The sequence below is a fragment of the Hippopotamus amphibius genome, chromosome 12 (genome assembly GCF_030028045.1).
Source record: "Hippopotamus amphibius kiboko isolate mHipAmp2 chromosome 12, mHipAmp2.hap2, whole genome shotgun sequence".
Lineage (NCBI taxonomy): Eukaryota > Metazoa > Chordata > Mammalia > Artiodactyla > Hippopotamidae > Hippopotamus > Hippopotamus amphibius.
The window spans coordinates 30,390,420-30,462,508 of record NC_080197.1 but is presented as its reverse complement, the minus strand read 5'-3'; the positions used below and the strand labels follow the sequence as shown (position 1 = coordinate 30,462,508).

Here is a 72,089-nt window from a genome sequence, read left to right as displayed (position 1 = left end):
TAAAATCCCATGGCCCCCACACAAAAATCTTCAGACACTTGCTGTTGGCATGGAAATGATGAAAAGATTTACCTTTTAGAATAAAAGAATAATTTAAAAAGAAGGGTTATTTTGGTGACAGTGTGGAGGATGTATTAGGAGGAACAAGACTGAAAATGAAACATGTCCATTAGGAATGTGTTTGGCTGTTGGTAGCAAAAAAATCCAATGATGGAACAGATTTCTAGTCTTTCCTCAATATTCACTCTACCTTTCTTCCTTAGTCAATAGAATCCCTAATTTTAGCTAGGCACGTGGCAGCTTGGAATGAAGATTACAGTTCCTAGCTTCCTTTTCATATTTTAGGTATGGCCATGAATTTCTCTTGCCAATGAGAAATGTTTTATGTGATTTCTAGAGATGTCTTAAAAGGGAGGGTGTACACATTACTCCTCTCTTCCTCCTTGCTGTCTGGAATTTGAGATGTGATGACTGGATCTCAAGCAGCCATTTTGGATCATGTGGTAAATTAAAGATGGTTGCTAATTCTTTGACCATCTTTCCTTCAAGAGGAGGAGTCTATTTGAAACAGTCAATTTTCCCTTCATTTAAAGCTGGGCTAGCTGTGACTTCTTAGACCAACAGAGTAGAATGGAAATGATGTTCTGCCAATTCTGGGCCTTGCCCTTAAGAGGACTGGCAGCTTCTGCCATGGCCTCTTGGATCCATGAAGTGCCATGGAAAAGGTCAAACCACTCTGCTGGAGAGACCACCTGGAGAGGCCCTGAGACTACATAGAAAGAGAGAGGACCCAGCTGAGCTTAGCACTGTAGTCATCCCCATGAAAGAATCAGGCATCCCAGTAAAAGCATCAGCTGAATATGACCAATGATTAGTTGATGCCTACAGATCAGAAGGATCACCCAGCTGAGCTCTGCTCAAATTTCTGACCCACAAAACTGTAGGAAATAGTAAAATGGTTATTGTTTTGGAGTAGTTTGTTATATAGCCAGAAATAACCAGAACAGACCATGAGGTAGCAGCTATTTTCTGAGATGGTGCACCAATTATACCAGCTGTGGTCTGGCTACTTCCAGATTTCTTGCTACACAAGAAAAGTAAACCCTATTTGTTAAAGCCTTGATGATACCTTGGGTTATTACTCAAGGCCTCAGTTTCCCCACAATTGTTAAATTGGACATTAGCTCCTACCCTATTACCTCCCAAGTGCCTGAGAGGATAAAGCAATAATCAGGAGGAGGGGAACTTTTTCATACAATATAAACAGTGCTTGTATCCAACAAGACCAATGAGTAACATGCTCAAGCTGTTATAATAGATCTAACGTGTTCATGAAGGGTGTGAACCCATCATTAACCAATTACAAAGGATTTTGGAATCAGACACACTAGGACTTGAGGCTCAGCTCTGCTCCTTTCTAATGTGATGAATCGGGGCAGTCGCTAAATCTCTCCAAGCCTAGTTTCCTCATCAATAAAACACAGATGATGCTATTTCCCTTGTAGAGTCTGTGTGAGGATTAAATGAGATTAATCCATCTATGTGATAAATATTGAATTTCTCCTATGTTCTAGGCCAGACCCTCTCCTGATATTGGTGGGGCCTGGGGCTCACCCACCCCCCAAATCTAAATATTTAAGTGTTAGATATCAAGCTAATACATTGCTTTTAAAATGTTCTATCCTTCTTGATGAATATAACTTCATAACAACCTGTGAGGCCAGATTCAGTTTGGAAACCTCAGACTCTTCAGACATCTGCGCTGAGAAGCAGAGTGGTGGTGGGCAGAGCTGGCCCCAGCCCCCAGCCCCCAGCTCCCCAGATGCCTTCTCCCTTCTTATGCCCCCCTCCAAGCCACACTGTGCAGACCCACATGCAGCCCAGGCTTCCTGTCCAAGCTCCCTTCACCCCATGCTCCCCACTGCCTTTTGGCTACATCCTGGACCTAGTGTTCTGCCTCCATGGAATAAACCAGGAAGAGGCCTGCACCGGCCCTGGAAGCAGCTGGGACCCTTGGGAGCTCAGGGATCCTGGGACCCCAGAGTGAGTCTAGAAAGGGAGTGAAGTCTTGGGTGGGTATATCCCCTTGGCTCTGTGGGGACATAATGCAGCTGGTGGAGGGCCAGAGAGAGGCCCTTTAAAGCATGAAAACCAGGGACCAGGGCAGGGTCCCCCTTACCTGCATCTGAGGCCTGTGCTGGTGGACGTACATCAGTATACAAAACGACACTGTCTCTGCCCCGTTCTTCAGTGTGGGTCTCTGTCTCACTTGTATCTGTAAGATGAGGGCTTAGCCGATCTGACATCTCCAAGTTTGTGTTAGAGACCAACAGCTGGGGACTTGGTGAATGTCAACCTGAATCTGCTAGACACCAGGAGATCAGATGCAAGGAGGTGTGTTTAAGACCTGAGTGATCAACTTCCTCCTCCAACCCAAGCCTGGAAGAACAGGAAGGGCCTCCACTGGCTAGTCCAGCCCATTAGTCCCACAAAACTTCAGCAGCTGTAACAGCAACATGACTTTCAGCCGCACCTGGAATAAATCCCAGCTCCTTGCCAAGACCTGCAAAGCCTCTTCCACCTGGCCTCTGGCCATCTGCATTCTCCTCATCCACCACTCTTGCCCTTGCTCACTGAGCTGTAGTCCCCTTGACCTTCCTTGTGTTTACAAAATGTAAGGAGTCCACTCCTCCCACTTCCAGGCCTTCTCCCTCTCTGTTCCCCCTGCCTAGAGTACCAGGCTCTTTGCACAACTGGATCCTCTCATTCAGGCCTCAACTTAGTTGCCCCATGACTTAGAACCTTGGAGAATAGCTCTCCTCTAGTCCAGTGCTCTCTTTAATGTCTCCATTTTATGTCTTTCCTAGCATGACCAGAAGTGGTAGATGGAGTGATTAAGAAGTCACCCTTGGAGTTAGACTGAGTCCAAAGCTGGTCTGCATCATCTACTGGACACTTGAGTAAATTGTTCAGCGCATCTTGCCATGAATATATTATTTAACCTCTCATTTTCCTTGAATAGTTGATTCAACCTCCATTTTCCCATCCGCTTAAGGGGGTGATAATAAATCTGTCTCATAGGTCTGTTGTGAGATTGGACGAGCAAACGCACATATTTTTCATAGCAATTAGAACAGAAGCCTGGCACGAGCAATGTATCTGTGTTTGCCATTTTATTAACACTTGTTGTTTGAAATTATCTTGTCTGTTTATTTCTTTACTTGTTGCCTCCCTTCTCTCCCTGAAAGGCAAACGCGTCCTTGTGCCTGGATAAACGGATTTCAGCAAGGAGCAGGCACTGTGCCGAGCCCTTCTGTACATCTCCCGGTGCAGATGGGGGAAGCAGAGGCAAGCATGGAGGGCCTGGAGCGAGAGCCCCTAGAGACCAGCCCGCCGCGCTACCGGGCGCTCTCCGCCGTCCCTCTCGCAGGCGGGCACTGAGATGCTCGGAGCGCGAGCGCGGCGAGGGGCTAGGCGGCGCCGGTTTTGGTTCCCCGCGTGTTGGTCCTTCAAAGCCCTACAGAAGTGATCGCGGGAAAAGCGGCCTGCAGCCTCTCGTCCCGGTGCACGAACAAAGGCATTTGTATGAGAATAGGAACTCCCTTCGCTGAGAGGGCCTGTTTGGGGGTGCCCCGCGCGCTCCCGCGTCCCGCAGACACCTCTTCCCGGGCGGCAGGACACGCTCCTGCAGACTCATGTGTACTCTGCGGAGACGCTGGGGCCGCGGAGCGCAGGAGCGAGGCAGGAGCGGCCCGGAGTCTCGGCCCCCGCCGCCTCCTCCGTCCAACAGAGCGCAAGCATGGACGCGGCCTAACTCCAAGGGAACGCAGCCTCCTCCAAGGATGCGCTCCTGGCACATAGGAAGGGCTTAGTGAATATGGGCTCCGATGTCCCTTTCCGACCCTGTTTCTCAGCCATCTCTTTGGAAATCCTACCCAGCCGCCCTCGGAGGTGAGATAAGTGGTAAGAGCAGGGCTTCAGGAGCCATGGAAACCTGGATTCAAATCCTACTCGGGCACTTGCCAGCTGTATAGCCAGGAGCAAGTTACTTTGTCTTTTGAGGCCACAGCTTCCTCATCTGTAAAATGGGGATGAAATAGTCTATAGGGTGCTTAGTTCAGTCATTGTCACAAATTAAGCGCTTAATTCACTCCTGCAGTCATCACTTCCAGTTCGTAGGGAGTCAGTGGCAAACCCTCCAGATCTCCTGAGGGTCAGCCTTCAGCGGCCTAAAGATCAAGATCCCCAAATGGTTTTATAGAGCCGGGTAGAGTTGCGTTCCTCTTCCCTCGTGCTCTCCCTCCCCCACCTCCAACCCCCATAAGATGCACAGGCTTCCATGCAAACTGGAAGAATCATGGTTGGGTGATCAGTGCCATGGTTTGGGTTTCTGGGATGTTTTTCTCCCAAGTCGAAACATTTATTATTATTATTATTATTATATTATTATTATTACTATTACTATTATTACTATTACTATTATTACTGTTGTTATAATTATTTAATTTAGTACAGAAAGCCCTAGCTCTTTGGTTTGGAGACAGCCTGCGGTTCAGAGCAGCCCATAATCCCTCCAGAGTTCCCTGCCAGGAAGGAAGCCTCAGGCTGCCCTCTAGTGGCAGACAGGATTGTGCAGGCCCAGTGAAGCTGACAAACAAGGGAACCAGAGAAACAGGCTTCAATTAGCACGTGATGGAGGCTGTCTGGAAGAGGGAGGGAGAACATACAGCCCGGTTCCCCCACTACTGTTTGTGGTCCTGCTGGATCTCTCAGGAACCTTGGGAATAGGGAATAAAAGACGGAATTTGAAAGGCACAGGAGTTTTTTCATTCTGCTTTTATTTATTTTTGAATAGATGACACATTTACATGATTCAAAAGATATAAAAGACTGTAGAGTGAAAAGGAATTCTCCCTTCCACTCTTGTTCCCCTGCCATCCAGTTCCTCCTCCTAGAAGCAGCCGTTGTCACATTTCTTGTGTATCCTCCAGCAGAAAGTCTGCGCAAATGCAAATATTTTACAGGATCCGTAACTTCCTCTATATACGCTTTTGCATCTTGCTGCTTCATTTAAAAATGTGTCATGGGATTTGTTCCATATTGATCCACGTGGAGCTGCCTGATTCTTTTGAACAGCTGCATTATATTCCATTGTCTGATCCCATAATTATTTGATCAGTCTTTTATTGACGAGCCTTTAAATGGCTCCTAATCTTTTGTAATCACAATGTTACAAGTCTTGTATAGACACTGTTGTGCATGGGAGTGAATCACTTAGCTATTGCTGTACAACAAACAAAAGGCTTTAAACAAAAAGCTTTTATTACTCCTATGGATCCCTGGTGGCTGGATCAGGCTGGGCTAATTTTGTGTTGGTTCTTGTGTCTGGACTGGAGGGCGGGTCTTGCTGGGGGCTGGCTCGTCCAGGAAGAATAGGTTCAGTCACAGGTCTGGCAGTCAGCTGATTATCAGCTGGGGTAAGAAGGGCGCCTGGGCCATGTCTTTCAACATTCAGCCACATGTAAGGCCTCTGGAAACTCCATGACTGGCATCACATTCTATCACATTCTCTTGGTCCATGCAAGTCACGGGCTATATTCAAGAGGGGGGTAAATGGAAACCACCTCTCCAAGGGAGGAGCAGCAAAGTCACATTGTAAAGGGTATGACCCAGGGACAGAAACTGTTGTGGTCATTAAAAATTATATTTAAATAGTGTTTTTATTTTATAATGTTTGGACTTACAGAAAAGTTGTAAGGATAATACAGAGAGTTCCTACATACCCCTGCACACAGCTTCCCCTATTGTTAACATCTTGTATTACTGTGGCACATTTGGCATAGCTAATATTGATACCAATATCGATACATTATTATAAGCGCACCTCCATACTTTATTCAGATCTCATTAGTTTTTCCTTAATGTCTTTTTCTGTTCCAGGATCTCATCCAGAATGCCACATCACACTAAATCATTGTGTCTTCTTAGGCTCCTCTTGGCTGTGATGGTTTCTCACACTTTCTTTGTTTTTGATGACTTTTATGGTTTTGAGACGTGCTGGCCAGGTTTTCTGTAGAATGTCCCTCAATTTGGGTGTTTGGTGTTTTTCCCATGATTAGGCTGGAGTTAACAGGGTTTGAGGAAGAAGACCTCAGAGGTGAAGTGTCATTCTAAGCACATTGTATCAAGAGAACATGCCACCAATGTCACTTATCATTAATGATGTTAGCCTTAGTCACTTGGCTGAGGTAGTGTTTGGCAGGATTCTCCACTGGAACGTTACTCTTTTCCCCTATTTACATGTTATTCTCTGTAAAAGGAAGTCCCTCTGCACAGCCCACACGTAAGAGATGGAGAGTTATTCTCCACCTCCTCGAGGGGGCAGAATCTACATAGGTTATTTGGAATTTCTCTGCTATTTGTTTATTCCATCATTTATTATGAGGGTGAGTAAAAAATTATCTGCACTCTGGCTGTAGAATGTATTTTAATTAACTTTTAGAAAAGACAAATACATCATTTTTTGACATAATCTTGCTTTTCAATACACTTTGTCCATCTGTCAACAAGCTTTTGTAATCCCTCATTAAAAAATATTTTAGGCTGAGCTGCGAGCCACGAATGCACTGCTGTCTTCACTTCTTCATCAGAAGTGAATCCTTGTAGGGCTGTTTCAGGGGACCAAACAGCTGAAAGTCCAATGGAACAAGATCAGCACTGTAGGGAGGATGCTTTAACACCTCAAAACGAAGTAATCCACGACAGACTTAGGTTTCAAAAAGTTTGTGCAAGATGGGTACTGAAACAACTCATGGAAAAGCATAAACAGAAGCAATTGGATATCTGCAAACAAAATTTGGACTGTTACTGTAAGGACAGTGAAAGTTTCTTAAAGAGAATCATTACTGGTGATGAGACGTGGATTCATCACTTCGAGCCTGAGACTAAATGGCAGAGTATAGAATGGAAATATCTTCAGTTGCCGACCAAGAAAAAGTTCAAAAGTCAGCTATCACCTGGAAAATTGATGCTTACAGTTTTCTGGGATTCTCAAGGGCCAGTATTGAAACATTATCAGGGAAAATTTCAACAATCAACAGTGCTTGTTACAGTGAGATGCTTATTGTAGAGCTGAAGCCTAAACTTTGGATTAAATGCAGAGGACTGCTGTCCAAGGGCATTGTGATCTTGCATGACGATGCACGTCCGTACACTTCTGCCCACACTGTCGACACTCTGCAAAAACTTCATTTTGAGGTGTTAAAGCATCCTCCCTGTAGTCCTGATCTTGCTCCATCGGACTTTCACTTATTTGCTCCCCTGAAAGCAGCCCTACGAGGATGAAGATTCACTTCTGATGAAGTGAAGACAGCGGTGTATTCATGCCTCACAGTTCAGCCTAAAACATTTTTTAATGAGAGTATACGAAAGCTTGTTAACAGATGGACAAAGTATATTGAAAAGCAAGATTATATTGAAAAATGATGTGTTTGTCTTTTCTAAAAGTTAATTAAAATTAAATTCTATAGCCAGGGTGCGGGTAATTTTTGACTCACCCTCGTATATCAATGTGGTTTCTCCAAGGAATTCAATTCCTTTTATTAAGAATGGTATTAGATGTGTGGCTGAATCCTTTTGCTGTGCACCTGAAACTATTACAACATTGTTAATCAGCTATACCCCAATATAAAATAAAAAGTTAAAAAAAAGTGGTATTAGAAACCAAGATCTAGGTGCTGAGTGTGCTTGTTCCTACTGGGGGCCACTCTCAGCAGGCAGAGCGTGGAAATACAGGCAGATGGTGAGAGCTTGTATGTACACATAACTATAATTATTTCTACATCTATCCATTAGCATTTATATTAAGCTAAACATGAGTTTATGTTTAGCTCATTTTAACTAATGTTTATGTTTAGTTAAACATTATAACTGTCTCCAGCACGAATTCATGCATACAGTTCATTCTATTCTTCTCCACTTGCTTATCTATACCCCTCCCCTCCCCCACTTCAACAGTGAGAAATCTGGCTCCCAGCATCTGCCATCCATTTACTTCATTGTTCAACTCTAGTGCACATGTCCAGGAGTTTCAAAATTATCAACTCATACTCTCATGAGGTGTAACTTTACTAACTAGAGTACAGTGCTATAGACTGTTCTTTTGGTCATTAGTCTTGTTTTCAGTTATTTCTAGAGTTATTTAGGTCAGTACATCTGTTCCCCACACCCTTCAGTGAGATTATGTCATACATTTGTAATGTAGTTAGATTCTCTTATAAAATTTGCATACATTCAGATTCACTCCTTGTGCTGTAAAATTCTGTGAGTTTTGACAAATGGATGGTCATGTACCTAGTACTACAGTGCCATGCAGAATAGTTTCACAGCTCTAAAATATCCACTGTGCTTCACCTGGTCAACCATCAACCATCTCCCTCAATCCAATCCCCTGGAAGCCACTGATCTGTTTTTTATATTTTTTAAGCTCTTTATTGGAATATAATGGCTTTACACTCTTGTACCAGCTTTTGAGGTACACCAAAGTGAATCAACTGTATTTATACATATATCCCCACATCCCCTCCCTCCCGTAACTCCCTCCACCCTCCCTATCCCAGCCCTCTAAATCATCACCCAACATCGAGTTGATCTCCCTGTGTTATGCAGCAGCTTCCCACTAGCCATCTATTTTACATTTGGTAGTGTATATATATCAATGCTACCATCTCACTTTGTCCCAGCTTCCCCTTTGCCCCCCACCCTGTGTCCTCAAGTCCATTCTCTACATCTGCATCTTTATTCTTACCCTGTCACTGGGTTCACACGGATCTGTTTTTCGTCTCTATGGTTTTGCCCTTTTCTTAATCACATAAATGGAATCAAGCATTAGGTAACATTTTAAGTCCGACTTTTCATTTAGCAACATGCGTTAAAGATTCATCTATACTGCTCTATGGATTAACAGCTTTGTTCCTTTTTTTGAAATTGAAGTATAGTTGATTTACAATGTTGTGTTATTTTCTGCTGTACAGCAAAATGATTCATTTATACATATATAGATTTTATATATTCTTTTCCATGATGGTTTACCATAGGATATTGAATATATTTCCTTGTGCTATACAGTAGGACCTTATTGTTGATCCATTCTATATGCAATTGTTTGCATCTGCTAACCCCAAACTCCCATCTTTTCCTCCTCTACCCTTCCTCCCCCTTGGCAACCACAAGTCTGTTCTCTATCTAACAGCTTGTTCCTTGATTGCTAAGGAGTGTTCCGTAGTATGGGTGTACCACTGTTTATCCATCCGCTTATTAAAATAGTTGCTTCCAGCTTTATTAGGAATATAATTCTGCTATAAATATTTGTATGCAGGCTTTTGTATGGACATAACATTTCTAATCAGTTGGGTAAATATCTAGGAGTGCAGTTGCTGTGTCATATGGTAAATCTATGATTAGATTTATAAGAAACTGCCAAACTGTCTTGCAAAGTAATTGTACCATTTTTCATTCTCACCAGCAATGAATAGGAGTCCCTGCTCCTCTGCATGTTCATCAACACACAGTATTACCAGTTTTTGGAATTTGTCCATTTTAATATGTATGTAATAGTTGTTTCAATTTGCATTTTATTTTAATTGGCATTTCCTTAATAACAAATGATGTTGGGAATCCTTTCATATGCTTATCTGCCACATGTATATCTTCTTTGGTGACATATCTGTTCATATCTTTTGCCCATTTTTAAGTTGGGTTGTTTGTTTTTTTTATTGTTGAGTTTTAAAAATTCCTTGCATATCAGAGATGTTCTTTTATCAGATATGTGATTAGCTAATATTTACTCTCAATCTGTGGTCTGTCTTTTCATCCTCTTCACATTGTCTTTTACAGAACAAAATTTTAATAAAGTCCAACTTATCAATTTCTTTCTTTTGTGGATTGCATTTTTGGTATTGTATCTAAAAACTTATCACCAAACCCAAAGTAAAGCAGATTTTCTTCAATGTTTTCTTCCAGAGTTTTGTTGTTTTGTGCTTTACATTTAGGTCTATGATATATTTTGAGTTTATTTTAGTTACTTTTCATGTAAGGTGTAAGGTCTATGTTGCAAATCTTTTTTTTTTTTTTTTTCTGTTTTGCAAATGGCCCTCTAATTGTTCCAGCACTAGTTGTTAAAAGGCCATCTTTTCTCCATATAAGTTCAATCTTTTAAAGTGTATCAAGACTTATTTTGTGGCCTAATATATTGTATCCTGGAAAATGTCTTTCCATTAGCATCTTTAGCGTATTAGTTATAGTTATTTTAACTTCCCTGTCTGATAATTTCAGCGTGTGTTATATATGAGTCTGCTTCTAATGACTATTTTGTCTCTTCAGTCTGTATTTTTTCTTGTCTTTTAGCATACATGGCAGGCTAAATAATGGATCTTGAGATGGGAAGATTAAACTGGATTATCCAGGTGGACTTTAAGTGCAACCACAGGCATCCTTATGAGAGAGGCAGAGGGAAATTTGGCACAGGGAGAAGAGAAGAGAAGAGAAGAGAGGAGAGGAGAGGAGAGAAGAGAAGAGAAGAGAGATAGAAGAGAAGAGAAGAAGAGAAGAGAAGAGAAGAGAAGAGAAGAGAAGAGAAGAGAAGAGAAGAGAAGAAGAAGAGAAGAGAAGAGAAGAGAAGAAGGTGATGTGATTATGCAGAAAGAGATTAGAGTCATTCAACCACAAGCCATGGAATCCTGGCAGCTGCCGGCAGCTGGAAAAGGCAAAGAAGGGAGTGCAGCCCTCTGACATTTTGATTTCAGGTGGGTAATGCTGACTTTGAATCTCTGGCCTCCAGAACAGTAAGAGAATAAATTTCTGTTGTTTTAAGCCACCAAGCTTGTGGTAATTTGTTATAGCAATCCTGTCTTGTAAATTTTTGTTACAAGTTGTACATATTGTATGGGATAATAAATACTGAGGGAAACAGACCTTTAGTGTGAGGACTGATGTTAATCTTGCTAGGACTTGGTAGGACTTGCTACAACATTTAATGCTTGTTGTAGTTCTAGGCACCTGGGGCTTCACGTTCTTTTGTGTCCTTGTTTTCTCCTCTCTTTTGGATCCTCTGAATCTGGTCCCTTCCCCACCCCAGATGCAACATCCCAGCCTATTTCCTCTGTTGTGTATGGTATATGTACATTGGGTTGGCCAAAAAGTTTGTTCGTGTTTTCCATAGCCTCTTACGGAAAACCCTAACGAACTTTTTTTGGCCAACCTAACACACACACACACACACACACACACACTTTCCCCCTTAGGTGAAACAGGAAGGCTGGAAAGAGCTGGAGTGGTGGTGCAGAGTTCCTTTTACCTTTGCTGGGATAAAGTCTCAATTGCCCTCTGGCACAATTCTCTCCACTGGAGATTAGGGGGAAGGGTGGAGAAGGGCTCACCATGGCTACTCTTTGCCTCCTCTGGCTAGAGGTACGTGGGGAGCTCTCTCAGATCCTCTCCATTGGAACCTGGTGAGGTTCCTGGAGGAAAAATCTGCAAAAATATGAAGTCTTCCCCACCTCCAGATCACTGAAGTCCCTAAGAGTTTCTCACTCTTATGTTAGCCCACAATCAGCCTTCAGTGATTCATCAAAATTACTCCTTAAGTGTTCCACTGACATATGGTGTTTCTACAGGTAAGCCAGTCTTGGGTGCTGTATCTCTTTGGGTGTACTTGACTCCCCAGATTTTTGGGTGGTGTTTTCCCTGCAAGCTTAGGTCTGTGATGAATTCAAGAAAATTCATTGATTTTCAGTTTGCCTAACTCTTTCTTGCTATAAGGACAGGAGTAATGACTTTCAAGCTCTTTACATGTTGGCACTGAAACCAGAAGGCCCTATTGTGGCCATTTTTTATATCAATCTACCACAGCAAGTAAGAAATATTAAGGGTCACAAAAATCATAGGACTATAATCTTGGAATCATAAAGACTAAAGGCATAGACTCAGAGTTTTGCAACGGGGGAAGCATAAATTCTAAGAATAAAAATTCCCCAGATTGAAAATCTCCATGGGCTCTCCACTGCTTACAGGATGACACAACATAAAACACTTTTCATTACCTGGCCCATTCCACCTCTGCAGCTCCATTTCTCACCCCCATCTCACCCCCCATCCAGATCCTGCTCCTGCTCCCATTGCCCCCAGAAAACAAAGTCAGTATCCAACTCAGGGTCCAGCCATGTGGTAAACTAATTGAGATTCCCTGATGCACTATGAACATTGCCTAAAACATGGCAACCCTTCAACAATCATTTGTTAATCTAATTAATGAGTAGAACTATAAAGCTCTCAGCACAGCGTGTAGTACATGGAAGTATTAACAGTAGCCAATTTCTATCATGTACCTGATTTGTGCCTGGTGTGCTCCTAAGTACTTCGCATATATTGAGTTATTTTATTTTCATAAGCTTATGTGGTTCGTATTCTTCCTATTTTAAAGACAAGGAAACTGAAGTACAGAGAGGTTAGCAGCTTGCCCAGGGTCACCCAGATGGTAAGTGCAGAGCTGGGATTCAAATTCAGGGAAACGTCATCAGTGGGTTGTAATCAACACAAAGCTCCTACTGCGCTAATGCTAGATGCGTTGCACACATGATAACCTCCATTTAGAAGAAATGGAGGCCAGAGTGGTTAACTGACTTGCCCAGGGTCACACAACTAGTAAAAGCTGCAATGAAAGTTCGAACCAGATTTGCCTGTTCTCAATCCCACACTCTTTCCTGTTCTCAGCATGGCTTCTGGGCTGTCTCTTGAGAAAACGAATGCCTTTGTCACCTTGTTAAGCCATCAAACTCCTTTCTTCAAGATGTAACTTAAGGGTCCTTTCTGCTATGACAGGTGTCCTGACCTCTCCGCCACACCACCTCAGCTGCCCCAGCCAGTCCCTTCATCTTTGAGCCCCACCCTTGCCCTTCACACCACAGTCCAGTGGTTAAAAATGCAGCTCTGCACACAGGGGGTCTGGGTTCAAATTATAGTTCTGCTGCGGGACTTTGATGAACTTTTCATGTAACCATCTGACCTTGATTTTTTTCTCATCTGCAAAACAGTGCTGAGAAAAGCACCTCCCTCATAGGATTGGGTGAAATATGCGCCAGTCTTAGCTAAGTGCTTGTTGAAGCACTTACCACGCTGTATTATAAGTATCTGTTTAAATGTCTGTCTCCATCACTTGACTTGCGGGCAGAAGCTGATTCCGATCTCTTTTTCCCTAGCACTCAGCATGACTTAGAAGAGGTATTAAATAAATGTGAAATAAATGAATGAAAAAGAAATAAATGAATCTTAGACTCCTAATCTAAAATTTCATCCAAAAAACCTTGCCTCACATAACTACAAAGTAGCAAGGATCTTAAAGATAAACTTCCTGAGGCTTTCAATCTTTTTGATGACCACCCACGGTTAGTAATACACTTTATACTGCCATCCAATGTGCGCACGTACACTCACACTCACACACACACACACACACACACACACACACACTGAAAGTTTCAAGAAAGAGTACTTTCCCTAACTGTGTAGGATAAACCCAGATATTTATTTCTTCTCTCCTCTCCCTTCTCTTTTTCATTTTTTAAAAAATGCTGGATTATGTCCATTGCATTGATTTCATGACCCATGAATAATTTGTGGTCTGTGGTTGGGAAAAAAATTCTCCAATCGAGCGGCTCAACCAGAATCTTCATCCCTGACGTGAGTCCTATACTTGCACACCCTGGGAAGCGAAGTTCCTGCCTCTGAAGGGAAGAGGCTTCATTGCTGACCAGCATTATTGTTAGAAAGGCCTTCTTTCTCTTAAGCGAAACAAGTCCCTCATCGCTTCCTCTTTGGTTCCCTTCCGCTTGCTGGTGTCTGGCTGCCCGTCATCAAGCAGTCACCTCACATCACTGGGTTTCACTTTCTTCCCCTGCTCCCACACATGCGCCCCACCTAAAGTGCATGCAGACTGAAAGGCCATCATTAAAGCCTCTTTTGGGGGTCTTGATCTTCACCCATCGTTTCCCATTACTGTACTTGTTTGCTTGCATGGGGCTGGTGGGGGGTCACTAGAGCCAATCCATCCATAGTGGCTGAAGCCTTCAGCACCTGGAACAGAGAAGTTTGTTGGGATTTGTGGGATGTCAAAGAGTCTGGAGGAGTGGTGGGAGGGTGGTGCTGGTGATGCCAGGGACCCAGATACCACAGAGGGGTCCAGCGAGGGTCCTCAGTTGGTCCTGGCATGCAGCAACGCGAGGGCCTCCTACCCCCTGCATCGTGCCCGCTGCCTCTGGGATAGGTTTGCCTGCCCTCGTCCCAGGAGGCCAAGGGCATGTGGCAGCACAGACCACATAATTATCAGGGCCCTGTGCCCCCTGAGGATGCAGGGCCCTGTGCTCCAAAAGGATTAAGTGTTTCAAGACAGTGACAGCAAAGCAGTAAATCAAGTGTGAGCCCTGTGAGTGCAGGCCCTGGGCCACTGCAGGGCTCAGACAACCAAGATTGCCAGCCCTGGCACTTTGCCTGGGAGGCAGACTCAGCTGATGTGGTGTGAATGAGGCCAGGGCCTGGGCTGGGACTCCAGAGTGCAGGAAATGAAACCAGGTGCGCGAAAATTCAAGGTCCTTAGAGATCACCTGGCCCAGACCCCTCCATGTGCAGCTGTAGAATCTGAGATCCCAAAGAGATAGCCCAAAGTCACCCTGAAAATTGGTGTCAGAGCCAGGTCACGATCTCAGCCCCGGAACCCTCTTTCCTCTCTGTCCTTTCTGGAGCTGGTCTCATCCTATGCAGTGTCTGTGGCTATTTACATGCTTACAGCTTGCAAGTTTCTAGCCCCTTTCCCCACCGTCCCTCTTTCTTCCCCAGGCTCCAGACTCCTGTGTCTGACTATCCACACCTGCAGTGGCCTCTTGCTTCCTCTTCTCCCCTTGCCTCTTCCCTGACCCTCTCCTACCATCCTCGCCACAGCCCCCAGAGGGTGAGTCTTTAATTTACAAATTAGATCCCCTCGCACCTCTGTTCTCAGCCCACTGATGTGTTGCACATGGATTGTAATCCCACCTCTTTGCCATGACCTGCAAGGTCAGGGCCTGTGGTTTCCCTCATGATTGTCTGCCCCTCCCTTTGCAAGTGACCTTGCTGTTGATCAGAAGCCCCAGCTCATGCTTGCCCGGCATGATGCATCGTCCTTCTCCTCCCCCAGGTCCCCCACGGCCCCGGCCCCTCCTCTCTTTGTCCATATCTCAGCTCACACACCCCTTCCCCCGGCCCCACCCCAAGGTCTGGTCTTTCTATGCACTGTCCCAAGCACACACCCTCAGTCTCTACCTGCCCCCACCCCGCCTTCTTTACTTTCCTTCATAGTGTTAGCTCCCCTGAAATCACACTGTACATTTGCTCCTTTGTTTCCAGCCTCGCCTCTAAAAGGTAGCTTCCTTGATGGTGGAGACCTGTCCTGTTTGGTTGCTCGGTGCCTTGAAGGGCACTTGGCACATAGTTGACACTCTACCAAGAGTTGTAAGAATGAATGAACTGCTCATGAAATGAGTTCGTTCAGCAAACATGTGTTCAGAGGCCATTCTGTGTCAGGCGCTGTGCTGGGCACTGAGTACTCAGACATGGAGCCAGTGGACAAGGAAGGATCCCTGCCCTCAAGGAGATGGGTGATGGCCTTGGGGAGAGATGGGGCTTTGTTTGGAGGAGGCAGCATGACATGAGTGGTTGCCTAAGCTGAGTCTGAGCCTCTCTAGCAGGTGGTGAGGCTGAAAACTCATGGGTCCTTGCAGCAAGAGGTTGGATTTTAGGGACCATACATGTCTCTTTCTGAAGAGCTGGGGCCTCGCTGTCCCTCTCTGGTCCCTCGGCTCATTAGGCCAGGGCTGGGCTGGGGCCCACACTCATGATGAGGGCTCTTGGGGTCCCGGGACCCCTAAGAGGTGGAGCTTGCTGCCTGGGGGACATCCATGTTTTGCAGCACTGGAATCAGGAAGAAGACTAACTTGGCTCCACTCAGAGGAAACTGAGCTCACCCAGTGGGCATGTGGTCCAGCCTGGGTGAGCCTTGTGGGTACCCTGGCTACTCCTTGGACCATCCCCCATCCTCAGAGGACTCCAGTCTGCGCATTTCTCCCATCACACTCAGAATGGAATCAAGAGTGTTCCTATGTCCCACAAGGCTCTTCTCCATCTGGACCTCTCTGCACACAATGCTGAAGTCCTATAGACATCTCAGTTTCTCAAGCCCACCAAGCTTTGGCTGCACGAGGTGCTTCTCACTTGCTGTTCCCACTTTCTAGAGTGTTCTTCCTCTGCGCCGGCCCATGACTGGCTCCAATCCATTCTTGAGTTTCAGCTCAAGATGTCACTTTCTCTGGGAATCCTTCTCCTACCGCTTTTCCAGAATAAGTCCTCCAGGCGTTTCCTACGCCTGCACTCCTGAAGTCACTGAGGCCCAGCTGTAATTCTGTATTTGCTTGCTCACTTGTTAGCATCTGACTTACTGGCTGGAGCAGAGAGTAAGTCCCCAGGGCCACACACACCACGGTGCCTCTTGCGGGTTGCTGCTGTGGGATGCAGCTGGCTCTCAGCGTGCAGTCACAGTCATCTCTTTGCTAGATGGGCAGCCCTTCATCTCTCTGATGCTCCGCCTCGCAGGGCAACCCCTGGGAATCCGGTGCCTTTCAACTGCACTGCTGGCCCATTAAGCTCCTCAGACTTCAATGTCACCTGGATGAAGGACAGAGATGGGCAACCAGCCTCAGCTCAGCGCCTGGTGACCGACGACAAGGGCAATTACTCCATCACCAGCAAGGTGTGGGTGACACTGTCCTGCCAAGATGTCTTGTCAGAGATGACCTGTGAAGGCATGCATGGGGCCCTGGCGGAGCCTCTGCCAAAGGGCATGAATGTCTCCTGAGTGTGCCAAGGTGCGTGGGTGGGAGGCTGGGTGGGGACATCGCTTTCCTGGATTCACTTTTGGAGACTTTTGCCCGAAGTCCCATTGGAATTCCAGCTGGGAAATGGTAATTCTGCCTCACCAAGGCTGATCCCGCAGTGGAGTTTTTAAACACAAAAACTAAGTGTCCATCGGCAGATGAATGGATAAAGAAGATGTGGCACATATATACAATGGAACATTACTCAGCCATAAAAAGGAATGAAACTGAGTTATTTGTAGTGAGGTGGAGGAACTTGGAGTCTGTCATACAGAGTGAAGTAAGTCAGAAAGAGAAAAACAAATACCATATGCTAACACATATATATGGAATCTAAAAATACTGTACTGATGAACCCAGTGGCAGGGGAAGAATAAAGACGCAGACGTAGAGAACAGACTTGAGGACACGGGGTGGGGTGGGGGGAGGAGAAGCTGGGACAAAGTGAAAAAGTAGTATTGACATCTATACACTACCAAATGTAAAACAGATAGCTAGTGGAAAGCAACTGCCTAACACAGAGAGTCAACTCAGTGATGGGTGATGACCTGGAGGGGTGGGATAGGGAGGGTGGGAGAGAGGCTCAAGAGGGAGCGGATATGGGGATATATGTATAAATACAGCTGATTCGCTTTGTTGTACAGCAGAAACTGGCACAACAGTGTAAAGCTACTATACTCCAATAAAGATCAAAAGGAAAAAAACAAAAGTAAAGACACAGGCTCCAGAGGCCGGCCATCTGGGTTTAGTCCCAACTGTAACACTTCACAATCTGGGTGATCTCCAGTAAGTTACTTAACCTCTTTGTGCCTCAGTTTCCCCTTAGAATGAGAATAAAATTATCACCTACCTTGTAGGTTTCATGTAAGTATTAAATGAGCTATTTCTTGTAAAGCACTTAAAACACTGCCTGCCACACAGTAAATTGTTTATGTTTATTTGATTTTATTATTATTTTCTGGACTAAGCTTCCATTCCAAACATCTTTGTTCTATTAATATCATTACTATGTTTAGGTTTAAATATGTATTATTTATTCAACACAAATGAATTAATTCATCCATTCATCCACAATATCTACTGTGAATCAGGCACTGTCCTAGGTTCTAGGGATACAGAAATGGATAAAATTAAGTGCTTGTTCTCGTGGAAATCATAGTTTATAATTCTTAAAATAATATTTCATGATATGAAATATTTCAAATATACAGGAAATGACATAGCAGACACCTATCCATATTTATTGAATGTTAACACTTGGTTCCATTTACCTTATATTGAGCATAAAAGAAAAATTTATTTCTTTTTTAAAAAAGGTAACTGATTTAAGAATGAGAGCTCTAGGGTTGGTTCCTGGGAGAGGAAGACATGGAGGACAGGCAGGCAGGGGTAATTTCAACAGATGTTTCCTTCTGTTTCTCTGTTCATTGTTCCTACCCTGAAGATCACCACCAAGCCTTCTGGGATGCAAGTCCATGTGCATCAGAGATCAAATATCCCATGCCAAGTAAGACACTTCTGTCCCTCCCACTTGCACCTCACCTGGGTGGAGAACAGGCACATGACACAGACCATGAAGTCCCCTCAGGTCGTCAGAAGCCCAGATGGGACCTGCACTCTGGGGCACACCTGGCAGCCAGGGGCCATGCTGGACGGCAGCAAGTTTGCCTGCTGGGTGGTCCAGGATAAGCAGCCCCCAGTCCAGGCCAACAGCACCCCGTGGGCTCAGGGTGGGAAAAGGTGGGTGCAGCGTCTTGCCCAGCCCCCCTGGGCGGCCAGGCTGGAAACACCTGCCATCTGCCTGGGGTGCAGACAGCAGTAGGTTAGGGGCTCAGGGTAGCAAGGGATGAAGGTGAAGGAAGGGGGGACACCCTGAGGTGGTGACAAAACTCTCAGGCACTCATCCCCAAATTACATTTCCCCCCTCTCCCCCGTATCCTCCTCAAGAAGAAGGGACAGGACTTCCTTCCCCAATTCCATGCACTCCTCAGGTTGAAAGTTCTCTTGACTGCAGGAAAAGGCAGAGATTAAGGATAGACAGGCACCAAAGTCCCTTCCAGGAAGGCTATAACCGAGACTGGTTTAGCTGACAGTTTCTGGAAGTCAATTTTGAAGAGAGGCCAGAATTCTTGACAAGATTACCTGGAAAGCAGGGAGGGTGCAGGTGCAGGATTCTCATTCTCTCTGCTGCAGAGTTTGCTCTCTTTCACTCCTTTCTCAGCCTCTTTTTTCTCTCTTATCTCCTCCTCTGTCCCTCATTTTTCTTCTTCTTCTCTTTCTCCTCTTTCTCTCCCCAACCTTATCCAAATCTTCTCTTTCCTCCTCCAAATCTACCTTTTGTGTTCTAGATGACATTCTCCACTAGGGGGAGCTGCCCACCAGCAGTTCAGACCCTGAGGCCCGATCTGCTTTCCTTGGTCCAGCTGAAATCCGCTTGAGAGAGTGAATGACTGGGCCAGAGGGGATGAATTGGGAAGGGGAGGAGAGGTGGAGAGACAGGAGTATTAGAATTCACCAGACCTGGACCAGCCGAAGGTGAGCCAGAGTGTGGACAGACAGCTCGCCAGAACCACAGGAAGTGGGATAGGACAACTCCCTCTAGACAGTGTGAGCTTCTGGGCCTGCAGCGTGTATATTTATATCATCTATATCTATATCTATATCTATATCTATATCTATATCTATATCTATATCTATATCTATATCTATATCTATCTATATCCAAAGCCCCACCAGCAAAAGGGTAGATTGGATGCTGGGCTGCAAAGCACACATCTTCGCAACAGGAGCACTGACCCTGCACTTGATCTCTCCCTCAAAGAACTGGCCTTTTCTGCCTGCTCTAAGAATGCTCAGGGGCAATAAGCTCACTGCCTTTCAACTTCTCAGTGCCTTTTTTTTCTTGTCCAGAAGAAATAAGAAAAATGTCTGCCCAGCGGGATATACAGATCTGTGTGAAAAACTCCAAACTGATCCTTTCTGATCAGAAGCAAGTGATATTACTTCTTCATTGACTCATGCTGAATTTTTTCTCTCTGTCATAGTTTTCTCCTTCCCTGCATACATGCCTCTGGCCCACTGCTGCAAGGTTAACCCCCTGAGAGCATCAGTTTGCTTCTACACCGCTTGCGCCCCACCCCGCCCCGCCCCTTGCAGCTAGCTGATGTGCCCTGTGGTCTGCTCTGGGGAAGGGAAACTTCCTCTTCTGGCATCAGGTCCCCTTCTGTTTGGTGTTAATGTGCCTTTGCAGCAACACCTCAGCCTGACCCCTAAACCCCTTCTTCAGCTCCCACCCCTTACACGCTCCCATCTCTGTGCCTCTGGTCATGTTTGCTGACACCTGTAGAGCACTTCCTGTGTTTCAGGCATCCTCACATATGTCACCTGACATACGACATCTGGGACAGGCAGCAGAGGCATCAGGTCTCAGGGGTCTCAAATAACAGAGTTAGGGTTAGAAGGCACGGCTGTGTGTTCACAAATTCAATGTGTTTTCTATATTTTTTCCCCTCCATCCTGCCTAAGAATAATGTTATCTCGAGTCTTTTGCAAAATCCTTCTTAAAAAATCTATATCATCTTTATTTCTTCCTGAATTGTCATGTCTGCCCACCTCATTTGGTTCCCACAGTTGGCCCTGAAACTATGGGGCCTCTTGCAAGTCTGGCCCCAGGGTTCTGTCCATTTAGGCCTCTCCTCCCTGCTGAGACCTTCACAGCCTTGAAGAGGACACTGGCTCTTAAGTTCAGAGGTGGCCAGACTTTGGAGTCAAAGGGATGAGTGTCATCTGGCACGGCTGCCACAGGCCATCTGAGACCTCAGGCAAAGCACTGCCATCCCTGAGCTCAGTTTCCTCCTCTGAGCGTTGAGGACTGTGATGCCCACCAGGTGGGGACCAGCTGAGACTCCTTCCCTTGATCCTTGCTTGGCATCCAGATATTGGGGCACACAGAGGTGTGATGACTGATGGCCATCTCCATGATGCCCAGACCGTGCTGGGTTGAAAGTAGGAAAGTACTGAAGTTCACTGATTACTTTGGGAAAGCTGTGGAGAAATAGAGAAAGCTGTGATGTAATAGAAAGAGCCCTCGACTTGGAGTCAGAATTCCTGGGTTGGAATATGAGTTCTGTTTGCTGTGAGGCCCTTGGGTGAGTCACTGACCCTCTCAGCCTTTTTCCCTCTAACATTAGAAATATGATTAATAACCAATTCCTTAGGTGGTTGTTGTGAGTAATTGATGATCACAGTTTATAAAGTGATCATCACGTGTTTCATTCTCTACTAGTTACTGTACATAATTTGTTAATTAACTTGAGAATTAAGAATCATCCCCATGTAACAGATGAGGAAACTGAGGCTTAGAGAGTTGAGTTGGCCAGGCTTACACAGTGGAGGAGCTGGGATGCAAAGCTGGACCGAGTGTGACCGCAAAGCCTGAGCTCCTACCCCTTCTCTGTGCTGCCTGCCTTCATATGACCTGTCCTGGGAGCAGTGGACCTTCCCTGTCCAGGGACTGAGGGCAGATCTAAGCCTGGTCACTTGGCACAGACCCTGGGTCCTTACTTCCTGGCTAAGAACCCTGGTTCTACTACCCTCTGTGCAGCTTGGACAAGGTACCTAGGCTCTGGGCCTCAGTGTCCTCATTTGTGAGACGGGGATAGGAGCAGATACCCCCAAGCAGGGCTGCAGTGAGAACTTGGTGAGTTACGTCTCAGAGTCAGGAAGCAGGGTGGTGAGGTGTGGGTGAGTGTCAGGCCTTCTTACAAACTGCTGTGATCCCTGTAGCTTCATTGTCAGGCCTCTGATACCAGCTTCATGATTGAACTCCTGTCAGAATGTGATCTTTAAAGCCTGTGGAAGAGGAGGTGATGGGGCTTCTCCATGGAGATGCTGAGGATTTGTTTACTGGGTTTGGGCTCCTCCAAGTCCTCTCACAGGCCAAGACTCTCCTGCAGGTGGGAGCATCCATGCTTATGCCCTGCAAGGCCCTGATCTCAGCTGGGCACAAGCATACAACTGACCTTCATGTCCTTTGGATTTGCCACAGGTCAGGTTACTGTGACCTGGCTTAAACATGACCACAGGCTGTTAAAGCCCCAGAGCAGCGTTCATCCTTGTGGAAACAACTACCATGTGACCAGTGGTGTCCTCCCGCTAAAGGCTGATGACGTGCCCTCTTGTCCTCTGCCATGTCAAGCACAGGTCCACACTGGTTTCCCAGACAACCATCAGACTGGACCAGTACCTCCATGGTAAGGATGTTCTCTTTCTCCAGACAGGTTAGTGCAGAGTTGGCCTTGAAGTTTCTGATCCTTAGCTTCCTTGACTGATAAATGGGACATCCCTCACTTTGTCGTGGCAAGAATTCAGTGAAATGATACTGGTAAAGTAATTAATACATCCTCCGTGCTCATAGTAACCACAGAGAAGTGGGAATTATTATTCTTTATTATTACTATTCGAATCACCTCTCAGAACTCAGTTTCTTCCTCTGTAAAATGGAGACAAATTATATTATTATATATTTTTATATGAAGAGGATTTAAAGCCCTTTGTAAAATTCTAAATTTTAGATGAAATGCTGATTTTTCGTCTTTACTTGTATCTGGGTAAAAGCCTACTTTTTCATCCATTTTGTTTTGGTTAATTATGATTTTCCTGGCCTGGATCAAAGCTTGACAGGTCTACATGATATAAAATTCCTTCATATCACACCTAGTAGGAATCTTAATGATGATCTCATTTTTTACAACTCGAAAGCCCAGAGAAGGCAAGTGAGTTGTCCAAAGTTACACAGCAGTAAAATTATGTCCTTAAATATTTACAGGACTTTAAAGATTACAAAATATTTTTCTCATTTTGTGCTATTATTGTGGAAGGAAACATGTCATTTTACATGGATAAAATATTGATATGAATGACTCAAATGAGCACAGCACACGTCAATGTACACTATTCTGTGGATTGGCTTATTTCATGTGTACAACTGCTCTGTACTACTTATTCCACTCATGGTTTATAGAAGGGAGCTGAGTGTGTAAGAAGTGAAGGCTGCCCAAGGGTGTGAAGCTGGTGAGTGAGAGACCTTTGACATAAATTCAGGCTCTGAGTCTGCTATTTATGAGCTGTGGGACCTCCTGATGGTTGTTTAAGTTCTCTGAGTCTCAGTCTCTTTGACTGTAAAATAGGAAAATGATAATGCAGGGAGTCCTCCTTATCTGAGTATTTTTATATAATTCCTTGGAGTTAGGACAATTGTATAGAGAAGCAGAAGTCATAGATAATAAAAATGTTCACAAATGAATTGATTATTTATAAATTAGCCTCCTCATTAAATCCTCCCTGCTCAACCCTGCCTGCATCTCGGGTTAGGTTTCCCAGCATGGAAATAACTTTGTGGGTGTCTTTATTTGGGTTCCCCTGGAGGCAGAGACTGAGACTAAGTGTTGGGTGCAGATGGTTGGGAGATGATTCAGTGAGGCTGGATAAGAGATGGAGCGACTGAGACAGGGAAGGAGGGATACCCCAGAAAAGGTGAGTTATTGAACTGGGTGTCCCTGTAGATGACTGAGGCTCAGTGCTACTGGGGACCCTCTGAGGAACTCTGTAGACCATTCCTCAGGATTGTCCCTCAGAGGCGGGAGGCTGCGATGTGCCCACATGGGGAGGGTGGCATTTCCTGATTGTGGAGAAATCCTGAGGCAGAGCACTGGGGAAAAGCTTCATGAATCTCAGATAGAACATGGCACCCCCAGCACTGCTGCGCTGAGATCAAGTGGCTGCAGGAGGTGGTGTGGAGCCCAGAAACTCTCTGCTCCAGGAGGTGGGTCTTTCCTGGACTGATGTGTGGCAAACATGAGACCATGCTGTGCAATTAGAATCCACATCTATTGCCCAGTGAAGTCAGAGTTTTGGCAAAGTGTATTTCAAGTAATTGATGTAAATGATGTCTGAGAACTGCTGGGATCCCAGGTGAATCTTCTGACCTTTAAAGATGAAAGAAGAAGAAAAAGAATCTATGATTCTAAAGATTCTGCGGGCACTTCAAAAGAGAACACTTTTGATTAAAAGAGGCCCCTTAAAATTGATAGTCAAATTGACAGTCAAATAAATTCAAATAATTTTTCAAAATTACCTTTTAATATTGTTCTGTGAATGTGAAATCTGAAATGAAGGCTTTGATGGTACTTGCTATAATTTTTTAGGAAAAAAATTTGCCAACTACCTCGCACTCCCAACACTTTCTCCTTCTAAGAGCTGGTGCATAGTGATCATTATATTCTATGCTTCATTACAATATAAACTAAATAAAGTTTTTTTTATAATTGAAATGTTTTTCAAGTTCATGTTCTAACCAATTCCCCTTTGATAATTTCATTGAAACTGGGGCCTGATTTTGTGTAGGGTCCTTCTATTGGCTTTTTATTGTCTTTTCTGATACCAAGTAGCTGTTTGTGTTTATATCATTTGGTTGTGAAGAATAAATAACACACGTGCGGTGACTCAGACACTGCTCTCAGGGCATGGAAGCAGTTATCATCAGCTGTGCCCGGGTCTCTCCCCTCCTGACACTGTCCGAGACACCTTATGCCCCAGAGAACTCACTGGTGGCTGGAATGGTCTCTCTGGGACCCTCCATCCTTTTATTGGTCCTCATCACCCTCTGGCACCCATGGCACTTGCTTGGTGGTACCTTGCTCTGGTTCCACAGACACCACCTGGTTACCAGGCCTTCAGAATCTTCAGGGTCCTGCTCTTTGCTTGGTAGGAATCCCTGTCTGGGTGCTGAGGGGGGAAAGACTGAGAACCGATAGTGACCTTCTGGGGATGGGGTCTTGCTTGGCTGCCCCACCCATTATCAGCATCATTGATGTAACCATATAGGTCGAGGTGGGTTGAGTATAAAGAAATGATATTTGGAGGAACAAACAACCCTTAGTTCTTTCAAACTGCACTACATGAGGGCTTACTCTCTCTACTCTAGATCAAGAGGTGAAGTCTGTCTTAACTGGACCCCTGAGAGCTGATCTGACCTTAGACAATTTCATGATAACAGTCTTGGAAACAGAGGGAAAGTGACCTGCACAAGGTCTTGCATTTGGCTGTGGTGTCAATGCAGGGACCAGAATCTGGTTCTCCCACCCTCAGTTTAGCATGAGAACTGCACCACGCTGTGTGTTCCTATGAATTCTACTGAAACACTTAATGTTTTTTAGTATTTTAAAATCTCCCAAATTTTCTTCAGTATGCATATATTTTACCTCATAGCTGAAAAATCTGGTTGAAAAAAGTCTAAAAGTTGTTAGGTCATAATTCCAGAAACCCGCAATCATAAATGCTTGTAGCCTTAAAGTTTTGTCATCAGAATAGCAAATGGTAAAACATACTATCTCTGGCATAACCCCTGCTTTGCCACTTGTGACCTTGGGCAAATACTTAACACCTCCAAACCTAAGTTCCTTCCTACATCAAATATTAGTATTTAGTGGCTAGGAATCTTCATCAAGCCATGGAGTAAGTCAACTTATTCATAGGTTCTTAAATGGAATTCAGGTTGACCTTTTCATCTTTAATGGCCAAAGTGGAAAAGAAAGGAAAGACTGGGATGGTTCATCATTCCCATCTTCCACCCAAGCTTGCATTCACTCATGCATTCCCACTCTCATTCAATCATGCATTTACCTATGCATCTGTTAACCAGTACCTAACTCCTCCTCTGTGCCAGCCCTGGGCAGAGGACCCCATCCTCAAGAAGCCCTCAGGTTCCCACAGTGAACTTCCTACAGTAATTGTCTGCTTTCTCTGTGATGTGTCAGTTCCCCCTACAGTGACCATGTCCAGAGTCATCCTCCTTGGACTTGGTGGCTGTTACCTACCATGTGCAGAGATTCTATCCACAGGCTGTGCATCTCACCTGGTTGGAGAACTGCCATATGTTCAAGGGAACTGAGCAGCCCACATCCAAGCAGAATAGTGATGGGACCTACACTCGGGAAAGCTTGCATTTGGTGAATGTCTCGATACAGGGATCTGAGCCTGTGCTCACCTGTTAGGTGCAGCATAAGCCACAGCCTCCCTTCCAGGCCAGCCTCTTACTGTCTGCAGCAGCCCAGGATATATACATACCCACTGGGAGCCCAGGTAAGCTCACGTCTACACCTGTGAGCAACTGGGTGACCTCTGTTTCCCAGTGGAGTGAGGTGTTACCTCACAGAGCCCCATTTGATATCCCCTCTGCCCATTGTCACTTAGGTTAAGAGAAGCCTGCCCTTATCTTTTTTTTTTTTTTAATTATTTGTTTATTGGCTGCATTGGGTCTTCATTGCTGCATGTGGGCTTTCTCTAGTTGCAGAGAGTGGGGGCTACTCTTTGTTGGAGTGCTCAGGCTTCTCATTGCGGTGGCTTCTCTTGTTGCAGAGCACGGGCTCTAGGTGAGCGGGCTTCAGTAGTTGCAACACGAGGATTCAGTAGTTATGGCACACGGGCTTAGTTGCTCCATGGCATGTGGGATCTTCCCTGACCAGGGATCGAACCCATGTCCCTTACATTGGCAGGCGGATTCTTAACCACTGCACCACGAGGGAAGCCCCCGTCCTTATCTTTGTGGCTTTCCTCCTGGGCTTCAAAGTGCTGCTGGTGATCAGTTTCATAGTCACCTATTTCCACAGGTGGTGGAACCTGTAACAGGTGAGTTGATGGCAGCCTTAGTCATTGGGAGGGAGATCAGGGCCACCTTCCTGGGCTGGCAAGAGGCGTCCAGGGTAAGCCTAAAAGTCACATGGTGATCTAGCCTCAGGGGAGACTTGTCAACAATCTTATTTTCTCCAAATATGTCTTGGAATTCTCAGAGCCTTCTAACTCTCATGCATTATTTAGCATTATTTGAAGTTTTTCCACTTAAGTTCCTTGGGATCCTGGAGGTAAGGGTCCAAGGTGTGGAGGTGGGATAAAGGTCAAAGTTTTGAGACCCAAACTCCAAAGAGCCCCTCCATAAACTCTTGTATATGCAGTTATCACATCGTATATCCTTGGAATGAATAGGAAAGTACTACTAAAATCAACTAATAGAATCTACCTGGGGGACCTGGATGTACTGACTAGTAAGACAGATGAATGTTGGTATGGGAGAGAGTTCAGACCTCAGAAAGTGGTGTTGGGTGTAGTGCATAGGGGCTTCATTTCTGATCAGCGCCATGAACCCAGACCAAGCAGAATGCCTGCCACATAATATGTGCTCAAAAAAACATTTGTAGAATTAATGAGTGAATGTTTTTGCCTATAGCTGCCGCATACCCTGTGATATACTGCCTCCCACCTTGTGCAAGAGGTTCAAGTGGAGAGAAGCTGTAAGGACTGGAGGTGACCCAAGACTCCCCACCCTTTACTCTGCCACCCGCACCTTCACCACACACGTGCTCCCTTCCACACACACTCCTATGTTACTTGTCTCTGAGCTTTGGAGCTGAGTCAAGGATAGACTTCGATCATGGAGATCCAAAATGTGTAAACCTGATGCATTGAGATTCAAACTGCCCTTGCCTCCACCCCAAAGTAGGTCAAGAAAACAGATTTCTGTTGTACCCCTGATCAAGAGCAACCCTTAATTTTCAGAGAACTTTTCACTTTCATCGAGAGATTTTGTAAGGGTGATTTCATTTTCAAACATACATATTTAAAATCACTAAGTTGAATAAGCATTTTATATCCTGAAATTTATAAAGAATAATATAAAAAATATCCATGGATCTACCTACCGTGCTATCTTTGCAAACTGTTAACATTTGGTATTATGATCTGTTATTCCTTTTAAAATTACTGTCCTGGATTTGGCATTTATAATCCCAATCATGATTTTATACTTCTATAACATATGTATACATCCTTGAGCAATATATAATATTACTTGCATGTTTTAAATTTCATATAAATACTATTATACTGCATACAGCATTCTGGAACTTTTATACTTTATACTTGTTTCTGTTTTGCAAACAATTTCATCTGTACATTTTTCTACATTTCATGTATGTGATATTATCTGATTTTTATTTTTCTCTTTCTGACTCACTTCACTCTGTATGACAGTCTCTAGGTCCATCCACATCTCTACAAATTACCCAATTTCATTCCTTTTTATGGCTGAGTAGTATTCCATTTTATATATGTACCACATCTTCTTTATACATTCATCTCTCAATGGGCATTTAGGGTGCTTCTATGATCTGGCTAGTGTAAATAGTGCTGCAGTGAACACTGTGGTACATGTATCTTTTTGAATCATCATTTTCTCAGGGTCCATGCCCAGTAGTGGTATTGCTGGGTCATACGTTAGTTCTATTTTTAGGTTTTTAAGGAATTTTCATACTGTTCTTCCTAGTGGCTGTACCAATTTACATTCCCACCAACAGTGTAGGAGGGTTCCCTTTTCTCCAGTATTTATTGTTTGTAGATTTTCTGATGATGCCCATTCTAATTGGTGTAAGGTGATACCTCATTGTAATTTTGATTTGCATTTCTCTAATAATTAGTGATGTTGAACATCTTTTCATGTGCTTCTTGGCCATCTGTATGTCTTCTTTGGAGAAATGCCTACTTAGGTCTTACACCCATTTTTTGGTTGGGTTGTTTGTATTTTTGATATTGACATGCATGAGCAGGTCAATAAATATTATTATTTATATATTTGGACATTAATCCTTTGTCCGTTGATTCATTTGCAAATATTTCCTTCCATTCTGAGGGTTGTCTTTTCGTCTTGTTTATGGTTTCCTTTGCTGTGCAAAAGCTTTTAAGTTCAATTAGGTCCTGTATGTTTATTTTTGTTTTTATTTTCATTACTCTAGGAGGTGGGTCAAAAAAGATCTTGCTGTGATTTATGTCAAAGAGTGTTCTGCCTATGTTTTCTCCTAAGAGTTTTATAGTGTCTGGTCTTACATTTAGGTCTTTAATCCATTTTGAGTTTATTTTTGTGTATGGTGTTAGGGAATGTCCTAATTGCATTCTTTTACATGTAGCTGTCCAGTTTTCCCAGCACCACTTATTGAAGAGACTGTCTTTTCTCTATTGCATATCCTTGCCTCCATTGTCATAGATTAGTTGACTATAGGTGTGTGGTTTTATCTCTAGGCTTTCTATCCTGTTCCATTGATCTATATTTCTGTTTTTGTGCCAGTATCATAGTGTCTTGATTACTGTAGGTTTGTAGTACAGTCTGAAGTGAGGGAGTCTGATTCCTCCAGCTCCATTTTTTTCTTTTTTTTCTTTTTCTCAAGATTGCTCTCACTATTTGGGGTCTTTCGTTTCTCCATAGAAATTTAAAGATTTTTGGTTCTAATTCTGCGAAAAATGCCATTGGTTATTTGATAGGTATTGCATTGAACTTGTAGATTGTTTTGGGTAGTATAGTCATTTTCACAATATTGATTCTTCCAATCCAAGAACATGGTATGTATGTCTATCTGTTTGTGTCATCTTTTATTTCTTTCATCAGTGTCTTATAGCTTTCTGAGTATAGGTCTTTTACCTACTTAGGTACATATATCCCTAGGTATCTTATTCTTTTTGTTGCAATGGTAAATAAGATTGTTTCCGTAATTTATCTTTCTGATCTTTTGTTGTTAGTGTATAGGAATGCAAGAAATTTCTGTGTGTTGGTTTTGTATTCTGCAACTTTACCAAATTTATTGATTAGCTCTAGTAGTTTCTGGTGGCATCTTTAGGATTTTCTTTGTATAGTATCATCTCATCTGCAAACAGTGGCAGGCCTACTTCTTTCTTTTCTAATTTGGATTCCTTTCATTTCTTTTTCTTCTCCGATTGCTGTGGCTATGACTTCCAAAGCTATGTTAAATAATAGTGGCTAGAGTGGACCTCCTTGTTCCTGATCTTAGAGGAAATGCTTTCATTTTTTCACCATTGAGAATGATGTTGACTGTGGGTTTATCATATATGGCCTTCATTATGTTGAGGTAGTTTCCCTCTATGCCCACTTTCTGGAGAGTTTTTATCATAAATGGGTGTTGAATTTTGTCAAAAGCTTTTTGTGCATCTATTGAGACTATAATGTGGTTTTTATCCTTCAATTTGTTAATGTGGTGTATTACATTGATTGATTTGCGTGTATTGAACAATCTTTGCATCCTTGGTATAAATCCCACTTGATTATGATGTATGATCCTTTCAATGTGTCATTGTTGGATTCTGTTTGCTAGTATTTTGTTGAGAATTTTTGTGTCTATGTTCATCAGTGACGCTGATCTGTAATTTTCTTTTTTTGTGATATCTTTGTCTGGTTTTGGTATCAGGATGATGGTGCCTTATAAAATGGGTTTGAAATTGTTCCTTCCTCGCCAATATTTTGGAAGAGTTTGAGAAAGGTGTTAGCGCTTCTCTAAATATTTGATAGAATTTATCCATGAAGTCATCTGGTCTTGGACTTTTGGTTTTTGGAAGATTTTAAATCACAGTTTCAATTTTATTACTTGTAATTGGTTTGTTCATATTTTCTATTTCTTCCTGATTCAGTCTTAGAAGTTTATACCTTTCTAAGAATTTGTCCAGTTCTTCCAGGTTGTCCATTTTATTGGTGGCTAGTTGCTTTGTAGTAGTCTCTTATGATGCTTTGTATTTCTGCCTTGTCCATTGTAACTTCTCCTTTTTCATTTCTGATTTTATTGATTTGAGTCTTTCCCTTTTTTTCTTCATGAGTCTGGCTAAAGGTTTATCAATTTTGTTTATCTCTTAAAGAAGCAGCTTTTACCTTTATCGATATCTGCTATTGTTTTCTTTGTTTCTATTTCATTTATTTCTGCTCTGAACTTTATGATTTTTTTCCTTCTACTAACTTTGCTTTCCTCCTCCTCCTCCTCTTCTTCTTTTTTTCTTCTCTTCTCCTTCCCCTTCTCCCTCTCCCTCTCCCTCTCCTTCCTCTTCTTCTTCCTCCTCCTCCTCCTCCTCTTCTCCTTCTTCTTCTTCTTCTTCTTCTTCTTCTTCTTCTTCTTCTTCTTCTTCTTCTTCTTCTTCTTCTTCTTCTTCTTCTTCTTCTCCTTCTCCTTCTCCTTCTCCTTCTCCTTCTCCTTCTCCTTCTCCTTCTCCTTCTCCTTCTCCTTCTCCTTCTTCCTCTTCCTCTTCCTCTTCCTCTTCCTCTTCCTCTTCCTCTTCCTCTTCCTCTTCCTCTTCTTCTTCTTCTTCTTCTTCTTCTTCTTCTTCTTCTTCTTCTTCTTCCTCCTCTAGTTCTTTAGGTGTAAAGTTATATTATTTATTTGGGATTTTTCTTGTTCTTTTTTTATAACTTTATTTATTTGTTTATTTATTTATTGGCTGTGTTGGGTCTGTGTTGCTGTGTGCAGGCTTTCTCTAGTTGCAGCGAGCAGAGGCTACTCTTTGTTGTGGTGTGTGGGCTTTTCATTGCAGTGGCTTCTCTTGTTGCAGAGCATGGGCTCTAGATGTGTGGGTTTCAGTAGTTGCAGCACATTGGCTCAGTAGTTGTGGCTTGAGGGCTCTAGAGTGCAGGCTTAGTAGTTGTGGCACAATGGACTTAGTTGCTCTACAACATGTGGAATCTTCCCGGAACAGGGATTGAACCTGTGTCCCCTGCATTGGCAGGTGGATTCTTATCCACTATGTCACCAGGGAAATCCTTTTCTTGTTTCTTGGTGTAGGATTTTATTGCTATAAACTTCCCTCTTAGAACTGCTTTTGCTGCAACCCATAGGTTTTGGGTCACCATGTTTTTGTTGTTGTTTTCTCTAGTATTCTTTGATTTTCTCTTTGATTTCTTTGTTGATCTCTTGGTTACTTAGTAGCATCTTGCTTAGCCTCCATGTGTTTGTGTTTTTTAGTTTTTTTTTCCTGTAATTGATTTCTAATCTCATAGCATTGTGGTCAGAAAAGATGCTTGATACGATTTCAATTTTCTTAAATTTACTGAGGCTTGATTTGTGACTCAAGGTATGATATATCCTGGAGAATGTTCCATATGCACTTGAGAAGAAAGTGTAACCTGCTCTTTTTTGGATGGAATGCCCTATAAATATCAATTAAACCTATCTGGTCTATTGTGTCATTTAAAGCTTGTGTTTCCTTATTTATTTTCTGTTTGAATGATCTGTCCATTGGTGTAAGTAAGGTGTTAAAGTCCCCCACTATTATTGTGTTGCTGTCAATTTCCCCTTTCATAACTGTTAGCATTTGCCTTATGTATTGAGGTGCTCCTACGTTGCATGCATAGATGTTTACAATTGTTATATCTTCTTCTTGGATTGATCCCTTGATCATTATGTAGTGTCCTTCCTTGTCTCTTGTAACAGTCTTTATTTTAAGGTCTATTTTGTCTGATATGAGTATTGTTACTCCAGCTTTCTTTTGACTTCCATTTGCATGTTATATCCTTTTCCACCCCCTCATTTTCAGTCTGTATGTGTCCCTAGGTCTGAAACGGGTCTCTTATAGATAGCATATATATGGGTTTGTTTTTGTATCCATTCAACCAGTCTGTGTCTTTTGGTTGCAGTGTTTAATCGATTTACCTTTAAGGTAATTATTGATATGTATGTTCCTATTACCATTTTCTGAATTGTTTTTGGTTTGTTTTTGTAAGTCTTTTCCTTCTCTTGTGTTTCCTGCCTAAAGAAGTTCCTTTAGCATGTGTTGTAAAGCTGGTCTGGTGGTGCTGAATTTTCTTAGCTTTGGCTTGTCTGTAAAGCTTTTGATTTCTCTGTCATATCTGAATGAGACCCTTGCTGTGTAGAGTAATCTTGGTTGTAGGTTTTTCTTTTTCATCATTTTAAATATATCCTGCCAACTCTCTTCTGGTCTGCAGAGTTTCTGCTGAAAAATCAGCTGATAACCTTATGGGGGTTTCCTTGTATGTTATTTGTTGCTTTTCCCTTGCTGTTGTTAATATTTTTTTCTTTGAATTTAATTTTTGATAATTTGTTTAATATGTGTCTTGGCATGTTTATCCTTGGATTTATCCTGTATGGGACTCTCTGTGCTTCCTGGACTTGATTCACTATTTCCTTTCCCATGTTAGGGAAGTTTCTGACTATGGTCTCTTCCAATATTTTCAGAGACCCTTTCTTTTCCTCTTCTTCTTCTGGGACCCCTATAATTGAATGTTGGTGCATTTAATGTTGTCCCATAGGTCTTTGAGAGTGTCCTCAATTCTTTTCATTCTTTTTTCTTTATTCTGCTCCTCAGCAGTTATTTCCACCATTCCATCTTCCAGCTCACTTATCCATTCTTTTGCATCAGTTATTCTGCTATTGATTCCTTCTAGAGTATTTTTAATTTCAGTTATTATGTCGTTCATTACTGTTTGTTTGCTGTTTAGTTCTTCTATGTCCTTGTTAAAAGTTTCTTGTATTTTCTCCATTCTGTTTCCGAGGTTTTTGGTCATCTTTACTATCATTACAATGAATTCTTTTTCAGGTAGGTTGCCTATTTCTTCTTCATTTGTTTGGTCTTGTTGGCTTTTACCTTGCTTCTTCATCTTCTTCATATTATTCTGTCTTGTCATTTTGTTTAGCTTACCATGCTTAGGTTCTCCTTTCTGCAGGCTGCAGCGTCATAGTTCCTCTTACTTCTGGTGTCTGCTCCCAGTGGGTGAGATTTGTCCAGTGGCTTGTGTAGACTTCCTGGTAGGGAGGACTTGTGCCTGTGTTCTGGTGGGTGGAGCTGAATCTTGTCCCTTTGATGTGCAGGGCCAAATCTGGTGGTGTGTTTTGGGGTGTCTATGAGCTTAGGATGACTTTAGGCTGCCTGTCTGCTAATGGGTGGGGTTGTGTTCCTGTCTGGCTAGTTTGGTGTGAGGCATCTGGCACTGGAACTTGCTGGCTGTTGGATAGAGCGAGGTCTTAGTGTTGAGATGGAGACCTCTGGGAGATCTTTTGCCAATTAATATTCCACAGGGCCAGGAGTTCTCTAGTGGTTCAACATCCTGAACTCGGCTATCCCACCTTGAAGGCTCAGACCTGACCCGTGGCCAGAGCACCAAGCCCCTGAAAGCTGCACAAATAGTAAAAGTAAAGCTAAACAGACAAAAATCACACAAAGAAACACACACACACACTCACAAAAAGAAAAGAAAAAGAGAAGAGAAAACAAAGAAGAAGAGAGCAACCAAACCAATAAACAAACCCCCAAATGAAAAACTAAACTAACAAAAACAAAAAACCAAAAACAAACCAGGGACTTCCCTCATGGCACAGTGGTTAAGAATCTACCTGCCAGTGCAGGGGACATGGGTTCAATCCCTGGTGCAGGATGATCCCACATGTCACAGTGCAACTAAGCCTGTGCACCACAACTACTGAGCCTGCTCTCTAGACCCCACTAGCCACAACTATTGAGCCCACATGCCACAACTACTGAAGCCCGTGCATCTAGAGCCTGTGCTCTGCAATGAGAAACCCAGGTACCACAATGAAGAGTAGCCCCCACTTGCCGCAATTAGAGAAAGCCCACATGCAGCAATGAAGACCCAAGGCAGCCAATAAAAAAAAAAAAATCAAACACAGAAAGCAGATAAAAAAAATGCAAAGAGAGCATAAAACAAACATATAAAACCAATGAAAAAGTAAAGAGAAAAGAGAAATGAAAACAAAAGGAAAAAATACAAAAACAATAAAGACGTAAAGTAAAAATAGAAAAAAATACAGTTAAAAATAAGATAAAAACAAAGCAAAACAAAGGAGAAAAATGAAAACAAGGAAATACACAATATAACAGAAATACAGTAGAAATAGGAAAAAATAATTAAAATAAAAATATATTAAAAATAAAAGCATACAGAAGAAACAGGTAAATAAAAATAAAAATTAACATAATAATAAAAAAAGAATAACAACAGAACAAAGTAAAAAAAGTAGTAACAATATTTTCTTGTAGCCTCAGCTGTCAGTGTCCTTGCCCCCACAGTGAGCCACAGCCAATCCCTGCCTACCTAGGAAGTCCTCCAGTGCTTCTAGGTAGGTCTCTGGACCTGCTGTGGGCACTGTGGGGCCAGCTCAGACTCTGATATGGCCTTAGTCCCATGTGTACTTGCCCCAAAGTTCACAGTTGCCCCCAAAGTCCACAGCCTCAATTGCTGGAACACTTGCTGTCTATTCAGATATTCCACAGATGCAGGGTTTACTAAGCCGATGGTGGGGATTTAATCCCCTGCTCCTGTGGCTGCACGGAGAGATTTCCCTCCTCTGTTTTTAGTCACACAGTCCCTGGGGTTCAGCTTTGGTTTTGGCCCCACCTCTGTGTGTGGGCTACCCTTAAGCATCTCTTCCCTATCCAGGCAAGAGGGAGAGAAAGCAGAGGCTGATTATGTCTCACTCGCTCCCTCAGGCTGGGGAGAGGGAGGGATATGGCAGTCACAGCTGGGATGTGTGGGGTGTGCCTGCAGCAGCAGAGGCTGGCGTGAAGTTGCAGCAGCCTGAGGCATGCCATGCATTCTCCCAGAGAAGCTGGCCCTGGATCACAGGACTCTCTGCAGTGGTGGGCTGGACAGGCCCCTGGGAAGTTGTGGGCAGTGACCTGTGCTTGCTCACAGGACCCTTGGTGGCAGTGGTGGCAGCTGCTGCGCCTGCCTCTGGGGCCCGAGATAACAGCCGAGACTCGCACCCATCTCTGGAGCTCGCATAGGCGGTGCCCTGCTGTCCGTGGGTGCACGGAGCTGGAAGCTCCTGTGGCAGGCCCGCCCCGCTCCCCACCCACCCCACAGCAATGGTCCCTCTTCACCAAGCGCAGGCTTTTTCCTGGACTCCCTCCCGGCTAGCTGTGGCACACCAGCTGCCCTCGGGCTGTCTTCATGCAGTCCTCTCCCTGGAGTCTAATCTCCGAAGCCCAAGCCTCAACACCCAGCCCCCACCCACCCCAGTGGGCAAGCAGACAAATGTCTCAGGCTGGGGTGTGCTGGTCATCACTGATTCTCTGTGCAGGAATCCCTCTGTTTTGCCCTCCACACTCCTGCTGCTGCCCTCTCCACTGAGACTCTGAAGCTTCCCGCCCTGTTCCAGCCAGTGTGGGGGCTTCCTAGTGTGTGGAAACTTTTCCTCCTTCACAGCTCTCTCCCAGAGCCACAAGTCCTGTCCTAATTCCTTTGTCTCTCTTTTTTCTTCTGCCCTACCCAGTTATGTGAAGATTTTCTTGCCTTTTGGAAGTCCAAGGTCTTCTGCCAGCATTCAGTAGGTGTTCTGTAGGAGTTGGTCCACATGTAGACATATTTTTGTTGTATTTGTGGGGAAGAAGATGATTTCCACGTCTTACTCCTCCAACATCTTGAAGCTCCTATTTGTTTAGTTTGAAGAATGATTTAAATTCACAGTTTTACAATTGTTTTTTTCTCCTAATGGGCTTATGCATCTCTAGTTACAGCTATGTTCAATTCTTTCTAGTGTATGGAACTTTAAAAAAAATCGTTATTGCTGTTTTCAGTAGTTTTGACTACTGCATAGGATTGTAATTGAGGTAGATCAACATTATATCCAGCAAGCTTACAAAACTCTGACCATTGCTAACAGTAAGGGCATTCTTTTTATGTGTAACTCTGTTAACATTAACCCAATCATCCAAATTAGTTTTATCTTTATCAAAGATTCATATGTAAATGTTTTACGAGTCCAGTAGTTCTAGAAATTCTACATATGAAAACTGGAGTCTCTCTAACCTTCTGCCATTTTCCACCTCCAAGAGGAAACCATGCTCAACTCTTTTAAGTGATTATTTTAGGTTTTAACCCCAAATGTCATATAGCATACTTATTGCTACTTCTTGATTTCTCACTCTTAGGCATTGTTTATTGACATCCTAGTGTGGAAGATGGGGATGCAATGTTGTTACTCCTGACCTCATGACACACATGCACATCTTATTCTTTATCACCCTAATACAGTTATAATTTTGGATAACTTAATAGACACTATGTTATTATGACTATGAGATTATTATTTATAGCTGAGTTTGTAACATCCCCAGCTTTGACTTATGTTGATCCTCTCATGTGTTATGTTTGTGTAACCACCACCATGATAGGATGCAGAACATTCCATGACCACAAAGTCTCCCATGTGCTTGCCCTTTAAAGTGACACACAGCGCCACCAAATCAAATCTCTGGTAAATGCCATTCTGTTTTCTCTCTCTGTATAATATCAAAAATGTTGTACAAGTGGACTTGATATTTTGAGATTGGCTTTGTTCACTCAACATAATGCCTTCAAGAGACTTATAATTTTTGCACATGTATAGCTCATGCCTTTGTATTGCTGAGTAGTATTTCCTCATATGGAAAGGTTAAACTGTTCACTTATTATTAAACATTTTTATTTTTTCTACTTTTTTTTTACTTCAAAAAGAAATGTTTTACAGCATTCGAGCATGGGTTTTGTGTGGACATGATTTTCATTTCTCTGAGATAAATGCCTGGGAGTGTAATTTCTGGGTCATATAATCTACTTAGTCTCCTAAAATAAGTAGAAAAATGACTCATATTTTTTTGGATGCAGACCATACCAGTTCTGAGGTCCACACTGCACTGTGCAAGTTTTACCAGTTATATCAATAGAAGGTTGGAATAGGAAGTCATTTCAGGAGCAAATCTGGTTCCATCCCAAAGCTGAGAAGGCCCTGGTGAACCCTCTTCCTTCTCCCAGTTGAGTAGGTCTTTGTTGAGGCAGGGTGCAGAATGAAGATCACAAGCCAGACACATCCTAGGGTCCTGGGCTTGGGACTCTGGGACACAGCCCACAGCCACAGATCCTTCTTGGGATCTGTGAGTTTGGCTGGGGTTCCAAAAGGGAGATCACCATGAATGGGGTGAGGGGCCTATTGGAGAAAGTAGAGGCCCCTGGTGTGGAGGAAGCATTATTTCTGCTAGGCCTGTCCAGTCTCTGAAAACATAAGATGAGTAACTCCACACTTTGTAGCCATATTCTTTGCCTGATTTCTCTTTCACCATCTAGAAGCAGGAACTGTAAGAATCTAGTAGCAAGTTACTGTCTCACAGCCATTTCACCCCATCATAGGCACTTCCTCTTACATCATGGGAGGTGGGGCTTCTCTCCTCTCCACAGAACACAGAAGTTCAGGTTCTGCCCAGGACACACATTTGGACAGAGCAGCCTCCTCTGGCCTCCACGATGCCCATCCCTGCCTCCTGCTCCCACCCTCCTCCTCCTTGCCTGCTGCTGACTCTACTGCTTGGACTCACAGGTGAGCATTCCTTGGGGTAGAATCCCCTCTCCCTGCCACCTGACCTCCCACTGCCCCTGTACTTTTAGGGTCTCCATGTAAGCATGAGTGTTGCACCCAGGGCAGCCACAGAATGCCAAGGACTGGGCACTATCCAAGAGCATGAATCAGGGACATGTTTTCTCTGTGGATTCATTGCCTGCAGCTTGTTACCAGAGGCACTGAAACAGATGATGCTTCAGACACCAACAATGACATCTTTGTGTGTGCTAACTTGTCTAATCCTTATAATATCTCAGTGTGATGACTATTATCCCTGATTTGCTGATGGGGAAATTGAAGCAGAGAGAGTACCTTGCCCAATGTCACCTATCTGAGACTGTGGAGCACAGGATTCAAATCCAGGCTGCCCAGCTCCAGAGTTGACTCTTTGAACCATGTTGTGCTGCTCAGCTTCTCAGAGGAGCCTAATTGCAGAAAAATCAGAAAATACCGAGAAGCAAACAATAGGTTACTTATCATGCATCATGCCACCCAGAGATCAACAGAGTTCAAATCTTGCGGTGTGTTCTCCCAAACTTTTGTCAATGTTACATTGGATGGTTCCTATGTGCTACATTTTTTTACTGAGCTTTTAACATGTATTGCAATTTAATTTGATCCTCAAAACAACCTGTACACTAGCAGGCTAGGCTACACTTTAATATGTGTCTGTGGATGTATGTATTTCTGTGCGTGTGTGTATATGTCTGAGTGGATGTGACGAAGTGTTCCCAGACACATAGGATTTCAAAAAGACTTCCTTATTGTTCCCCTAAATCATTTTTCAGTCTACAGGAAATGATATGCACATATGTTTAGTTTTTGCTGTTTTTCAGCAATATCCTTCCTTTTCTACTTCTCTATAAATCTTCCCTTTACCCTCACAGAAACTTTTAAGACAAGAAAACTTTGCTCTTGGTAAATGAGTAGAATTTTCTGCATTGCTATCTTAGAGCCCCTCTTCCATGCTGGGTAGGAGTGAGGAGGAAATGAGGGGATAAAAGGCACAGAGATTCTTGCCTATATGACCCATGTACCCATGTCCACATCTATATCTATATCTGTCCCTATATCCATACCCATATCGACAACTATCTATATCATCGAATGCTAGTTGGAGCCTCCATGCCTCAGGAAATCTAATGAGTAAATCTAATGAGGAAAAACTATTCATTTTCTTGAACACTCATCATATGCCAGACACTGTTGGAAATGCCCATGGCTCTTAGCTCATGTGATCATTACATCCAAGCTACATACTCTTGTCACCCCTACCTTTCAAATAGGAAAACTGAGCAAGGAGAAGTTCAAGGTCACCCAGTGGTACATGGTAGAGGTATGATTTGAACTGAAGCAAGCTGGCACTAGAACTCATGATTTTAACCACTGTTCTTCTTGATACTGTGGCCCTGCTTCCATCCCATGAGATTTCTGCAGCTTCTGCCAATGGGTGTGGGGAGGGTGGAGTGTGGGGAAGAGGGTTTGTGGTTTTCTTCTCCTGGGGTCTTCTGCTTCCTGCATATATGTAAATTCCTTTTGTTTTCCACCAAGTCATCTACGTGGGAAACTCAACTTCTGACATAATTTCCGCAGAGACTATCCACTAAAAATAGAACCCAGTGTCTCAGGGAGATGTCACACTAGGCAATTCCCACGTCATACATACATTTTTTGATACGTGCTATATGCCAGGAAGGAACTTGGGGTGCATTGGTGAATAAGAGACAAAGTAGCTGGCCTCATGGATATTTATCTTAGTGGAAGAAATAACAACCAACAATAGACTTATGATTAAGTAAATAATATAGTATATTAGAAAGTGATGTGTTAAAAAAAAAAAAAGAGTCCCTGGATAAGAGAATTGGGAGAATCTGTAGCGTAGGGTATATTTTAAACCTGGTAGTCTTGAGTGGGGGCACCACTGAGAAGGGGAAATGTGAGCAAAGATTGAAAGAAGGTTCTGGAGTGAGCCTTGTGGTTATCAGGGAACAGCATGTGCAAAGGCGCTAAGAGTAGAATCATCCTTTTGTGCTGAAGGATTTGGGCTTTTGTTCTGCGTGAAATGGTTGCCGTTGCACTTTTGAAGAGAGAAGTGACATGATCTGGCATGAGTTTTAATTTATTCTAGCCGGAGAATAGACTACGCAGAACAGAGACAGAGACAACTAGAACATTTGAGGTCATCGCATTCATGCAAAAAAAGTAAAAATGGCTTGCACCTGGACAGTAGCTAGTAGAGATAAGAGAAAGAGTTCAGATTCTGGATGCACGCTGAAGAGGAGGCAACAGGATTTCCTGATGCGTAGGATTTGGGATGGGAGAGAAAGACTCCAAGGTTTTGAGACCTGAGCATCTGGAAGAGGAAATGTGGCTCAGCTGAGATATAGAGGGTGTGGGGGAAATTCAGTTCAGTTTCGGTTGTGTTAACTGTGAGATGTTTATTTTTACCTAAAGAACATGACGAGTGGATGGTTGGACAGACAAGTCCAGAGTTCGGGAGAAATGCCTGAACCAGAGATGTAAGTAGGAGAATTATAGATACACAGATGGCAGGGTTTTTGCTATCGCCTGGCTCCTCTCAACCCCCCGATCCCTCTTCTCTCCTTCCTCCTCCTGTCCCTCTGGTTCTTCCTCCAAGGTTCTTTCATATTTCTTCCCATTTTTGTCTTAGCAGCTCAACTTCCCCAACCTCAATCTTCTTCTCCAGACTTAAAAACTCAAACCATCTGATGTTGTTGGCACATCACGGAACCTACCCTGTAATAGCACGCACCCTCCCTAGGTGGTATGGTTGGTTACAAATAGTGCTTACTGAGTGGGTTTACCAGCTCACACTCTGCAAAGGTGAACCATACATCTGCTCCTTAAGGAGTAGGGAAGAAATAGAAAAGAACACAGGATTTGTTTGTGGTGCCACAACAGCCTGCTCTTCTGGTTTATATCCCTGCAATTAGACCCATGACTGTTTAATAGGACATTTCAGATCAGAAGGAATGTGTTTGTACTTCTCTGTATCTGAAGAAACTCGGTGGTCAGTGAGGGAGTGAAATCAACCTGGAAAATTTGCACCTGTAGTTAAATGACTGTCCCAATGGTGACTCATGTCCATTTAACTCCTAACTCATTGTCCATTGTTTGCAAAGCACAATTTTGGAGTTTATTGTTTCCTTGCTTGTTTGTCCCCATAGTTCTATGTCCCCATTCACCTATAGGTTTCTCCAATGCATCAATGTGTAGAACCACACATTTTATTTTTCTTTGAGCCATTTAGTCTACTTCAAAGGCTCTACATGGGGCAATTACCTTGTTTTGGTTCACATTTTTCATTGTGGTAAAATATACACAACACAAAGTTTACCATTTTAGCTATTTTGAAGGCTACAAAGTGGCAGTATTTACCTTCACAATGTTGTGAAGGCATCACCAGTATGCATTTCCAGAACTTTTCAACATCTGTAACAGAAACTCTGTATCCATTTAACTATAACTCCCCATTTATCCTTCCCTGCAGCCCCTGGTAAGCTCTATTCTATTTTTTCTCTGTGAATCTGCCTACTCTATGTACTTCATATAAATGGAATCATGCATTTGTCCTTTTGTATCTGGCTTATTTCACTGAGCATATTTTTAATGTTCATCCATGCTGTAGAAGGTGTCAGAATGTCATTGCTTTTTAGGGTTAAAGTATATTCTATTCTGTGTGTGTGTGTGTGTGTGTGTGTGTGTGTGTGTGTATTTATCCATTTATTTATTTATCCATTCATCAATTGATGGAATTTTGGGTTGTTTCTACTACCCATTTTTATGGAAGTATATTTGCTCTACAATATTGCATAAGTTACAGTTATACAATATAATGATTCACAATTTTTAAAGGTTATACTCCATTTATAGTTATTATAAAATATTGGCTATGTTCCTGATGTTGTACGATATATCATTGTAGCTTATTTTATACATGATATTTTGTACCTCTCAATCCCCTGCCCCCTCCCCACTGGTAACCACTAGTTTGTTCTCTATATCTGTGAGTCTGCTTCTTTTTTGTTATATTAACTAGTTTGTTATATTCCTTAGATTCCACATGTAAGTGATATCATACAGTATTTGTCTTTCTCTGCCTGACTTATTTCACTTAGCATAATGCTTTCCAAGTCAATCCATGTTGCTGCAAATGGCAAAATTTTGTTCTTGATTATGGCTGAGTAGCATTCCGTTATGTATATAATATATATACATATTTTATACATATTATGTATAAAATATATATGTTTATACTATATATACATGTATGTGTGTGTGGGTATGTACCCACTCCCCACACCACATTTTCTTTATCCATTCATCTGTTGATGAAAGTATGGGTTTTTTCTACTAGCTTTTGGTATTGTGATGAATGGTGCCATGAATATTCAAGTGTATACTTGAATTCCTGCTTTTAATTATTTGGGGTATATACCTAAGAGTGGATTATTGGTTCAGATGGTAAATTCTATGTTTAACTCAAAAAAACAACAAAGATTTTTTAAAAAACTTAAAAAAAACCCACTGGCATTTTCTACAGAGACCCCACCATTTTTGGTCTCCTATCAGCACTGCACAAAGGATTCAATTTTTCAACATCTTTACCATATCTTTTTTTCAATTTTTGAGTTGTTTTTGTTTTCTTTTGTTTTGTTTTGTGTTTGATAATAGCCATCCTACAGGAAATGTAGGGGTATCTAAATGTGGTTTTAATTTGCATTTTTCCAATTTTAGTGATGTTTAGCATCATTTTATGTACTTATTGACCATCTGTATATCTTCTTTGGAGAGGTGTCTATTCAATTCTTTTGTCCATTTTTAAATTGAGCTGTTTGTTATTTTGTCACTGAATAGTAGGATTTCTTTAAATATTTTGGGTAGAAATTCCTTATGAATATATGCTTTGCAAATGTTTTCTCTCATTCTGTAAATTGTATTTTTACTCTTTTGATAGCACCCTCTGATGCAGGAAAGTTTTAATCTTGATGAAGTACAATTTCTATATTTTTTCTTTTGTGGATTTTTGGTGTCACATCTAAGAAATTATTGCCAAATTCAATGTCATGAAGTGTTTCACTTGTGGCCTTTTCTCAGAATTTTACAGTTTTAGCTCTTACATTTAAGTCTTTGATTATGTTGAGTTCATTTTTGTATAAGGTATAAGATAATGATCCAAATTCATTCTTTTGCGTGTGGACATTCAGTTTCCCCAGATTTATATATTGAAAAGACCGTGATGTGTCCATTGACTGGTCTTGGCACTCTTGTTAAAAATCACTTGGCCGTATATGTGAGGGTTTATTTCTAGGCTCTCTATTCACTTCCATTGGTCTATATATCTTTCCTAATGTCAGTACCACACTATTTTGATTATCCTAGCTTTGTACTAAGGTTTTAAATCTGGAAATGTGAGTCAATGATTTATATGCTTCTTTTTCAATGTTGTTTGTTGATCTGAGGTTCCTTGAGATTTCATATGAAATTTAGAATGGGATATTATATTTCTGCAAAAAATGTCTTCGGGATTATAGTAGGAATTGTATTGATAGCTGTAGTTTCTTTAGGTAAATTGACATTTTAATGATATTAAATCTCAGAATCCATAACAACAGGATTTTTTTTCATTTATGTGTTCTTTAATTTCTTTCAGCAATGTTTTTTACTTTTGATGCACAAGTCTTTCATTTCCATGATTAAATTTACTCCTAAGTATTTTATACTTTTTGTAGCTATTAAAAATGAAATTGCTAGCTTAACTTCCTTTTTGGATTGTTTATCATTAGTGTATAGAAAAGTAACTGATTTTTGTGTATTGACTTTATATCTCATAAATTTGCTGAATTTATTTATTAGCTCTAACACTTTTTAATGTTGGAATCTTTAGAATTGCTACATAAAAAATCATGCCAGGTACAAACTAGATAGTTTTACTTCTTCTATTCCAATTTGAATGCCTTCTATATATATTTTTCTGCCTAATTGCTTTTGTTGGAACTTCCAGTATTGTGTTGACTAGAAGTGGCAAAAGTGGGCATCCTTGTTCTCTTTCCGATCTTAGGGGGAAAAGCTTTCAGAATTTCACTGTCAAGTAGGCTGTTAGCTGTGGGTTTTTCATATATGACTTCATTTATTGGGCAATTTTCCATCTGTTCTAGTTTATTGATTATTTTTATCACGGAAAAATTTGACTTTTGTTAAATGCTTGTTCTGCGTCAGATGAGATGATCTCTTTTTTCTCTTTATCTTATAAAGTGGTAAAATGCATTGTTTGATTTTCATATATGAACCATTTTTTACAATAAATCCCAGTTGGTCATGGTGCATAATTCTTTTAATATGCTATTGAATTGGTTTTGATAACATTTTGTTGATGATTGTTGCATCAGTATTCCTAAAAGATATAGGTCTCTATTTTCTTGTTATGCCTTTGTCTGGCTTTGGTATCAGGTTAATGCCAAGAATGAGTTTTAATAGGACTCTGAAAAAGTTAAGAAGTCTTTCTTTCTCCTCAATTTGTTGGAAGAGTTTGAGGAGGAATAATGTTCATTTTCTTTAAAAGTCTGGAAGAATTCACCAGTGAAGACAAGTGGAGCACCGACGTCCGGCGCTCAGCGCTACCTTAATTTTCCGAGAGTGGTGCCTTACCCTGTTTCTTCTGATGTGGTCTTCCAATCAGTGCGTGTACCATATACCTGTTATTCATCAGCCATTGTAGGTGGCTATATCTGTTACATCATCATAAGAAGTTTAAGCTTTGTGCTCTGACAAACTGTGTTTTATTGAAGGGGCATTAATAGGATGAAAACAGAAAAATAATTTTTTTCAACGAATTGTAAATTATAAGAAAATAATTGGTTTATGTACAACCATTTAAATAATTCCCTAGTTCATTTTTGCTGTGAAATGCACTGAAAAATCTCAAAATGAGTTATAGTTCATGTGTTGGGAAGATTAAAAAATAATAAAAGTAGAGAACAATGATGCCTTTGTCTGTTTCATGAATGGAGAGAAATAGAAAGTTTACATTTAGTGGAGTTATTGCCCTGTTCACTTGAGAAGGACATTGATTTTAAGTCCTTACCTTCAGGAATCTCTTAGGGAGGTAAGGCACTAAATTTAATAATAATTTTTTTAATTAAAATGTTTTAATTTTACTACTTTTAAATAAACTGAAAATAGAGAACAATATAAAATGAAAAAAAAAAAAGTCTGGAAGAATTCACCAGTGAAGACAAGTGGTCCTGGGCCTTTCTTTGTTGGGAGGTTTTTGAATATTGATTAATCTCATTGCTAGGTATAGGTCTACTCTGATTTTCTACGTTTTCATAAGTCAACCTTTATGTTATTTCTAGGAATTTGTCCATTTTATCTAGGTTATCCATTTTTTTTTGGTGTTAAATCATTTGTAGTTCTCTTTTATAATCCCTTTTATTTCCATAAAATTATTAGTATGTTCTTTTATTTCCGATTTTAGTTATTTGGGTCTTCTTTCTCTCTCTTTCTCTTTTTTTAGTCAATCTAGCTAAAGTTTTGTCACTTACGTTAATCTTTCTGAAGAACCACTCTTGGTTTTGTTGATTTTCTCTTTTGTTTTTCTATTCACATTTTATTTTTCTCTGCATTAATCTTGACTATTTCCTTCTTTTGCTCTGTTTGGATTTTGGGTTTACTTTGCTCTTCTTCCTCTAGTTTCTTATGGTGTAAAGTTACTGATTTGTGATCATTTCTTTTCTTAAATGTCTGCATTTTCAGCCATAAATTTCTCTTTAGGGCTTTCTGTGCATCTCACATGTTTTGGTATGATGTGTTTATGTTTTCATTTGTCTCCAGGCATTTTCTAATTTCCCTTGTGATTTCTTCTTTTACCTATTGATTTTTAAAAGAGAATGTTTTTTATTTTCTATGAATTTGTTTATATTTTATTTCTTTTTGTGTCATTGATCTAGTTTAATTTTACACACTGCTTGACCAGTGGGCTGCTTGAATAGCTCTTCTTCAGCTTCCAATAACTTGCCTCATCATTCAGCCTGTGTGACAATGACACATACATAGATTTTTATTATGGCAACTGATTTCTGTAACTGTCAGGGCAGATGTGTGTGGTAGACAGAATTTAGCCCCCAACATAGGAGGAGCAATCAAGATTGTGGAGAGTAGGATGTAGAGCTTATCTCCTCCCACAAATATATCAAAAATACATCTACATGTGGAATGATTCTTACAAAATATCTACTGCTGACAGAAGACTTCAGACTTCTGAAAGGGCAAGAGAATCTCCATGTAACTAGGTAAGACAAAAGAAAAAAAAAAAAAAAGAAAGTGAGAAAGGAATCTGGATGGGACTTGCACCCCTGGGAGGGAGCTGTGAAATAGAATAGGTTCCTGCACCCTGGGAAGTCCCCTCACTGGTGGGGAGATCAGCTGGGACAGATGTGGAGCTTCAGAGTCTCAGAGGAGAACATAGTAACCAGTTTGCAGCAGCTAGAATAAAGAGAGACCTATGCAGATAGCGCCACTTCCTGCACTTCCCAGCCTGAGTTGTTTGTCTGCTGGTGCAGGCAGGTGCTGAGTTTGACACTCAGGATTCAGAAATCTGACCCTGGGAGAAGACTGGGATGGACTGCACAGAAACAGCTTAAAGGGGCTGAAACCTGGTGCAACCACACCTGAGGGTGTATGCGGAGTAAGCCTGGCCTGCCTTAGAGGTCAGGAACCATTGTTTGCAGGGTGCATGAGGGGAAGAGTGGGGCCTGTTATTGTAGCCTTTTCCCCTGCGTTCATGCTGAGGCTGCAGGAGCTCCAGGAGCTATCACCAGTCACCACCGCTGCCGCCACCCCCTTGCTTTGGGAGTGATTGTGAGCCCCTGCTCTGCCTCCCCTCCGCTTCAGAAGCAGTCACAGGAACAGATGTGAGCTGCCCACTCCCCACACTCCGGACTTCAGGGGTGGTCATGACCACTGCTGCCACCCTTACAAACTCCAGGAGTGATCTCGAGCCCGCCTCCACTCCCATTGTGTGCTCCGGGCATGCCTATGAGCCACCACAGACACCAAGACCCCAGGACTAGGCACCAACCACCTCATCTACGCAACCCCCCATCAAGGGAATAATGGTTGGCACATGCTGAGGAAAGAGGTGACAGGCATTCGTACTAAAAGCAGCCCTCGCACCAAAATATTAAACCCATACAAGTTACACGGGGACACTTTCATGTATAAACAGTATTGCAGGACCACAGTAGATAATTGCTTCTCCTAAACTCACAGAATAAGAGAAATATAAGTAAAATGAGGCAGTAGAGGTACCACTCTCAGTTAAAAGATAAGGGCGTTCTCCTGAAAAAAAAAATGATACAGATCTCTTTAATCTAATAGACACCAATTTCAAAAAGGGGATAATGAAAATACTGAAGGAATTAAGAAAGACTATCAGCAGAAATGCAGAACACTAAAAAGGAACTGGAAACTATAAAAAGGAACCAAGAAAAAGTAGAAAACTCATTTGCTGAGACAAAAACTGAATTGAAGGCAATGAGTAGCAGAATGAATAATGCAGACGAATGAATAAGTGATCTGGAAGATAGAATAATGGAAATCACCCAAGCAAGACAGCAGACAGAAAGTCCAATGGAAAAAAAAGTGAAGGCAATATAAGAGACCTATGGGATAACATAAAGCAGACATCAATCTACGCACAACAGGGATTCCAGAAGGGGCAGAAAGAGAAAAGGGGATCGAAAATGGATTTGATGGAATTATGGCTGAAGATTTCCCAAACCTAAAGAAGGAAACAGATATTCAGGTACAAGAAGCACAGAGGGCCCCAAACAAGGTAAACCCAACACTGCCTACATCAAGATACATTATAATATAAATGGCAAAATTAAAGATAAAGAGAGGATTCTAAAGACAGCAAGAGAAAATAAAGTGTTAATTACAAGAGAATCCCCCGATGCTATCAGCTGATCTCTCTACAGAAAAGTTGCAGGCTAGAAGACAGTGGCAAGATATATTCAAAGTCCTGAAAGGGAAAAATCTTCACCCTAGGATACTCTACCCAGCAAGATTATCATTTAGCATAGCAGGAGAGACAAAGAATTTCTTAGACAAGCAAAAACTAAAAGAATACAGCAATACCAAACCTATCCTAAAGCAAATACTGAAAAGTCTTCTCTAAATAGAAAAAAAAATAAGAATATATAGGAATGAGAAAATCACACCTGGAAAGCAAATCCTAAATAAGCTAGTACACAGATTAAAAAAAAAATCAAAAAATTTCCATGAAAGTGACTATAAGTAAAATGAATAGCAAAAATATGAAGATGCAGATGTAAAAGAGGACATCAAAATCATAAAGTGTGGGAAAGGAGGGTAAGAAAATGTACATTTAAAAATTTTCTAGAATATTTTTCTATATGACCACCAGTCTAAGGCAAGTAGATATAGGAGGAATTAACATACTTGAACAACAGGGTAGCCACAAATTAAAAACACACAACAGATTCACAAAAAGCAAAAAGAAGAGAATGTAAGCTTAATAGAAAAGGAAATCATCAATTCACAAAAGGAAAAACAAAATGAAAAAGAAAGGGACAAAGAAGAAATACAAAATCAATGGGAAAACAAAGCTTAAAATGGCAATAAATACATATCTATCAATAATTAGCTTGAATATCAATAGAATGAATGCTCCAATAAAATGATCCCCAGTGGCAAATTGGATAAAAAAACAGAAGCCTACAATACACTGCTTACAAGAGACCCACTTTAGGGCAAAGACACACATAGATTGAAAGTTAGGGGTGGAAAATGATATTTCATGCAAATGGAAATGACAAGAAAACAGAGGTTGCAGTCCTCATATCAGACAAAATGGACTTTAAAAGACTGATAAAAGAATAATAAAAGAATCAATTCAAGAAGAGGGTTTTACACTTGTCAACATACATGCACCTAATATAGGTGCACCCAGATACATAAAACCAGTACTAACAGACATGAGGGGAGAAATTTATGGAAATTCAATAATTGTAGAAGACTTTACCACCCTACTCACATCAGTGGAAAGATCTAGACAGAAAATCAATAAGGCAACAGAGATCCTAAATGATACAAAAGAACTGTTAGGCTTAATTGCAAGTTTCAGGACATTATATCCAAAAAAGAAAAAGAAAAAGAAAAAAGAAAAGAAAACGAAACAAAACCAGAATACACACTCTTTTCAAGTGCACATGGAACCTCTACAAGTGACCACATATTGTGACACAAAACAAGTCCCAAGAAATTTAAGAGTATAGAAATGATCTTAAGCATCTTTTCTGATCACAATGGCAAGAAACTAGAAATCAACCACAGACATAGAAATGAGAAAAAAAATTACATTAAGACAAAACAACATGCCACTAAAAAACCAATGGGTCAAAGAGGAAATTAAAAAATACCTTGAGACAAATGACAATGAAAACACAACCATGCAAAATCTATGGCATGCAGGAAATAAAAGTTCTTAGAGGGAAGTTAACAGCGATACAGGACATCACCAAAAAAACAAGAAAGATCTCAAGTAAACGCCCTAACCTACCACCTAAAAGAACTAGAAAAAGAAACCTAAAGTCAGCAGAAGGAAGGAAATATTAAAGATCAGAGAGGAAATAAGTACAATAGAGATTTAAAAATAACAAAAATACAATAAAACCAAGATCTGTTTCTTTGAAAGAGTAAACAAGATTGACAAACCTCTGTCCAGGCTCACCAAGAAGAAAAGAGAGAACCCAAATAAACAAAATAAGAAATGAAAAAGGAGACAAAACAACCAATACCACAGAAATACAAAAATCCATAAGGGAATACTATGAACAATTATATGCTAACACATTCGACAACCTAAAAGAAATGGACAAGTTTCTAGAAACATACAGCCCACAAAAATTGAACTAAGAAGAAATAGATAATAAATATTTGAATAGACCAATCACTGGAGTGGAAATAGAATCTGTAATTTAAAAACTCCCTACAAACAAAAGTCCAGGACCAGATGGCTTCACAGGTAAATTCTACCACACATACAAAGAAGAACTTACACTGATCCTTCACAAACTCTTCCAAAAAATTGAAGAGGAAGGAACACTCCCAAAGACATTCTATGAGGCCTCCATCACCCTGATACCAAAACCAAACAAAGATACCACCCAAAAAGAAAATTACAAGCCAATACCTTTGATGAATATAGATGCAAAAATTCTCAACAAAGTATTAGCAAACTGAATCCAACAACACATAAAGAAATCATACACCATGAGCAAGTGGGATTCATCCCAAGTTCAACAGGAGGACTCAACATACACAAATCAATCAATGTGATACACCATATCAACAAAAGGAAGATGAAAACAACCTGATCATCTCAATAGGTGAAGAAAAAGCATTTGACAGAATTCAGCAACCGAACAGGATAAACTAAGCAGGAGGCATAACCCTCCCAGACTTCAGACAATACTACAAAGCTACAGTAATCAATACAACATGGTATTGGCACAAAAACAGACATACGTGTCAATGGAACAGAATAGAGAGCCCAGCAATAAACCCATACACCTATGGTCAATGAATCTTTGACAAAGGAGGCAAGAATATACAATGGGAAAAAGACAGTCTCTTCAGCAAGCTGGTGTTAGGAAAGTTGGACTGTCACATGTAAATTAATGAAGTTAGAACACACCCCCTCACCATACACAAAAATAAACTCAATCTGGCCTAACGACTTAAATAAAAGACATGACACCATAAATCTCCTAGAAGAGATCATAGGCAAAATATTCTCAGACATTAATTGTAGCAATGTTTTCTTAGGTCAGTCTCCCAAGGCAATAGAAATTAAAACAAAAATAAATAAATGGGACCTAATTAAACTTATAAACTTTTGCAGAGCAAAAGAAACCATAAAATATGAAAACACAATGTAGAGAATGGGAGAAGATATTTGCAAATTATGTGACCAATAAGGGCTTAATTTCCAAAATATACAAACAGCTCATACAACTCAATAACAACAACAACAAAACCCACAACCCAATAGAAAAATGGGCAGAAGACGTAAGTAGACATTTCTACAAAGAAGAAATACAAATAGCCAATAGGCACATGAAAAGATGCTTGCTAATTATTAGAGAAGTGCAAATCAAAACTAAAATGAGGTACCACCTCACTCACCTCACCTCATCTCACTCTGGTCAGAATGGCCATCCTTAAAAGCTCCAGATAACAAATGCTGGAGAGGATGTGGAGAACAGGGAACTCTCCTACACTGTTAGTGGGAAGGTAAGTTGGTAAAACTACTATGGAAAACAGTATGGAGGTTCCTCAGAAAGATAAAAACAGAATTACCATATGATCCAGCAATCCTACTCCTGGGCATATATCCAGACAAAACTCTTATTCTAAAAGATACATGCACTCCTATGTTCATAGCAGCACTGTTCACAATAGCCAAGACAAGGAAACAACCTAAAAGTCCATTGACATATGAATGGATAAAGAATGTGGTACATATACACAATGGAATACTACTCAGCCATAAAAAAGAACATAATAATGCCATTTGCAGCAACATGATACAACTAGAGATTATCACACTAAGTCAGAAAGAAAAAGATAAATACCATATGATATCACTTATATGTGGAATCTAAAAGATGACACAGGGAATTCCTTGGTGGTGCAGTGGTTAGGACTGCAGGCTTCCACTGCAGGTGGGTTTGATCCTTGATCAGGGAACTAGGATCCCACAAGCTGCACCATGTGGCCAAAAAGAAAAGAAAAAAAAAGATGACACAAATGAACCTATCTATGAAATAGTAACAGACTCAGGGACATAGAGAACAAACTTGTGGTTGCCGAGGGGGAGAATGTAGGGGAAATACAATCTATAATAGGTGGAATAGATAAACAACAAGGTCCTACTATATAGCACAGAGAATTATATTCAGTAGCCTATGATAAACCATAATGGACAAGAACATAATAAAAAAATGTATATTGTGTGTATAACTGAGTCAATTTTTGTATAGCAGAAATTAATACAACATTGCAAATCAACAATACTTCTATATAAAAAGTTATAAATCAAGTAAGCAAAAAAATAAAGAAAATAGCCCCCAAAGAAATCCATGTCCTAATACTCACCTGTGAATATTTTACTTTACATGACAAAAGAGATTTTGTAAAAGTGATAAGTTAAGACTCTTGCTATGGGGAGAATATCTTAGATTATCAGTGTGGGCCTAATATAATTTTTTAAGAAGGAGGCAGGAAAGCCAAACTTAGAAAAGCACAAGTGACAATGGAATCAACATTGGAGTCATAAGAAGAAGGAAACCACGTGAAAAGGAGAGTAGACAGTCTCAAGAATTTGGAGAAGCAATGATCAGAGCCTCCAGGAGAAATGTAGTCCAACTGACTCCTTCATTTTAGTCCAGTAATACCATTTCTGGTTCTTTGACATCCAGAATTATTAGATAATAAAACTGTCATTTTAAGCCACAAAATTTTTGATAATTCATTACAGCAGCCTTAGGTAACTAATATAACATGACTATGTCACTGGAAAAATCCTAGGGACTTGAAACAATGTTTTACTTTCTTCTTAAACTCAATGTTTATTGTGTGTTGGGAACTCTGCACGTCACTGTCACTCATGTACCCAGGTTGCTGAAGCCGACCCCATCACGCGTATCTGGATCTCTGGGGAAGAGGGACGTTGATCCATAAAAGTTCTTGCAGTTACATGAATGACCTACAAAATACATCTGTCAGTTCTCCTCACAACTCAGTGTCTAAAAAATGCATGTGGTCCCACCTAATGCACAGGCCAGAAGTGCAACAGTCTGAGGCCACAAAGTGAAGAGTCAGAAGTATTTGGTGAAACATGGCACTTCCAGAGAGCGCTCAAGTACTCAAATCCATTCTCTGTCACATCATTTAACCTCTCTGAGCCTCAGTTCCTCTCTTGCTTTAGAGGTTGTATTAGGGTCTTATGTTACAGGCTCACTGTGCAGATTACCTGGAATGGACATGCAATGGGCTGAGTTCAAGGCTGGCTCACGGTGCACTCAGTCACTGAAAGCTGTTGTTGATAAATTCTTGAGAAAACCTACAGGATCACATAAGGATGAATAAATAACTGCATTGTGTTTCCCTCCAGGAGTGGCAGGTGAGGATGAGCTGCAGGTGATTCAGCCTGAGAGGTCAGTGTCAGTTGCAGCAGGAGAGACGGCCACGCTGCGTTGCACCATTGCCTCCCTGCTCCCCGTGGGGCCCGTCGCGTGGTTCAGGGGAACTGGGCCAGGACGGGAGTTAATCTACAGTCTAAAAGGAGGCCCCTTCCCCCGAGCAGCAATTGTTTCAGATACTACAAGGAGAAACAACACGGACTTTTCCATCCGCATCAGTAGCATCACCCCAGCAGACACTGGTGTCTACTACTGTGTGAAATTCAAGAAAGGAGACCCTAACGACACGGAGGTTAAGTCTGGACCAGGCACTCACCTCACTGTGAGTGGTGAGTATGGCCTGTGTGTCCTTTGTCCCCTGGTCTCTGACAACAAGGGAATAAGAATTCCCTCCACTCTTTGAGCAAAAAAAAAACAAAAAACCAATCAGGTGCAGCAGTGGGTGCTTATATCATGATCTGGACATGATCTGATGTCACTCCCTTCTAGAGATCAGGGAAGTTGAGGACTGTGGGGGTCATGCTATTTGCTGAAGGGCCCATGGCTCTTAAATAGGTGGAAAAGTCTAGAAAGCAGTCTGCCCGGCTCCTCATCCCTTGTCTTTTCAATCCCATCCAGCCCTTTGGCTCTAGGGATGAGGGAGCTGAAAGTCTGAGTGCCTTGCCCTGTCACAGGCCCGACCTCACCTCCTGCTTCCAGAGAGTGCTCCCCTCAATGTGGCTGAGTCTTCGCTTTATTCAGCACCTATTGAGCACTTAGTGTGTGCCAGGTCCTGTTCCAGATGCTGTAAAAGCAGCAGTGAACAAAGCAGACAAGGGCTCTTCTCCCACGAAGCTTATGTTCTTGTCCCTTCCAAAGAGGAGAAATCCATCCAGGCAGGGAGGGAAGAATGGGTTTCTTTATTTCCTCTTCAGAACCATCACCCTGAGAAGAAATTCCTAGAGGCATAGGGTTCAGCATATACTGTGATGGCCCTGCTTGGAGGCGATGCCTAGAGTTTGGGTGTTTCCTGGGCATCTGTTGAGAAAACCCTCCAGTGATTCAGGGACTGACTCACAGTCCCTGGAGACTCCTAGCAGAGCTGTGTCATCTCAGAGTGTCCCTCCCCAGGGAAGAGGTCCTCCATGTGGGTGACTTAGGGGCAGCCCCACTGAGGTAGCAAAGGTTCATTTAGAGTTTTCTGACAAAGACTGTGGATCCTCTTACTAACTCCTGAATCCTGGGCTGTCAGCACCGGAAGGATCTTTAGACACCATCCTCCCAATCCCCCATGTACAGATGGGGGCCTGAGGCCAAGAGGTGACAGGGGCCCAGAGCACAGTCCCGTGGTCAGTGAGTGAGGGGATCCTTCCAGAACCAAGTCTGATTCCAGGCCAAGCTCCTTCTTGCACCAGCATTGGAACTGGTTTCATGGAAGAGCCTGGCACATAGAAGCTGCAAATTAAAACTCCTTGAAATAACCATTGAGCAGACTCTTTTCGTTGCTTTCCCAAAGGTTCAGACTGCTCCTTGCATTCAGACCCTGAGTCCCGAGGTGGCTGGAAACCTCTCCCTACTTTCAGCTGCGTGAAACCAAATCCCTCATTCCATATCAGCACCTAGAGCTGCCCAGTGATCAACAGCTACTTAACACTCAGCATATGGAGACAGCATTGTTTATCTTAGAGTCTTCTGTTGATGCATACTAAGTTGTTCCCTACCTTGGGCTATGAAACAGCGCTGCAGTGAATAAACTTTCCATGTGTCCCTCTACTCACAGGGGAAATACCCACTGGAAGTGGCATTGCTAGATCAGAGAGTATGTGTATTTTATTTGTGCGATCATATTGCCAAATTTCCCTCCTCGTCATGGTAGCAATGAATCTCCCTAAACCTCCAGACATCAGCAGCAAAGGTAGGTTTATCTTGATTTTGCAAATAATACTAAACTTCCCAGATGTGGGAATCACAGGTAATAAGTGGCTCCACCGCCACTCAGACCTGCTGCCTCCCTGGAGGCTGCTCACCCTCTTCCCCAGGCCGCCTGCCCTGATGATTCCCTGGAGGAGAAAGGAGGGAGGGGAGGGGCCAGGGAGCAGCAGCCTGTCGGATGCTGAATCTTCCTCATGGCGTTCACTCCTTATAACCAGGGCTCTGAGGGAGGGGATCATCTGTTGTCCTTTTCAGATGAGGACACTGAGGCTCAGAGAGGGGACCTGATTTGTGAGCCGGTAGGGGAGCCAAGATTGAACCCCAAGTACTTTGACTCATAGTCCTGCTCTCTGCAATGCCTGAGGTGCTGGTCAACGTGTGGGGAAACCTCCAGCCCTGTCCTCTTAAAATTTTATATTGTTCTTTTCTTTAGCAAAAAGCATTTCTAAAAGTCCCATGAAGCAGGCAAGTCTCGCTTTACAACAGATCAGACACTGCAGTGTCTCCTGATGTGCTGAATGTTGCGAAGAGACAGGGCTCAGCACACATAAAAGCATCAGGAGTGTTTCTCCCCCTTGTGGTGATGTGGACCCTTCACTGTGGGGGCAGCTCTGAGAAGGGTAGTGTGGACAGAGCGGAGAGGGGCCACTGCAATCCCCGCAGCAGGTGCTCGCCCATTCCTGGCTCTGCAGACTGAGGATGAGGAGCGGGAGGTGTTCCCTAGAGGGTGCTGGAGGCCCCGTGTGAGCAAGTGTTATACTCTTGTCTCAGGTGTCAGGAGCCCATGTCTTCCCCTTATGGCTACAGCATCCCCAGGCCTGGGCACTTGGAATCCCCTCTTCCCTGTAGTTGCTTGAAATCAAGAATCTCAGAGGGAAAGGGGAGGCTGGTGGTCAGTGAAGGTGGAACTCTTCTTCTTCTGTTGCCCTTGCTGGAGCCCATATTCTCACCTGTAGAAAGAGGATAAACATACATCCTTTGCAGGGTGTCCTGAAGGTACAATGGCCTGGTGACAGGACAGCCCCTCAGTGAGCAATGGTGTTGACCTCCCAGGCTGTGTAGTCTTGGGCAAGTCTCACTTGCTTCTAGTCCTCAGTTTCCCTGTCTGTGAAATGGTGGTAATCATGCTAACTTTCAGGGGTCTGTGATGACTGGAGAGGGTCTAGGAAGCCCTGAATATGGTGAGTTAAGGTGTCACTGAGCTCCGTGCACAGAGTTTGAGAGCCTGGGCCGAGCCCCCTGCCTGGGCCTCCATCCCAGCTCTGCCCTGTCCCGACTCTGGGACCTCTGAGGTGTCCCTCCTTACATTTGGGCTTGGTGTCCTCATCTGTCATTGACAGCACCCCCCTCATAGAGCAGCTGCAGGGACTGAATGGGGGACACATGTCAAGAGTTTAGGGCAGAGCCTGGCACATTGTACATGTTCCACCAACATGAGCTCTGATGTGCCAGAGACAGAGGATGTCATATGGGTCACTATCCCTCCACGACTAAGTATAACTCGTGTCGGAGTTGGGCTGTGTGCCTTTCAACCTCGACTGCTCGTTGGAATCACTTGGGAGATGGTGAAAAGATCCCTGGACCCTGGCTCCACCCTAGAAATTCTGATTGAATTGGGTAGACATGGGCCTGGGCACCTGTGTGTTTTAGCTCCTGCAGAGGATGCTGGCAGAGGAAGCTTGAGCTACGTGTTCTGTGAGGTCAGAGAGAAAGGTATGGTTTTTCCCTGACAAAGGTGGTTTCCCCTTGGTGCCTGGCTGGGTGAACAGTTCTTCAGGTTGTAGGTGCTTTAAAATAGCCTGCGATGGTGACAGCTTTTGGGGGACCAAGCGAAAAATGAAGGTGAGACTCATAATTTGGTGTTTCTACTGCTTTTTTTTCATGTGGATTTTTGCATGGCAGCTGCATGGAACAGAATTTGGCAGTCTTTTTGGTGCAACTGTTGTCTTCTATTTTGCCTTCTTGCTACCTAAAAAAATAAATCTGTAGTTTCAGACTTAGTTATGAGTAGATCTAATGATAACAATCATAGGTGTTATTGATTAACACCTACTATATGCCAGGCTCTGTGTTTTACATGCATCCTCGCTCATCTTACCAGGTGGCGCTTTATCCACGTTGCATGGAATCAGACACAGGCTCAAGATAAAGAAGAGCGACCTTATAATAAATCAGTCCTGTGTGCAGTGAGATGAGCTCTGACTTTACTTGCTGGGTGTCCTTGGCCAGCCGCATCCTCCCTGAGCCTCATCCCATAAATGGGGCCACTCTCAGGCCTCCCTCTCAGGACTGATGTGAGGATTAAATTGCTGAAGGTCCTGGAGGAATCAGCCCACCTTTAGGCTCTGAAGCAACTTTTGATAAGTATTAACTGATCACAGCATCTCTTCTCTTTGTGGACATGCAGGAGGCTGGTGTTTTTATGATGACATATTCAAGTAACACCTCTTTACTCTGTCCTTAAAATGTTTGACGAGTTGTAGGAAGCAGGTTAAAAGCTTACAAGTGCAAATATTTGTAATATTTATTGTCTGCCAACTTTACAGGAGGTGTTGGGTGATAATGAACAATCTGGAGACACCCTCCAGGACCTTCTATGGGGAGAAGCTGCCCTCACTTTTGATTTGCTGACTTGTGTATGTTTTCAAGACACAGAAGGTGCTTCTGCCTCCTTCTCAGGCCTGTGTTTGTGTCTCTTCTGATTTAGTAACAATTAAGAAGAAATTAAGCACCTTTGGTTTCTCAGCATTCAGTGATCTTTGTTTTCAACCCAAAACTAACCCAAGAGATGAACCCAAATTCAGAAAAACATTCCTTCACCCCTTTCCTTTGAAATTCAGGAATCGGCACATTAGTCCTACTGGAATATTCAAGGAAAGAATGAACACCATGGAGTAAATTGATAAATACCTGAAGCGACAGCTCTGGATATAACTAAAGTTTGGGTTAAAGATAGATCTGTGTTTAGTTGTGAAGTATCTTGTGTTTTACTCAAAGCAAAAATGCCTGACTTAACCTGCAACCCCAGGCAGTATAATGCCTCCTGTCCCCTTTCACAGATGAGCAGCTGGGAGGTGCCACAGCCACACCTCTCATCGGATGGCCAGCCTCCTTCAGTTTCCCTGTGGTCCTGCTAGGCTCCTGCTTCCCCTGCATTTACTTCTGTAAACACTACTCTGAGGATAGTTAAGTTTTCCAGGGGAGCCAAGCAAGGAACAGTTAACTGGAGAGTGAGACCAAGCACTACTTTTGTTCCTGTACCCAGATTGGTGGGAAACCACCTTGAAATCATTGGGAAAGAAGGTGGACAGAGCTCAGGCCTGGAATTCCATGTCAGCCCTGCCCCTGACTCAGAGTCACCTCTGGGAACCCGTGTGTCTTCTCTGTATGATAAGAATGAGGCCACTGCCCTCCCAGAACGATTTGAAGAATTTAAAAATAATACATATGCAAGTTCTTAACATTGCACACACCTATCCTTAGTGAAGATAATACAATCATGTTCATTGTTTACAAATGTTCCTTTTGTAGCCAAGCCCTCTCCTCCTGTGGTATCAGGCCCTGCCATGAGGGCCACACCTGAGCAGACAGCGAGCTTCACCTGCACATCCCATGGATTCTCCCCCAGAAACATCTCCCTGAAATGGTTCAAAAATGGCAATGAGCTCTCCGCCTCCCAGACCAACGTGGACCCAGAGGGAGACAGCGTTTCCTACAGCATCTCCAGCACAACCAGGGTGCTGCTGGCCCCGGGGGATGTTCACTCCCAGGTCATCTGCGAGGTGGCCCACGTCACCCTGCAGCAGGGCCCTCCTCTCCGTGGGACTGCCAACTTGTCTGAGACCATTCGAGGTAGGTGCTCCTCACACCAGCCCAGGCCCACAGCTGTCCCCAAGGCCCCTGCCTGCTCTTCCCTGCCGCTTTTGCTCCAGGCCTTGAATTTCCTGGAATCTGCTTCCTGACAGTGCGGCCCAATCAGCAGGCTCCTAGATGAGCTGGTCACTCACTACTGTTTTAATAGCAGCTGCCAGTGGACACCTGCCATGTGCCAAGCACTGTGCTACGTAGTTTCCTTTACTTTACCAAAGCATCTCCAATTACTGAGCACCTACTCTAAGCCAGGCCCTTATGTGCTTGGTGATTTCATTTATTTAGCAGCAGTTATTATATTCCAACTGCATTCCAGGCGCTGAGCTCCTTGATTGGAACTATTAAAACCCTAATATGAGTTACCAATCTTTGAGCACCTACTATATGCCCTGCACTGTGCTTAGTGATTTCATTCATATGCAGTAGTGTCTGAGCACCTGCTGCCTGCCTGGCTCTGTCCTGGGTGACTCCTTTGCTGCGCTGGGTGTTGTTATGCAGCCCCTCCCCTGTGAGCTGTCTGTTCCATAAGGTCAGAGCTTCTGCCTGTGCTGTTTCAGTTCCGCCCACCTTGGAGGTTTCCCAACACCCCACAGCGGGGAACCAAGTGAACATCTCCTGCCACGTGAACAAGTTCTACCCTCAGCGCCTACAGCTGACCTGGCTGGAGAATGGAAACTTGACCCGAACAGAAACAGCCTCGACCCTCATAGAGAACAAGGACGGGACCTTTAACCGGACGAGCTGGCTCCTGGTGACCTCATCTGCCCACAGGGAGGCCGTGCTGCTCACCTGCCAGGTGGAGCATGACGGGCAGCCGGCGGTCACCAAAAACCTCATCCTGGAGCCCGCTGCTCCCCAGAAGGACCAAGACACAGGTGGAACCCCTGGTGAAGCCTCCACTCCAATGACATGGCTTTTAAATGTTATCTTTTTTTAAATGTTAAGAGTAGTAATTCACATTTATAGTAGGATAACCTAGAAGTCTGTAAGTATAAAGTAGAATTTTGAAATGCGCTCCCCTCTCCAAATCCCATACTAAATAGTCACCACTGGGAAGAGTTTGGTACATTCTTCATAGGCCTTTTGATGTAAATACATAAAAAGAAAGAAAGTAGGAAAGGAGTGAGATCATCCTGTTCATAGTGTCCGGCCTCTTGCTTTCTTCAACTAACAGTAATTACATTTACCCTTCCCTGTCCTCCCACCTCCCACCTCCTTGCTCTTTCTAACCTCTAGAGCCTAGTCTCTCTTCCATTCTTGATGGTTACATCTGCATAAGTAACGTCACCCAAGTTATTGATGAAGTTTGAGTCTGGACCAGGCACTGAGGTGACCATGAGTGGTCACAGCACAGGGCTCTCTTGTCCTCTGATTTGGGACAGTGGACCAGCAATGATCACAACTGCTCACTGCACATTGACTCAATGCAGATCTCAGTTCAGCTGTGATCTCCCTTCCTGCTTCAACCAGCCAGAGGGTTTGGAGTTTACAGAAGGGACTCAGGAAACAATGGGGGAAATAGTGCTGAAGATTTGTTACCTTTAGTCCAGGTGATGAGGCGAAACTAATCAAGTTGAATCTGAGTCCCTGAGGACAGGAACCACCAACCTGTGCAATGGATTTATGCTAATTTAGAGACACGTTCCCCTTCATCTGGGCATTGTCCTAAGGACTCGTAGAGTCCCCTTTTCCTATAAATAAAGCATGTCACATATGCTCTCAACTTAAAGAGAGGGGTGAGTTAGGTTCCCAGGAGTCTTTACTGCAGAAAACATTTAAAGGCCCACGTTCCTTCCAACATGCCCCACGTTGTCCTCATCTGTGGGGTCCGTGCTTGGTCACTGAGTGTCCATGTCCCTGCCTGCTGGAAGAATAAAGAGAGGAAGGGGAGAGCAAACAACTTGCCTTAAAGAAGAGATGTAGAGAAGTTGCACATCTGTGTCCATCCTTAACATAGTCTTGTGTGAACTTACAGTTCCAATGATGCCCACAGTTGTGTGGTCATTTGGTTAAGGACATTGACTTCCTACAAAATAAATACCATTGCACACTTAATATGACCAATAATAATTTACTAAGTCATTTAAATAGCAGTATACTTTGGAATTTTCCAAAAATATCTTTTATTGTTGTTTTTTGTGTGTGCACCAAAATGGTTTTTAATTCATCTGTAAATTCTTGGTCAATTTTCCTGTGACACCATATGGGCCCTGAGAGTCTTCTTTTGTTCATTTGTTTGACTGTTTGTATGAAAAAGAATTTGAATCATTTAGGGCTATTCAAATTATTCATTTCATATTGTGTGAACTGTGCTATGTTGTAGTTTTTGAGGTATGTGGCCCATGGTTTCTATGCTGTCAAATTTCTGCTTGTATAGTTGTTCATAATATTCCATTATTATCCTTTGATATCTGGAGGTTCTGTAGTGATGTCCTCTGTTTCATTCCTGATATTGGAAATGTGTCATTCCTCCCTTTTTCTTTGCCAGTTGTACTAGAAGTTTCTCAATTTTGCTAGTCTTTTAAAAGAACCTGCTCTTTGTTTCTGTTATTTTCTCTACTGTTTCTCTGTTTTTAATTTCAATGATTTTTCTCCTTTATTATGTCCTTCCCTCTGTTTGCTTTGGGTTTATTTTGCTCCCCCTTATCTCATTTCTTGGGGCAGGAACTTAGATTATTCACTTAGACATTTTCTTTTTTCTAGTGCCACACCTGGGTCTCCTCCTGCACCTTGGGATTTAGGAGAGTGGGCCTGGGTGCCTGACTGCTGTATTCTTCCTCTTGTACCCAGGTTTCTAGCCTGTCTGCCTCCTTTCTCACCTCAGAGTCCTGCTATGCTTGTCCCTTGTGTTGTTTCTAGGGTTCGAGTTGTACTGAACATGGTGAGCAGGAGAGATGATTCCATTCCATCTTGTCTGGAGCAGCTTGGAAATACTTTGTAATCGTCCATCTCCTGCTGGGCCTCAGGCCAGGGCTGTTATGTCTGGGTGCTGCAGGGAGGCTGACCCAGTATGCCTGCTGCTGCACAATGACTGGAAATGTTTCCAGGGGCATTTAGGCTGTGAGCATTGAACAAAGTGTAAGACGACCTATGTGACCATGCAGCCTGGTGTGTCTGAGGGCTCTGGCCACTGCAGTCCTGGGTCCAGTTGATCTGGTGTGAAAGTGTACATCAGATTGCTTGTTTTTATGATACTGGGGTATTTTACAATACTTCTAATCCAGTGGACCTTTTTTCTCTCAGTATAGCATAATCTAGTATGTTAATGGAGTTTTTGGTTGGTAGGTTGGTTTTGATAGTGGGAGAAAGGTTCTGAGTCCTCTCATTTTTTGGTTCTCCTTTGTATTTCAGGAACCTAAACCCCTTCCCCCTGCGTTTTTCTTTTTCCCTTCACCACTTAATTGCCAAACAGCACTTCTTCCTTCTTTTTGCTTTTTCTAACAAGAAGTTTTGCTGTATAAAATGTGCCTGTCCATTTATTCACATCTGTCCTCCTTTAATTACATTCCTACAGTCACTGTAATAATTACTGTGTTTGGTGATTTAATACAAGACACATGCATTATCATACAGTTGAAGAAGTCAGAGGTCTACAGTGGATGGCTGGGCTGTGTTCCTTCTGAAGACTCTAGAGGGGAATCCAATTCCTTGCCTTTTCTTGCTCCCAGAGGTGTCCACACTCCTTGGCAAAGGGCCTTGCATTTCTCTGACTCCTGCTTCTGACATCACGTCTCCTTCTCCTACTGCCTTGCCTCCATCTTTTACTTGTTAGAATCTTTGTGATTTCATGGGCTCCACTTGGGAAATCTAAGATAAGTTGCCATCTCAAGATGCTTAACAAATCACTACTGATCACCCCTTTTGACGTGTATGGTAATATATGCACAGATCTGAGGAGTCTGTGCCAAAACTCTTAAGTCAGGTGTACATTGAAAGCCCTTCCTGTGCTCTGTGTCCCACTCTGCAGGACACTTTTCCAATATTTTCAAAGCTTAGGGAAATGTAACACTGGTGGTGGTATTTACAAATAACTCTAAATTCCTGTCTTGTCTGCCTTGTCTCTCTCTCCTGCAATTTCCTGGTGGCTGGTTGAGGTTGGGATTGCAGCCTAGTAAGACATTATACACTAGGATTTGCTGAATATTCTCTCGTCTCACAGTTATTTTTACTTTGGCATTTTCACAGGACACTGCAGCCTGGGAAGAGAGTGAGTGAGAATGAATGACCTTTATACCCTGATTTCTCCCTCTAGCTTGAGCCCAAGACAGGATGTAGGTCAAAGCCTCATATTGCTGACAGGCCCAGGTGGCCTCAGATGGAGTAAGTGGAGGCCCTTGGGACTGGCTCCTGTGTGATCACTCTAATGATGCCTCCTGTCTCTTGATTTCCAGGCTCAGAGCTGTCTTCTCCTCTCCTGGCAGCTCTCCTCCTAGGCCCCAAGGTGGTGCTGGTGGTCGGTGTCTCTGTCATCTGTGTCCACAGGAAGCATAGGGCTTGACTGTAAGTTATGGGGGAAGGAAAGCAAGAGAAGATCTGTCCTAGAAGACACAAGGTCAATAGGGAGGCCAGCCAACAGGTCACTCAGGGTCAGGCCCACGTGGAGTTAAGAGAAGGGGACACACCTCCCTCAATAACCTCTAAGAGGTTCTCAACTCCCAGGAGGTATGTGAGGTCCTATAGGAGGTGGGCTGGATCAGGGGTGTTTAAAGGTTGTCTCTTAAGGTTTCTGTGGAGGAAGTGGGCAGAGAGTGCTGAATGAGGAGCACCTGAGTGGGTGGATCCCTTGGAGACTGTTTCTAGATCACTTGAACTGTGGGGCTCCTTGAGGCAAAAGGAATCCACAATTCAGTGTAAAGTTGAGACGTCCTGGATTGGCTGTTCTGAGGGAGTGTCCTGCTCTGACCCTCCGTGTGCCAGAGTGGAAGGGCTGGGGAAGGGGCATCAGGACCTGGGGAGGACGCTGAGGGGGCAGAGGACAGAGTCCTATCCCAGGGGCTGCCTATCATTTCAGGGCAGGCATCCTAGGAGGAGAACCCCTGGGTATGTGGGAGGCATGCAGGGAACATTTCCTGAGTGATGAGCAGATAATGACATATGAACATGTTTCCCACAGGTCCTTCCTTCCTCCTTGCTAGGTGCCACCATAGTCTCTGCTGCCTCCTTCCCTCCCTGAGGAGCCCAGTCTAGGAGAGGAACCCAGCTGGGGCCTTCCACAACTCTGTTTCACACGCCTCCCCTCCATGGAGACACATCCGCTGCTCCTGAGCTACTTCTTCTAGTCCTTGGAGGCCCCTGAGTTGGGTCTTCATATGTGGCCCTGAGCAGGGATATGGGAAGTAGCTCTGGACAAGGACTCACGACATCTCCCTGGAATGTGAGAAATAAGTCAGATCAACACATCAGGATGGCTCTCATCCATCACCTTGGATCTGGCCATGAACTACACACTAATGTCCCTATGCTGAGGAGTTGGTGTCTTCTGGATTCCTGCATCCACCTTACTCCCCACCCTTTGAGGTTCTCTATTTCTTCTTTAGTACAAATGATTTTAAGAGAAATTATTCTCCTCCCTCATTGTCTAAATAGCCTACCTGTCAAACCCAGAAGTTAGTTTGAAATTAGAGATGTCAAACCCATCTCTCTGTGATGGGAAGGGGAGCTTTTCTACCAACTTTATCCTTCCTAACCTTGTTACTCATGGTAAATATACCATATCCAAAAGCCTGGAGTCATCGTTGATTTTTCTCTCTGTTACAGTGCATATTCAATTCTCCCTTCAAAGTGGTTACGTCCAATGGTGAGATGGTAAATCTTTAACAATTGATTCTCCAAAAAAAAAAAAAAAGAAAAAAAAATGGAAAGAAAAGCCTGACAATTTCTTGGTGTAAATACTCTCAATGTGGTCCATTTCAAGTTACCAACATTTAAACAACTAGATTTCAAAATTCCTGAAAATGTAAATACTGGCTCTCATGAGCTGGTCCAAGCCTCCTCTAGCACACCACTGCGTCGTATCTATAATCTGCACATTCTCACCCCCACCTCTACTCCCTCGTCCCAGCCACCATCATCTCTTCCTGCACCATTGCTATGGTCTCTGACTTTCTTGTTTCAGGCATAGTGATTCTTGGGGAGTGTAAGTCAAATCCTATCACTCCTCTGCTTCCTCTCCCCACATGTCTGCATGCTTAACTCTCTTCTTTCCAGCCTCTGCTCAAATGTCACTTTATCAAAGGCAACTTTCTTATACCATCCTGTATAAAATATCAATTCCTCTCTCACCCTGGCATTCCATGAGCTCTTAACCTGTTTAATTTGTTTCCTGGGCAATTATTACCATCTGACATAGGCAGTTCTCACTTTGCCTGGTAGAGAAGGACAGTAAAAATTACTGTGTACACTGAATCATGGACATTGATCGCAGTAATCAATGGGAGAAATAATGTTTGTTCTGTGATCTTTAAAATTTGCTTTCAAAACATTAGAAACTCTCTTAGTGTCCACTTCAAATTTATAGAGAAAAAAATAGCAAAACTAATAACATGTGGTTTGACAAATTAGAAAGACTGAGATTTAAGGCAATTTATTTCTTTATGAAAACTTATCAAAAGTGTTTAAACAGTGCTAGCCTTCCTCTTGTGTAAATTACAATTTAAGAGTACCATTTTTAACGACTTTATGAAGTACTATGCTCCTTGCTAAGTTTGGATCAGTTTCTGACATTTTATGCCTTATACTTTTAATGTTGTGAAATGTTTACAAAACTTCCTTTAATTGGAAGTATTTGCTGCTGTCACTTCTGGTCATTTTCACCCTTTTTCCCACCACCACTTTCCTCATTTATGTAGTAAGTTTGCCTTCACGAAGTTCTTCTAACTGCGTATCTGGAATCTTTCTAACATTATTAAGTTGCCACTGCCATGGTCAGCTCTTTCTTCTGTACACCATTTATATTCAGTTTGAATATAAGCTCTGACATCATCATGTTTTGCCTCTCCATTGCACTTTCATCTTTGCTGCTATTTCTCTTTCATAATGATTCATTTTGTAAATGTCATGTGGGTTCATCACTAGGAGAAAGGAGACAATACAACTACATAATTTGCTGCCTGTGCCTAAACTGAGTAATAGGCTTGCAGTGACCAATCACTACAGACTTTCGAAGAAGTGTTATGATTGGTTGGTGATCAGGATGAGCATCTGCTAGTACGTGGTGATTTGTGGACTGAAGTAGACCCGCAGCAAAGTTGTATTTTATGCAGCTGTTCACAGCAGTGAATTTCCTGTGGCAACTGAAATCTGAACTGTGTGTCGGGGCATTGACGTTATTTAACTAAACTGAAACTCATGCACCAGGGAAAATGAATCCTGATATGTGTGCTGTCTCTTCCTCAAACAGGAGGTCAGTTCTATTAGAAGGAACTCTGAATCCTCATTTGCCGGAACAGTGACTGCCCCATACTAGGCCATTACTGTTTATTTTAATAAGTGATTGAATTAGTTTTTACTGGATGTTGGATTTCAAAATAAAAATTATCTAATTCAATCACCTGACCTGTTTTAAACTCCTTTAATTAAAGGCTAATCTCTCTTCTTTGTACACTGAAATCTTCTCAAAAATTCACTATCTTTCAGAAAGCAAGGAAGTGAAAAATCAAAGAAAGTAAAACAGAAGAAAGCCAAAACTGACATTGATTAGAGTTTGTCAAAGAACTGAAAGGTCCCAATGGACAAAGCTAAAACAATTTGAGCAATAAATATATAAAGTATAGGATATATATACATATTCATAATATATATATTTTAAACAGTATAAAATACATATATTATGAATGATGCTGTCCCCTCAAAATTCACAGTTTAGAAAGCAAATGCCCAAGGTGACCATGTCAGAAGCTGGAGCATTTGGAATGTGATTACTTCACGAGGGCACTTCCTTCATGAATTGGATTAGTTTCCTTGTAAAAAGGACCCCTGATATCTCCCTAGCCCCTTTGGGCATGTGAGGATACAATGAGAAATCTGAAATCCGGAAGAGGGCCCTCACCCAATCAGATGGCCACCCTGATTGCGAAATTCAAGCCTCCAGAGCTGTGAGCAATACATCTCTGTTGTAAGCCATCCAGGCTGTGACATTTTGTTATAGCGCCCAAATAGACTAAGACAGATTATAACCCAACATATAACATAAATACCTGTGAGTCCATAGTGATATAAATAAGTAATTGAATACATTAATAATTGGAGGGGAATTTTGCAAAACTTTCTATGTAGGAAAGTTCCAAATTATTTATGTGGATACATCACTCTAAAGAAGGGGAAACCCAGTTCTTCCCTCCTGAAATATGGGGTACACATGGTGAGTCTCTTTCAAGATGGCAGAATTGAAGGAGGAAAAATGGGTAACTTAACAGTTGGGGAAACCTGAGACATACAAGTGAGCCCAGTCATCAAGAGTACATCAACAATCATAAATCAGCATCAACAGGCATAAATCATGCAGATTTGATGAAAATGGCACCTTTCCTCTTGGACCTTCTTCCCCCAAACCCATAACCCAATTTTGACTATGCATAAAGCATCAGATAAATTGTAATAGAGGGACATCAATATATCTGAGCAATATTCATCAAATCTGTCAAAATCATCAAAAAGAAGGAAAGTCAGAGAAGCTGTTACAGCTGAAAGGAGCCTAAGGAGACCCGACAAGTGAGTGTGTGTGGTTTCCTGCATGGGATCGTGGAACGAATAAAAACTTTATGTAGAACTTAAGGAAGCCTCTTATGGACTGAACGTTTGTGTCCCTCCAAAGTTCATATGCTCCAATCTAATCCCTGAAGTGATGGTATTTGCAGGTGGGCCTTTGGGAAGAAATTAGGTCATGAGGGTGGAGCCCTTTCCCAGAAGGTCACATCGTTGGAATCATGCAGCGTGTCCATGTTTCCTTTCAGTTATTAATAAGCACTGAAGATTCCTCCACATCTTGTCAGGGCTTGAGAGCTTATTTCATTTTAGTTCTGAATAATATTTGATTATCCGGATTTACCACTTTCCTTACCAATTCACCTACTAAAGGTCATCTTGGTTGCTTCCAAATTTTTGCAAATATGAATAAAGCTGCTATGAACTTCAGGGAGACTCTTTCAAGCTACTCTCCCAGCTTCTAGTAACCTCAAACATTCCTTGGATTGTAGATGGCATTCCCCTGTGTCTTCACACCACCTTATTTCGGTGAATGACAGCTAAGTTAAGCTGGGCCTGAACTCCTGATTCACAGAAGCTATGAAATAACAAACCTGTGATTTTTAAAGCCACTATGTTTGTGGTAATGTGTTATTCATCAATAGAAAACAAATTCACTAAGACTGAGAAATCCTTCAGGAGAAAGTCCTTCATAGGTTTGTAGAACTCACCTAGCATACACTCTGTGTACCTTTCACAAACTCAATGACAATGCTGCTTGTGTGATACCCAAGAACACATACCAAGAGCAATTAAAGCCTGAGGAGGAAGATTATGTAGATAGGGTGGAGCACTGAGTAACATGAAACATTGTGATCGTTAAGATTTTGTCCGACTTTAAGATCCAATTTTCACCCATCAGGAAAGATATCGATTTCATGCAGAATGCAAGTCTCAACCTTTATATTGGTGAAGGTGGGTGAGTGGGCTTTTGCACCATGAAGGAACTTGCAGAAAATGGGAGATGGCTCTTTCTCCAGGTAACTCTCTGAACACGGTGCGTTATGAAGTTATGAAGACATTGTCCTTAGCTTGGTGCCTTCTCTGATCCCAGAATGTAAAGAACAATCTGACACAAATCTATTTGACATTTCCTGTTTAATAGAAATGTATTCATCCTCATTGTAAATATGTGTGTTTAAGTGCCTGCTCTGCTCCAGGCCATCCTCACATCCTGATGCAGAAGGAAGGTGCCATCCTCCTTTCTGTGCTTTAGTCTCCTTCTCCTAACCCATGTGGCAGCCACATTTATAGTTTTAATATTTTGGTGCCAGTACACATGGCTGAAAGGAGCTCTCAGGAGACCTCACTTTGATGTATGCCAGAACCTCAGACCATCTTGGGCCAAGACAAGCAACATGAGCAATGCTGTGACATTTCTTACAGGAGCTTCAGGTGAACAATTCCATGTGAACCAACATGAGAGTTCCGTGTCAGTCAAGGCTGGAGATGATGTAACCCTGAGTTGCAACATGTCTTCTCTGTCCCCAGAAGGGCCTGTCTAGGGGTTCATGGGGACTGGGCAAGAACAATCACTAATTTATGGTCTCAATGGAAGACAATTCCCCCTAGTATTCCAATAGGAAAACACAATGGCCATCCAAACAGATTGATCCCATCTGCATCAAAGATGTGTCACATGGGATGGTGGCAACTATACTGTGTGAAGTTAATGAAGGGTCATCCTGACATGTCCATATATATGGTCCAGGCACTAATGTGTCTATGAATGGTTAAAATAATCTGAGAAACTGCATCCCTTGCTTTGCAGAAGTAAATATTTAAAGAATCTGCAATATGCACTAAATCATTGTCAAATACTGGGTACTGTGCCCCTTCATTCAGAAACAACCCCACAGGCTGGCATCCTGCTGATGGCCCTTCTGCTTATTCATTCTGGAATCCTAAATCCAATAGTGAGTCAAGCCATGTTGAGAGGGTATGCCCTTCTGTGATGGCCAACTTCACTAGAACCCGAACATAAGACATTGGGCACTCCCAAGCAAAAAGAGTTGGGGTAGGGAAAAGGCAAGTAAATGTGTGCACTGAAGCATCCAAAAAGTTGGAAAGCTGAGCCCTGGAAAGCTGACTAGTCCTTCTGAGATTTCAGGACAAACCCGGGCTCAGAAATATGCATTGTGTCTATTATGACCTATTTCCTGACCCTGAATATCAGAAACAGATACTTGTAGCTACAGTTTACCTTCTGGATTCAAGAAAAAAGTCTCCACATGGGTGAAGTTTGTCCCCAAATGCCCAATATCAACTGGGCCAAAATAAAGGAATCCTTAGGCCAGCAGAATCTTGTTCAGCAGGCACAATTCCACGCACCCATTTCCGACTGGAATGTGACCAGGTCCTGGTGGCAGGTACCTGAGGGGTCACCACAATTCAGTCTGGGACCTTGCTTCCCCTCCAGGAAGTCAATGAGTGGCTGTGTCCTCCTACTATGGTCAGGAGCAGCTCTGGGGCATCATGAGACTAGAAAACGTGGTCTTGAGTGTCACCCACTTCCAGAGCTTGTTTAGAAAAGCCTTCTAGGAGGGTTTAAGGAACTCTCCTGGCATGTGACCTTTCCCTGATCTGCTCTGAGAATTGTACTCCAAGCTCTGCTCTTCTTTTATTCTCTGGGGATGACCAGTGCTTCGTTTCCCTTGCCACCCTCTGAATTAATATTGCAAAATACATTGAGATGAGTGTGCTCCTGTGTTTTGAACAAAGACCGCAGAAGGATGAGAATGAAAAGATTAGAGCAGATTAGAGCAGAGATAAAGAAAACCCCTGAGAATCAAAAGAGGGCACTAAGAGGGGAAAGAAGTGTTGGGGGGTGGGTTTGGGGGGATACAAGACATACAGAACACAGTGAACAAAGCAGCACTTGTAGCCCGTCCCTGTTAGTAATTATTTCGAGTGTAAATGGATTCAACTCTTCAATAAATCGACGTAGGTTGACTAAACAGGGAAAAAGCAACCAGGATCCAAGCACATGCTACCTATAAGAGACTCATTTTAGGTCTATGAACTTCAAAGGCTGAAAGTGAAAGAAAGGAAAAACGTGTCCATGCTAATGGCAACCGAAAGAGAGCAGGGGTGCTATACAAATGGTATATAAAATAGAATTTAAGTGAAAAGCTGATACAAGAGACAAATAGGACATTATATAGTGAGGAAAGGGTCAATTCAACCAAAAAATATACCTAATATTTGTACAGCAAATGACAGAGCTCTAAATATAAGAAGAAAACATTCCCAGAATGGAAGGGAGAACTACAGACAAGAAAATAATAGAAAGAGATTTTAACACCCCACTTTCCATAATAAATGAATAACCTGAATGAATATTAATAAGGATGCAGAGGACTTGAATAACAATATAGATCAATTGGACTTCACAGATATGTATAGAACATTCCACCCAACAACAGTAGATTATATATTCTTCTTAAGCGCATGTGGAACATCCTCAGGATAGACCATATGGTAGGAAACAAAAAGTCTTCACAAACTTTAAATGATTGTGATTACAGAAAGTATCTTTTCTGATTACAATGGAAAGAAGTTACAAATCAATAACAGAAGTAGAAGAGGAAAGCCAAAAAAAAAGTGAAAATTAAACAACACTCTCTCAGATAACCAATACATGTAACAAGAAATCATGGGAGAAATTTGAAAATAATCTTGAGACAAATAAAACCAAAAACAACATACCAAAAATCATGGATACAGAAAGCAGTGCTCTAATACTCCTACTCTTATTTAATTAATATTAACATTTAGCTCTATTTGCCTTACATTGAGCATCAAAGAAAAACATCTTTCTTTAATACTTTTTAAAAGGTAACTTTTTTGAAAGTGATAGATCTTGTGGCTGGTTCCTTGGACAAGAAGACATAGAGGGCAGGCAGGCAGGCAGGGGTAATTTCAATGGATGCTTTTTTCTGTTCCCATGTTCAGTTGTCCTCACCCTGAAGGTCACCACCAGACCCTCTGGGATGCACATCCGTGTGCATCAAGAGTGACTCTCATGTGCCATGTGAGCCACTTCTATCCCTCCTCCTGCACCTCACCTGGAAGGAGAACAGGGACAAGACACAGACCATGAAGTCCCCTCAGGTGGCCAGAAGACCAGATGGGAC

General features: G+C 42.5%; 1 protein-coding gene across 1 annotated transcript; it reads left to right on the top strand.

Moving 5' to 3' along the window:
* The first annotated feature begins 18,528 nt into the window (after positions 1 to 18,528).
* Positions 18,529 to 63,709, top strand: LOC130833957 (signal-regulatory protein beta-1-like). The gene is made up of 5 exons (XM_057704076.1): positions 18,529 to 18,685; positions 53,403 to 53,759; positions 58,873 to 59,193; positions 59,769 to 60,098; positions 63,603 to 63,709. The coding sequence occupies exons 1-5, from the start codon at positions 18,529 to 18,531 to the stop codon at positions 63,707 to 63,709; spliced, it is 1,272 nt and encodes a 423-aa protein (XP_057560059.1).
* Positions 63,710 to 72,089: the final 8,380 nt, after the last annotated feature.

Excerpts from the sequence above, each read along its gene's own strand:
- LOC130833957 (XM_057704076.1), top strand. The coding sequence starts at position 18,529 with ATGAAGTCCCCTCAGGTCGTCAGAAGCCCAGATGGGACCTGCACTCTG. Across the intron at positions 59,194-59,768 it reads CTTGTCTGAGACCATTCGAG|TTCCGCCCACCTTGGAGGTT; the intron begins GTAGGTGCTCCT and ends GTGCTGTTTCAG. Across the intron at positions 60,099-63,602 it reads AGACACAGGTGGAACCCCTG|GCTCAGAGCTGTCTTCTCCT; the intron begins GTGAAGCCTCCA and ends CTTGATTTCCAG.